At 38.5% G+C, this 72,089-nt stretch overlaps 2 protein-coding genes across 2 annotated transcripts; one reads left to right on the top strand and one right to left on the bottom strand.

Annotated features, from left to right (window-relative positions):
* The first annotated feature begins 35,524 nt into the window (after positions 1–35,524).
* On the top strand, positions 35,525–36,459 carry LOC103968921 (calmodulin-binding protein 25-like). Its single transcript, XM_009382283.3, has one exon. The coding sequence runs from the start codon at positions 35,631–35,633 to the stop codon at positions 36,261–36,263; it is 633 nt and encodes a 210-aa protein (XP_009380558.2). The 5' UTR covers positions 35,525–35,630; the 3' UTR covers positions 36,264–36,459.
* Positions 36,460–42,110: 5,651 nt separating this feature from the next.
* Positions 42,111–49,178, bottom strand: LOC135631922 (calmodulin-1-like). The gene is made up of 2 exons (XM_065140046.1): positions 48,979–49,178; positions 42,111–42,620 (listed from the first exon to the last, which is right to left on the bottom strand). Exons 1-2 carry the CDS (start codon positions 49,052–49,054, stop codon positions 42,247–42,249), a joined length of 450 nt encoding a protein of 149 aa, XP_064996118.1. The 5' UTR covers positions 49,055–49,178; the 3' UTR covers positions 42,111–42,246.
* Positions 49,179–72,089: the final 22,911 nt, after the last annotated feature.

The following is a 72,089-nucleotide window of genomic DNA, read 5'->3' as shown; positions in this document are numbered from 1 at the left end:
GTTGAAATTAGGCCAACTTAATTAGGGACCAATTTAGCCTATGTTGGAGGTATTTTGGGCTAAGAGAAAGGCCTATTTAGTGATCCAAATGTTGGGTTAGGCAATGGCACTACCAGAGGCTCAATCTCCAAGACATAATCTCTAAGACTATGTCAAACGGTAGGTACTGCAAGTCTAGGTGATGGTATCACCCAAAAGAGTCTCCTAGACCATGTCAAGCAGTGGTACCACCAGACTGAGCGATGGTACTACCTAATGTCAGTGCTGTAAGCGGTAGTACCACCCAACATAAGCGGTGGTACTTCTAGGACCTGAGAAACCTAGGATGAGATCTTTTTTTGCTCTAATTTTGAAGCCATTTAGGGTCTATAAATATCACAGCTATTCTTGAATGAAGATGAAAGAATTGAGCAGAAAAGGAAAAGAATTCTAAGTTAAAAAGTGTTGTAATCTCTCTAAGTTTAGTGAGTCTCTTCTTCCGAGAGTTGGAAGGTTTCTAAGGGAGGAGTGAGGTCTAGAAAAAATAGAGGTGTAAAAGTTCTCTCCTGAGCTTATCAAAAGAAGGAAGAGTTGTAAGGGTAGTTGATCTTCGCCCATTGAATGAAGATTGGTAGTGGAAGCTGGTGGTCTCGAGTGAAGAGGAATTGAGAGTGGATGTAGATCATGATAATCGAGCTACTATAAATTGGTGTGTTTTCTTTCTTCTCTGCCATATACTTACTTTGCAATTGATTTACTTCTTCATTACTTTAGTTACACACTCTTATAAATATTTTTAAAGTTAAACACTTTTTGATATGATATTATCGTTCGAAGTTTTCTAACTCGACGTAATTTTACGTACACACTAATTCACCCTTAGTGCCGACTTAATCCTAACAGTTGGTATCAGAGCCATGTTTTTCTCATTTAGTTTAACACCTAAGAGAAATGACTCTTTTTTATCTTCAAGAGGGTCTTTCTATCACTCATCCTCCTATGTTTAATGGGACGGGCTACACTTATTAGAAAACTCGGATGAGCATTTTCTTGCTTTATTTGAACTTTGATTTATGGAATATCGTTGAACTTGATTTTCAAACCCCTGCTAAACCTATAAATGAATGGAATGACTTTGAGGAAAAGTCGTTTTCTTTAAATGTGAAAGCTATGAATGTTTTGTTATATGCTCTAGATAAAAATGAATTTAATCGGATTTTTATTTATGAAACTGTGCATGATAGTTAGCACACTTTTAAAATTACACATGAAGACACTAATAGAATTAAAGATTCAAAAATTAATCTTTTGATGCATAGTTTTGAATTGTTTTGAATTAAACCAAGTGAAATATTGGAGACATGTATATTCGTTTTACGGATGTCGTCAATAGTTTAAAAGCACTTAGTAAAGCTTTTTCTAATTTTGAAATTATTAATAAAATATTAAGATCCCTTACAAAAAGTTAGGATCCGAAAGTGATAACAATACAAGAAACAAATGAGTTGAATAATTTCTTTCTTTAAGAACTTATCGGGTCTTTAATTACTTATGAAATGACATACAAGACACTTGATGAACATAAGAACAACTTTCCAAATAACATGAAGAATTTAACATTTAGAACAAAAGAAGACCACTCGAGTGAAAGCTCAAGTGATGATGACTTTGAACTCCTCACAAGAAATTTTAAAAAGTTCATAAAACAAGAATAAAAAAAAAATGAACTTAAAAAGAAGAAGCTACCAAAGAAGAAGAAAGCACTTAAAGGCTACTTAGGACAATTCAAGTGCATCCAAAGATGAAGAGCAAATCGATGAAGATGAAGTGGTAAAATTCGCTTTGATGGCTCTTGACAATGAGGTTGTTGAATCTCAAATTTTGATGATGAAACCAATTGATAAGTATTTATGATTTGATATATGTTTTGAGTGATGCAGGAAGCTTCAATCAAGGAGAGATAATTGAAGTAGGAAGAATCCATTAGTCCTAGTGGTGTATATGATCCTTAGATTTGAGACACCAAGGATGTCCTGTATGAGTGTTCCACTCTTTGATACCGGACTTATACGTTTGGATGTCCCAGATCTAGCACAACTGGTCATCGGGAGTGGTAGTCAATCTTACGAGAGCTATTGAGTGTCGATAGAGGATCATTCACTCTCGGTGTCATGAAAGGAATGTCCCATTTGTTCTTGCTCAGATAAATCCCTGGCTAGGGTCATTTGGATTGAGAGAGAAAGAGTTCTCCGAGAGAATCCGATTAGAGCAAGACTCGAGTAAAAACAATATGGGTCTGACAACACCATGCCCGGTATACGGTCTCTAGGATATTAGATGGATGAGGGACTATAGGTACATAATAATTGAGGATAGACAAGTCCAATGGATTGTATTCCCCTGCATCATTTGGGGACTACGGTGTAGTGGCCTAGTACGTTCGCAATCGATAAGTCGAGTGAATTATTATGGAGATAATAATTCACTGAACTATAAGGAGTTCTGACAGGTATGACTCATGGCCAGCTCGATATTGGGCCTAGAGGGTCATACACATATGGTAGGTATTGCGAAGAGTAGAGGTTCGGATATGAGATATCTATCGGAGCCCCTATCTTATTGGATATCCAATAAGCCCCTAAATTATTAGATCCTATGGATGAGATCCGATAAGAGCCCATGAGAGATTATTGGATAGAAACCCACTAATTTAAGAGGTTTTGATAGTTGGATGGAAATCCAATACCCAATAGGGGAGGATCCATTAGGGTTAATTTGATAGGGGACCTCTATAAATAGGAGAGAACTAGTTGTTCATAGGCTAGAGCCTTTTGGTTGCCTCTCATATTCTCTTCCCCCTCTCTACCTCAGAGTAGGCATGGAGTTTTGAGGAGCGTCATCGCAGCCCTACTAGGTGGATCACCGCTAGAGAGGAGAGCGCATGACCTCCTTCACCCTTTCCTAGAGATCTGTAGGGATTCAAGGATATTCGATCTCTCTAGGTAATACAATCTATCTCACAAGTGGTTTTTTGTTTCGTAGATTTTTATATACCAATCTTCGTACGACGACAAATATATCTTTGGGAATTGGAGATTTTGTTTTATGTTCTCCCACTGGATATGTTATGTTGCCCCCAAGATTTCCCAACAGTGGTATCAAAGCCAGGTTGTTCGTGCAACAGATTGGTTTTGAACTACTTGTGTTGTGTTTTGGAGAAGCTTTTGACGTCAAAATCATTGACGCAAAAGCAAGAAAGGGCGGCAACTGTTGTTGCCCTTGCTACCATCTTCTTGCAGATAGGTCGCCTATGTGAAGCAGCTATTGCTACGCGGAATTGTAGTCATAGGCGGCAGCACCTATGGGCGCCGCATGAGGGCACAGCGCCCGCGGAGGCCATAGCCTACGGGCACAACGCCCGCAAGAGGGGGCCTCGGCCCTTCCTCGGCTTTGCCGAGGAAGGCTACAGGCATAGCAGCCTGCAAGGGTAGCACCACCCGCAAGGGTGCCCACCTGCAGGGGCGACGCCGCCCACGTGCGAGCTGCCCGCAGGCAGCGGCAGCGCCCCCACCCCCTGCCGCACAGGCTGCCACCGATAGGGTGGTAGCGACGACATAAGCAGGGGAGGGTGAGAAAGAGGGTTAGGGTTTTTGGGCAAAAGATAATTTTGCCCTTGTGAATTTATGAAAATTTTATTCTATCCTTTTATCCAAATTATAAAAAAACCCTCAGAATTTAGAAAATTTCATGTATGTCTCTGAACTCAAAAAATATTAATTAATTAAAAAGTTTAATTGATTATTATTTTATTATTATCTAGTAGTCCTACATGATGATGATTTATACATATGATGTATGATGTGTGGATGGTGTTAGGATCAAGAGCACTAAGAAGGGGGGGTGAATTAGTGCAGCGGAAAACTTTCGACGATTTAAAATGACGTTCGTACGATAAAAATGATTTTTATAAGAAAGCCGATTCGGAAATCACTTTTAACTTGTGATCAAGCGAGATGCAGTTAAAGTAAAGATATAGAGGCAGTTTACAATTAAGATAGAGAACAGAATGTAATTGCAAACTGAAATACGATGTTCGTACGATAAAATGATTTCGGTATGAACGCCGATTCAGAAATTGCTTTAACTTAGATTAGGTGAAGTGCAGTTAAAGTAAAGCTATGGAGGTAGTTTGCAGTTAAGATAGAAAACAGAAAGTAAATGCAAACCGAGATTTAGAGTGGTTCGGTCAATCTTGACCTGCATCCGCTTTTGGTTCCTTCTCCGATGAGGTCACCGACGTCCACTAGAGGCCTTCCTTCAATAGGCGAAGGCCAACCACCCTTTTACAATTTCACTCCTTTTGACGGACTTAGGAGACAACCTTTACAGAATATTCTCTCCTCTCTTGAAAGATCAAAACTTAGAAGAAAAGAGGGGGGAGAACTTCTAGCCTTTACAACACTTTTGAGCTCTAAAAATCATAGAGTAAGATTGGATTTTCAGTGCCCTTTCATGCAGGAAAGGGTGGGGTATATATAGGCCCCAAATTGATTTGAATTTGAAGCTCAAAAATATCATCTCCCGGATTTCCGAGGTCCTGGTGGTATTACCGCCAGACTAGGCGGTACGACCGCTTGACAGAGCTCAAAGACCGAGCTCTGGCGGTGCCATCGCCTGACTGGGGTGGTTCCACTGCCCAGTCTTGCTCGGAGACTGAGCCCAAGCGGTGCCACTGCCTGACTGGGGCTATTCCACCGCCCAGTTTTCCTCGGAGACTAAGCTCCTGGGTGGTGCCACCGCCGGCCAGGAAATCTGGGTCCGAATGGGCTGATCCATTCGGCCCAATTTGGGTCTGTCAAGGGCCCAATTGCCCCTAGATTAAGTTAATGGGATCACCTCCCATTCCTAGCTTAATCTACATGCTAACTACGATATTTCTTAAGACATTTACTGCAACATGCTCCGATGCATCAATCGCTTCTTCCGGCGAGCTTCTGGCGAACTTCCGGTGAACATCCGACGAACCCTTGGCGATGCTCCGGCAGACTTCCGGCAAATCTCCTGGACTTGCGACGATCCACTTGGCGAGTTCCGACGAGCTTCTTTGGCAAACTCATGGACCTCTCAGATTTGTTCCCGCAGAACCTCCGACGACCGTCCGGACTTCCGTTGAACTCTCGAACCCCCAACGTGATCATGGTCTTGACTTCGGGGTGACTCCTGCTGCATGTCTTACTGCCATTGTAGTTAATTCTGTATACTTATCTCAACATATGGATTAGATAACAAATGACAATTGACTTCATCATCAAAATCCGAGATTCAACAATCTCCCCCTTTTTGATGATAATCAATTGATAACGGAGTTAACCTTCACTCCCCCTATCTATATACCATACTTGAGATAAGTTATTCTTGAATTCAAAGCCTTTAAATTCAAGAGATATATTGATAAGTTAAGATCATTTATCCTTATCAATACTCCCATCATGATTCCTATCATGATGTATTTATCTGAAAATGATGTCAAGGCTTGACATCCATTTTCAGGTTTTACATTTCAAATGTTAAAGATAGCAATTGTAGCAATTCATCATATTGCTATTCAAGGCTTAACATCCATTTTCAGGTTTTACATTTCAAATGTGAAAGATAGCAATTGTAGCAATTCATCATATGGCAAGATATCAACATGTAAAATTGTGATGTAAGTTCTTGATATCTTAACAAAATACAAATATTTCAAGTGTTTAGCAATCATAGCATTTCATCACTTGACAAGATATCAATTTGTAGAATTGCGATGTAAGCTCTAGATATCATAACATAGTACAAATATGGCAATAATATAGTGCAAATATGGCAATCATAGCAATTCTATTACCAATTTATCATATATTTTGATGCAAGCTTTTGATATCTCAACATAATTCAAATTTAAGTATGGCACTCATAGCATCAATTCATATATTTCTCATTCAAATATGGCACTCATAGTATCAATTCATATATTTCTCCCCCTTTGTCATCAACAAAAACGAGAACTATATAGGCAAATTTTAACTAGGTTTATGTCATTTTTCAACAATGAGTGATAGGATACCAATTATACAAACATCTCAAGGAAAACATGACATGGAGGTAACTTTCATTACTTCTTCCTCTTTATTTGTTATTATCTTTTTGCATGAAGGAGGAAAGCCATTTGTGAGCTTACTCGAATGAAGTTAAAATTGATAAGATATTAAAGCACGCTTCATTTTTACAAGGATCAAGATATGTGTGTGAATCAAATCCTTGTACGTAAAACTCTTTCTCAAAAGATATAAAACTATTTCTCAAAAGATATAAGAAGGAATCATCAAATCCATTTCTCGAAAGATATTTTTCACATGATAAGTCTATGAGAGATGCATTTACTAGTTGATTCCATATGTCAAAAATCAATAATGTGAATCAAACTCGATATGAAATATGTTTATTAAGTCCGGAAGAGAATAATGTATCGAGAAAATCCGATTGTTATGATCAAGAAGGTCCGAAAAGGAAATTTAACACTTTCATGCATTTGGATAAGGTTTTGCTATAGATTTTCGAATTCAATCATGAAGATAAAACATGTTTATTATCATGAAAATTTTTGTATCCAAAACACATAATTTCCAACATATAATTAAGACATGTAATTGTGTAAAATCATTATGGCAATTAAGTGATTTGATCATTAAATAAAAAAAGTTCGAAAAATAATCTTAACAAGTTCATGCATTCGGACATATTAACATTCCTAATTCTCTTCTATTGAAATCAAATTGTTCTTCACTTAGAGGTTTTGTAAAAAAATCAGCTAGTTGATACTTATTATCAATAAACTCTATGATTACATCATGATTAGTGACATGATCTCGTATAAAGTGATATCTAATATCAATATGTTTTGTTCTTGAGTGTTGAATGAGATTCTTTGTTAAACATATTACAATTGTATTATCACATTTAATGGGAATGTTTTTAAGATGGACTTTATAATCTTCTAAGGTATTTTTCATCCATACAACTTGTGCACAGCATGCACTAACTACAATATACTCAGTTTCGGTTGTTGATAGTGCAACCAAGTTTTGTTTCTTAGATGACCAAAGAAACAAGGGAATGTCCCAAAAATTGACATGTTCCTGATGTGTTTTTTCTATCTAGTCTATACCTAGCAAAATCCGCATCAGCATAAGCAATTAACTCAAAATTCTCAGTTTTTGGATACCATAACCCTAGATTTGTGGTACCTTTAAGATATCTAAGTATTCTTTTAATGGCTTTAAGATGAGATATTTTAGGGTTCGATTGAAACCTAGCACAGAGTCCTACACTGAATATGATATCTGGTCTAGTTGCAGTGAGGTAAAGTAAACTTCCTATCATACCCCTATAAGTTTTTTGATCGAAGCTTTCTCCACTTTTATCAACTTCTAACTTAGTGGAGGTGCTCATAGGAGTGTTAATAGCTTTTGAGCTATCTATATTAAATTTTTTCAGTAGATCTAAAGCATATTTAGTTTGACTAATAAATATGCCATTGCTTAGTTGCTTAATTTGTAAGCCTAAGAAAAAGGTTAATTCTCCCATTAAACTCATTTCAAATTAGAGACTCATGGTTTTAGCAAAAGATTCACAAAGAGATTCATTCGTAGAACTGAAAATAATATCATCAACATAAATCTGAATAATGAGAAAATTATTTTCAAAATTCTTGATAAACAATGTAGTATCGACCTTGTCTTTTGTGAAATTATTTTCAATAAAAAAAGTACTAAGTCTCTCATACCAAGCCCTTGGGGCTTGTTTTAAACCATAGAGAGCTTTAGTTAATTTAAATACATGATCAGGGAGGCTATTATTTTCAAATCCGGGAGGTTGTTCAACTTAAACTTCTTCATAATTAAAACCATTCAGAAAAGAGCTTTTAACATCCATTTAAAATAACTTAAAATTATTATTACTAGCATAGGCAAGGAGCATCCTTATGGCTTCTAATCTAGCCATAGGAGCGAAGGTTTCTTTGTAATCGATACCTTTTTCTTGGTTGAAACCTTTGGCTACTAATCTAGCCTTGTTTCTAACCACGATACCATATTCATCTTGCTTGTTTCTAAAGATCCATTTAGTACCAATAACTAAATGGTCATTTGGCCTAGGAACAAGCTTCCACACCTCATTTCTCTCAAATTAATTTAACTCATCTTGCATTGCGATAATCCATGAATCATCTTTCATGGCTTCGTCAATACATTTAGGTTCAATTTGGGAGAGAAAAGCGGCGTTGGCACAAATATTTTTAAGAGAAGAACATATTTGAACATCCTTGGGTAAGGATGGGCTCCTTAAGATGAGCATCTACATACTTCCAATCCTTGGGTAAGGATGTTTCGGAAGTGGATGCATCCAAGTTGCTAGTTGGAGAAGGGGTTTCATTTAAATTCAAAGAATCGAAATTAACATCCTTATCAAAATCATTTTTCTTGATTTCAAAAATCTCATTAAAAACAACATGAATGGATTCTTCTATAATTAAAGTTCTTTTATTGAAGATACGAAAGGCTTTAGAAACCGAAGAATAACCAAGAAAAATTCCTTCATCGGATTTAGCATCAAATTTTCCTAAGGCATATTTTTCATTCAAGATAAAACACTTAGACCCAAAAACTTTAAAATATGAAACATTGGGTTTTTTATTGTTCCACAACTCATAGAGAGTTTTGGTGAGTAAGGGTCTTACTAGAACTCTATTCAATATATAGCATGCAGTGTTTATGGCTTTGGCCCAAAAATATTTGGGTAGGCTATGTTCATTCAACATGGTTCTTGTCATTTCTTGTAAATTTCTATTCTTTCTTTCTACTACTCCATTTTGTTGAGGATTTCTTGGAGTAGAGAAGTTGTGGTTGTATCCATTAGATTCATAAAATTCTTGGAAATCATGGTTTTGAAATTCACCACCGTGATCACTTCGAATTGATGAAATCATAAAACTCTTTTCATTTTGAACAAGTTTACAAAACTTGGTGACATATCTAAAGCATTCATTTTTGTGTTTTAAGAAATAAGTCCATGTGTATCTATTATAGTCATCTACAATGACGAAGGCGTATTTGCTACCTCCTAGGCTTGATTTAGAGATTGATCCGAACAAGTCCATATGGATCAATTGTAAGGGCCTAGAGGTGCTTATTTGATTCTTAGATTTGAAACTATCCTTAATTTATTTTCCTAATTGACAAGCATCACACACATTATCTTTAATGAACTTGATATGAGGAATTCCTCGTACAAGTTCTTTGGATGATATTTAAGTGATTAGTTTCATGCCAGCATGACCTAATCTCCTATGACAAAGCCAAGCATCCTCATTCAAAACCGAGAAACACATTTCATTGCAAAGATCATTGATGTCAATGGTGTATACGTTATTATATTTTAATGCAATCATATATGTGTTTTTATGTGGTTTTCCAATGATGCAAGCATTAGATTCGAATTTGACGATATATCCTTTATCACATAATTGACTAATGCTCAAGAGGTTATGTTTTAAACCATCAACTAACAAAACATCTTCAATAAAGAAGTTAGATTTGTTACATATGGTTCCTTTGCCAATGATTTTACCCTTGTTGTTATCTCCGAAGGTGACATAGCCTTCGTCTATGCTAGTGAGGTTAGAGAATTGAGATGGATCTCCGGTCATATGCCTTGAGCATCCACTATCAAGGTACCATCTCTTGCTCCTAGCTTGAGATGGTGTATGTCTCTACAAGAAAGGATAATTTTTAGGTACACATTTAATTTTGGGTGCCTTAAAAACTGATCTACATTATTTATTATGTTGCATAGAGTTTATCATGGTTCCTTTAGGAACCCAAATCAGTTTGTTCGAGCTAATTTTCTTGAATGGACAATGATATGTTTTATGTCCATGTTTGCAACAAAAGTTGCATTTACTTTGGTGCCGAATATGTAAGATAGGGTCTTTTATGAAGGTGGTTAGATTTTGGTGAGAACTTCTCACAAATTCGATTCCACTTCTTTTGGGAATGTGACTCTTATTTGTAAGAATCATGTTCAAAGACTTACTACCAATCTCGAATTTCTTTAAGGCGTCCTTAAGTAGCAAATTCTCTTTTGAAGAGTTTCTAAATCATGACATTTTTCACATTGAGCTAAATTATCATGATATTCAGTTTTTAATTTATCAAAATTACTAACAAGACTATCATGCTTATTTTTTAGTAATTTATAATTTCTAATGATTATTTTATATTCATCAAATAAGTCATGGAAGGCATTTAATAATTCATCAAATGATAAATCTGCATCAATTAAATTTGTTACCTCCTCTCCGATGGCCATTAGGGCATAATGAGCAACTTTCTCATTGTTGGACTCCTCTTCTTCGGACGCACTTGAGTCATCCCATGTTGCTTTGAGCGCCTTCTTCCTTGATGTTCTCTTCTTGGCTTAGGGACAATCACTTTTGTAGTGTCCCGGCTTTTGCACTCGTAGCAAATGACTTGGTCCTTTTTGGGTTCAAATTTATTTTTTGTGTTATTTTTAAACTTGTTTCTCTTAATGAATTTTTTGAATTTCCTTGTTAGAAGTGCCAAGTCATCGTCACAGCCCTCATCACTTGAGTTTTCTCTCAAGTGGTCATCTAAAGTTCTAAGTGTCATATCCTTCCTATTCTTTGGAAGGATATCTTCTTGTTCTTTATGAGCCTTGCAAGTCATTTCATAGGTCATTAATGACCCAATTAGTTCTTCAAGAGGGAAGTTATTTAAATCTTTAGCCTATTGAATAGTAGTGACTTTAGGGTCCCAACTCTTAGGAAGGGATCTTAAAATCTTATTTACGAGCTCAAAATTCAAAAAACTTTTGCCGAGTCCTTTTAGACCATTGACGACATTTGTGAAACAGGTGTACATGTCGCCAATAGTCTCGCTCTGTTTCATTCGAAAAAGTTCAAAAGAATGTATCAAAAGATTGATTTTTGACTCTTTCACTCTACTTATGTCTTCGTGAGTCACTTCGAGTATATGCCAAATATTAAACGTAGTTTCACAAATCGAAAAACGATTGAACTCATTTTTATCAAGCGCACAAAATAAGGCATTCATAGCCTTTGCATTAAGAGCGAAAGTCTTCTTTTCCAACTCATTTCAATCGATCATTAGAAGAGAAGACTTCGAAAATCCATTTTCGACAAGATTCCAAAGTTCAAAATCCATTAAAATAAGGAAGATCCTCATTCGGGTCTTCCAATAGGTGTAGTCCATCCCATTGAACATGGGGAGACATGTAAGAGTGCCCCTCTTGGATTCCAGCGTATGTCATCTCTATTGGGTTTTCATCCATTTGAGAGTTAACCCCGCTCTAATACCAATTGTTAGAATCAAGAGCACTAAGAGAGGGGGGGGGGGGTGAATTAGTGCAGCGGAAAACATTTGACGATTTAAAATGATATTCATACAATAAAAATGATTTCACTAAGAAAGCCGATTCGAGGCAGTTTGCAGTTAAGATAGAGAACAAAATGTAATTGCAAACCGAAATACAACATTCGTACGATAAAAGTGATTTCGGTATGAACGCCGATTCAGAAATTGCTTTAACTTAGATTAGGCGAAGTGCAGTTAAAGTAAAGCTATGGAGGCAGTTTGCAGTTAAGATAGAAAACAGAAAGTAAATGCAAACTGAGATTTAGAGTGGTTCGGTCAATCTTGACTTACATCCACTTTTGGCTTCCTCCTCCGATGAGGTCACCGACGTCCACTAGAGGCCTTCCTGTTAGGATCAAGAGCACTAAGAGGGGAGGGGTGAATTAGTGTAGCAGAAAACTTTCGACGTTTAAAACTGCATTCGTACGATGAAATTGTTTCCGACGTAAAACCATTTTCAGAAACTTAACTTGAAAGCGAGTTCGTAAATGAGTGCAACAAAAGTAATGAGGAAGTAAAGCACATATGGAGGTTTGCAGTAAGGTAAGCTGCAAGAATAAATGCAAACCAGAGAAGACGAGAGTTTATAGTAGTTCGGTCAATCGTGACCTACATCCACTATTCCGATTCCTCTTTCGTCGAGGCCACCGGCATCCACTGACGATCTTCCTTTACTAGGCGAAGATCAACCTCCTTCTTACACCCCTCTTCTCCTTTTATCGGGTTTAGGAGACAACCCTTACAAGTACTCACTCTCTCTCTTAAACAGAATTCTAACACTTAAGCTAGAGGAGGGAAATTCTAGAGATTGCAGTAGCATTTTCTCTCTTTTAATCTCTCTGTGCTTGTATATTTTACCCTGGGATGGGAGGGGCATTTATAGGCTCCAAACTGGTTTGAATTTGGAGCTCAAAAATGTCATCTCCTAGATTTCCGGGGTCCTAGCGGTACCACCTCCTGACTGGGGCGGTACAACCGCCTAGCAGCTCGGAGACTGAGCCTCTAGGTGGTGCCACCACCTGACAGAGGCGGTTGCACCGCCCAATCTCGCTCGGAGACTGAGCCCTGGTGGTGCCACCGCCTGACTAGGGCGGTTGCATAGCCTGGCAGAGCTCGGAGACCGAGCTCAGGCGGTTCCACCGCTTGTCAGGGGTAGTTGCCCCGCCCAGCGTAGCTCAGAGACTGAGCCCTGGGCGGTGCCACCGCCGACCTAGGCGGTGCCACCGCTGGCCAAGAAATATGGGTCCGAATGGGCTGATCCATTCCGCCCAATTTGGGTCTATCAAGGGCCCAATTGCCCCAAGATTAAGTTAATGGGATCACCTCCCATTTCTAACTTAATCATTGTGCTAACTATAATTTTTCTTAATACATTTACTGCAACTTTCTCCGGTGCATCAATCGCTTCTTCCGGCGAGCTTCCGGCGAACTTTCGTCGATCGTCCGATGAACCCTCGGTGATGCTCCTGTGAACTTCTGGCAAACTCCTGGACTTGCGACGATCCGCTTGGCGAGTTCCGACGAGCTTCTTTTGGCAAGCTCTTGGACTTCTTGGATTTGTTCCCGTAGAACCTCCGACGACCGTTCGGACTTCCGTCGAACTCGTACGATGAAATTGTTTCCGACGTAAAACCATTTTCAGAAACTTAACTTGAAAGCGAGTTCGTAAATGAGTGCAACAAAAGTAATGAGGAAGTAAAGCACATATGGAGGTTTGCAGTAAGGTAAGCTGCAAGAATAAATGCAAACCAGAGAAGACGAGAGTTTATAGTAGTTCGGTCAATCGTGACCTACATCCACTATTCCGATTCCTCTTTCGTCGAGGCCACCGGCATCCACTGACGATCTTCCTTTACTAGGCGAAGATCAACCTCCTTCTTACACCCCTCTTCTCCTTTTATCGGGTTTAGGAGACAACCCTTACAAGTACTCACTCTCTCTCTTAAACAGAATTCTAACACTTAAGCTAGAGGAGGGAAATTCTAGAGATTGCAGTAGCGTTTTCTCTCTTTTAATCTCTCTGTGCTTGTATATTTTACCCTGGGATGGGAGGGGCATTTATAGGCTCCAAACTGGTTTGAATTTGGAGCTCAAAAATGTCATCTCCTAGATTTCCGGGGTCCTAGCGGTACCACCTCCTGACTGGGGCGGTACAACCGCCTAGCAGCTCGGAGACTGAGCCTCTAGGTGGTGCCACCACCTGACAGAGGCAGTTGCACCGCCCAATCTCGCTCGGAGACTGAGCCCTGGTGGTGCCACCGCCTGACTAGGGCGGTTGCATAGCCTGGCAGAGCTCGGAGACCGAGCTCAGGCGGTTCCACCGCTTGTCAGGGGTAGTTGCCCCGCCCAGCGTAGCTTAGAGACTGAGCCCTGGGCGGTGCCACCGCCGACCTAGGCGGTGCCACCGCTGGCCAAGAAATATGGGTCCGAATGGGCTGATCCATTCCGCCCAATTTGGGTCTATCAAGGGCCCAATTGCCCCAAGATTAAGTTAATGGGATCACCTCCCATTTCTAACTTAATCATTGTGCTAACTATAATTTTTCTTAATACATTTACTGTAACTTTCTCCGGTGCATCAATCGCTTCTTCCGGCGAGCTTCCGGCGAACTTTCGTCGATCGTCCGATGAACCCTCGGTGATGCTCCTGTGGACTTCTGGCAAACTCCTGGACTTGCGACGATCCGCTTAGCGAGTTCCGACGAGCTTCTTTTGGCAAGCTCTTGGACTTCTTGGATTTGTTCCCGTAGAACCTCCGACGACCGTTCGGACTTCCGTCGAACTCCCAACGTGATCATAGTCTTGACTCCGGCGCAACTCCTACTGCATGTCTTACTTCCATCGTAGTTAATCCTGCACATGTAAAACAAAACTTTGATCGAGACAAATAATCCTAAGTAATTAACCAAGTTGTCTGGCATGTCATTGGTCCCTCGACGCTTCATCTGATTATTCGGCGCATCATCCTCTCCTGTGGCCTATTGCCCAATCGGCCAGTTGACTCCGCAACTCTGATATCCTTAGCACAATACCCACTCTTCTTGGCCCGATGCCCGAGTCCATGGCCCAAAGCCTTCTGTCGATACGTCGACCGATCCACCGCCCCGACGTCCAATCTTCTGATATGTTCCTATAGCACAACATGATTTTCCTGCTTTAATTGTCTCATCCTGATCGAAGCATCCTGTGTCACTCAAAACGCAGATTAAATCATAAACATATATCAAGTGGTTTCATCATCAAAATACGAGATTCAACAATCTCCCCCTTTTTGATGATGACAACCACTTGATGACGGAGTTAACCTTAACTCCCGGAGTTTAAATAAACTCCCCCTATCAATATGCCATATTGATGGAACTTTGAATTCAAATTGAATTCAAGTCATTGCAATATTCATCATGAATACTTGCAACACGTCATCATGAACTTATGCATAACATCATACTTCTCCCCCTTTGTCATCAACAAAAAGGAGAAGTCCAACTATTCTTGTGTTTGTAGTATTAATTCAACTTATTGCATGAAAAAAACATAATATCAAGTTTTATCATCATGTAGTTTTGAAGCTAGAAAATTTAGCAAGTGTTACATCATGCTTAGAACATTTAAGCTATCAAGTTTTAGATATGCAAGTTTTACAACATACAAGATAGCATTTTTGGTAATGTTCAAGATAGCAAGTTCTACATCATACAAGCTAGCAATGTTACAACATTTTAGAATATGCAAGCTAGCAATTTAGAGATGTTCAAGAAAGCAACTCTTGCTTCTTGAAATATGCAAGTTTTACAATATACAAGCTAGCAAATTCAAGGATATGCAAGTTGGCATATTTGCTTTTCTTTGCGATAGGTAAGATAGCACTTTTGCTTCTAGAAATATGTAAGTTTTACTAAATACAAGCTAGCAAAGATTTCAAAAGCTAATGCAAGATAGCTTTCTTGTGTAAGCTCATGATTCTTGCTTCCTTTGCAATGTCTGAGCTCGCAAATTTTGCTTTCGTTGCTAAGTGCAAGTTTAGCATGTTTAGCATCTTGAGATAGGTAAGATAGAACATTTTTGTATTTTCTTGAGATTTCAAGATAGCAAGCTCTACATCTTGCAAGCTAGAAATGTTACAACATTTTAGAACATGCAAGCTAGCAATTTAGAGTTGTTCAAGAAAGCAATTTCTTCTCTTTTGAGAAGTGCAATTTTAGCTTTCGTTTTGAATTGTGCAAGCTAACTAATTTGCCTCTTTTCATGATATCCATGCTAGAAATTTTTGCTCCCCCTTTGTCATTGTCAAAAAGAAGGGAAGACCCTTATATCAATTTTCAGATTATGACAAAGGTAAGTATCAATCTTATTTGTGCATCATTATATGTTCAAATTAAAACATACATAATTTCAAAAACCTTATTTTTCATGCATGATACCGAAAAATAAATCAATCATCATTAATGGGCATATCATACATGATACTCAAACATTAAATTTTTTAAGCATTTATCAACATGTTGATCATGATACCAAACATTCATCATTTAAAGCATTCATGATACACATCATATGCAATAGATCATGTACATCATTTCAAATTCATGAATATTTCATCATTGCATGCATCATACCAAAATATAAAATCATCATTAATGCATGATTCCAAATCATCATTTATTTTACATCATGATGGTACCAAATTTATCAAATTACATCCTATCATGCATGATCGAAACTTCTTATTTGTATATATCAAAACAAATTAATGAATATTTCATGTATTCAAATCATCACATAAAGAATATCAAGAAGAATTATTAGGTGATGAGATGTATTTCATACATTCAAAGAATTTCACATAACAAAATTCAAGTCATAAGCCTTAAAAGATATCATGAGAGAACATATAAACAATCTTGATTTATAAAATGAATACTCAAGTTATAATTTTGAAAAAATCAAGAGAAACTGTGATTCATTTTTAACAAATCTCCTCTTAAATAAATAACATAAAGAGTTCTTAGGAGATCATGAAAAAGATAGAATTCATTCAATCTTGTAAAAGAATAAGATATTAATTTATGCATATAAAATCTTGATTTAAGCATAAGAAATCTCAATTTACAAATTTTGAAAAATCAAGATAAAGCTTATTTAAATCATCAAATCAAGATCATTTTCAAGAGATTCACAAAAGTAATATAGATAATTCATTAATTTCCCTTTTTGAAAAATCAATAAAGTCTAAAAAATAAATTTTTCAAGAAGAAACCTTTCCACTTTTTAGTTGTTTTAATTCAAGTGATTTATTTCATACAAGCATGTTCTTTTCTTTTATGCCAAATAAAAATATGCATCAACGTTTAGGATCAAAAAATGAATTTTATCATAAAACCATCAAGATCAATAGATTCTCAAAAATGAATTGTTAGGATCAAGAAAATCCAAAAATAAAATTTAACACTTTCATGCATTCGTTTTGTCATATGTTTTTCAAATACACTCATGAAAATAACACATGCTTATCATCATGTATAACTTAAAGTCTCATGCATAAAATAATCAATCATGGTATCAAAATATTTAATATTACATCATTATGCATTTCTTCAAGCATGATTTTATTTAATCAAAATCGAGAAATAACAATGGAAATCAACGTGATACACATTATTACTTCTTAACCACATATAGTATGATATTAAACTTCTTAATATTTTCATTAAGACATTAAGCATGGTTTTAATTAAAATTGGAAATAATCAAAATACACATTTTTTTCTTCTTAAGAAAAACATATATATGATCATTAGATTTAAATCTAACATTTTATTCCATTAACATAAAACATGTAATTTTTATTATTATTTTCAAAATTATGAGCATGATCATATTCTTGCATTTTTATTTTTTTTTTAACATGCAACTTTCAAGAAAAATAATTATTCTAAAAAAGAAAACGCATCATGGAAAACATCAAATAATTTCAAAATAAATTAAGGGGGTTTCGATTACCTTATCGTTGAATGCCGTTAGGCGTAGTTTGCCACCTCGCTTTTCTTGATTTTCTCCTCGTCTTCGGAGGAGCTCGATTCATCCCACTTTGTGTTCTTCTTGCATTCAAAGCAAGTAGTTCCGTTCTTTTTGTTCTTCAATTCTTGTTTCATTAATTTTTTAAATTTCTTAGTGAGTAGTTCTTGTTCACCATCAATTGAGCTTATGCTCGAGTGGTCTTCAAATGTTCTATGTCCCAAATCCTTCCTATTCTTTGGAAGGTGATTTTGTTCATTATGTTCATCATATGCATTGTGCACCATTTCATATGTCATCAACGAACCAATTAGTTCTTCAAGTGGAAAAATATTTAAATCTTTTGTTTCTTGTATTGTGGTTACTTTAGGATCCCACCTTTTTGGAAGGGATCTTAAGATCTTGCTTACGAGATCAAAATTCAAAAAAGATTTACCAAGAACTCTTAGATTATTGACGACATCCGTGAAACGAGTGTACATGTCACCTATAGTCTCGCTTGGTTGCATTCAAAAAAGCTCAAAATAATGCAATAAAATGTTAACTTTTGAATCTTTGACTCTACTAGTTCCCTCGTGCATGATTTCAAGTGTTTGCCAAATATCAAAAGCTGTTTCACACGTAGAAATCCGATTGAACTCATTTTTGTCCAAAGCGCAAAATAAGACATTCATAGCCTTTGCGTTTAAAGAAAAATACTTCTTCTCCAAATCCGACCATTCGTTCATCAGTTTAGAGGAAAGTTGAAAACCGTTTTCAATAATATTTAATAAATCCAAATTCATAGAAATCAAGAAAACTTTCATTCGAGTTTTCCAATAAGTGTAGTCCAATCCGTTAAACAACGGTGGACGAACAACCGATAAACCCTCTTGAAAGCCATGAAGAGCCATTTCTCCAGGGTGTAAATCCGAAATGAGAAAAACTGAGCTCTGATACCAATTGTTAGGATCAAGAGCACTAAGAGGGGGAGGGTGAATTAGTGCAGCGAAAAACTTTCGACGTTTAAACCTGCGTTCGTACGATAAAATCATTTCTGACGTAAAACCGTTTTTGGAAATTTAACTTGAAAGCGAGTTCGTAAATAAGTGCAGCAAAAGTAATGAGGAAGTAAAGCACATATGGAGGTTTGCAGTAAGGTAAGCAGCAAGAATAAATGCAAACCAGAGAAGATGAGAGTTTATAGTGGTTCGGTCAATTGTGACCTACATCCACTCCTCTGATTCCTCTTCAGTCGAGGCTACCGGCATCCACTAACAATCTTCCTTTACTAGGCGAAGATCAACCTCCTTCTTACACCCCTCTTCTCCTTTTATCGGGTTTAGGAGACAACCCTTACAAGCACTCACTCTCTCTCTTAAACAGAATTCTAACACTTAAGCTAGAGGAGGGAAATTCTAGAGATTGCAGTAGCGTTTTCTCTATTTTAATCTCTCTGTGCTTGTATATTTTACCCTGGGATGGGAGGGGCATTTATAGGCTCCAAACTGGTTTGAATTTGGAGCTCAAAAATGTCATCTCCTAGATTTCCGGGGTCCTAGCGGTACCACCTCCTGACTGGGGCGGTACAACCGCCTAGCAGCTCGGAGACTGAGCCTCTAGGTGGTGCCACCACTTGACAGGGGCGGTTGCACCGCCCAATCTCGCTCGGAGACTGAGCCCTGGCGGTGCCACCGCATGACTAGGGCGGTTGCATAGCCTGACAGAGCTCGGAGACCGAGCTCAGGCGGTTCCACCGCCTGTCAAGGGCAGTTGCCCCTCCCAGCGTAGCTCAGAGACTGAGCCCTGGGCGGTGCCACCGCCAACCTAGGCGGTGCCACCGCTGGCCAAGAAATATGGGTCCGAATGGGCTGATCCATTCGGCCCAATTTGGGTCTATCAAGGGCCCAATTGCCCCAAGATTAAGTTAATGGGATCACCTCCCATTTCTAACTTAATCATTGTGCTAACTATAATTTTTCTTAATATATTTACTGCAACTTTCTCCGGTGCGTCAATCGCTTCTTCCGGCGAGCTTCCGGCGAACTTTCGTCGATCGTCCGATGAACCCTCGGTGATGCTCCTGTGGACTTCTGGCAAACTCCTGGACTTACGACGATCCACTTGGCGAGTTCCGACGAGCTTCTTTTGGCAAGCTCTTGGACTTCTTGGATTTGTTCCCGTAGAACCTTCGACGACCGTTCGGACTTCCGTCGAACTCTCGAACTCCCAACGTGATCATAGTCTTGACTCCGGCGCAACTCCTACTGCATGTCTTACTTCCATCGTAGTTAATCCTGTACATGTAAAACAAAACTTTGATCGAGATAATTAATCCTAAGTAATTAACCAAGTTGTCTGGCATGTCATTGGTCCCTCGACGCTTCATCCGATTATTCGACGCATCGTCCTCTCCTGTGGCCTATTGCCCAATCGGCCAGTTGACTCCGCAACTCTGATATCCTTAGCACAATACCCACTCTTCTTAGCCTGATGCCCGAGTCCACGGCCCGAAGCCTTCTGTCGATACGTCGACCGATCCACCGCCCCGACGTCCAATCTTCTGATATGTTCCTCTAGCACAACATGATTTTCCTGCTTTAATTGTCTCATCCTGATCGAAGCATCCTATGTCACTCAAAACGCAGATTAAATCATAAACATATATCAAGTGGTTTCATCATCAAAATACGAGATTCAACACTTCCTTCAATAGGCAAAGGCCAACCACCCTTTTAAAATATCACTCCTTTTGACGAGCTTAGGAGACAACCCTTATAGAATTTTCTCTCCTCTCTTGAAAGATCATAACTTGGAAGAAAAGAGGGAGGAGAACTTTTAGCCTTTACAACACTTTTGAGCTCTAAAAATCACGGAGTAAGATTGGATTTTCGGTGCCCTTTCATGCAGGAAAGGGTGGGGTATATATAAGCCCCAAACTGGTTTGAATTTGGAGCTCAAAAATGTCATCTCTTGGATTTTCGGGGTCCTAGCGGTACTACCGCTAGACTGGGTGGTACAACCGCCTAACAGAGCTCGGAGACCGAGCTCTGGAGGTGCCACCGCCTGACTGGGACAGTTCCACCGCCCAGTCTTGCTCGGATACTGAGCCCAGGCGGTGCCACCGCCTGACTGGGGCAGTTCCACCACCCAGTTTTCCTGGGAGACTGAGCTCCTGGGTGGTGCCATCGCCGACCCAAGCGGTGCCACCGCCGGCTAGGAAATCTAGGTCCGAATAGGCTGATCCATTCAGTCCAATTTGGGTCTATCAAGGGCCCAATTGCCCCCAGATTAAGTTAATGGGATCACCTCCCATTCATAACTTAATCTACATGCTAACTACGATATTTCTTAAGACATTTACTGCAACTTGCTTCGATGCGTCAATCGCTTCTTTCGGCAAGCTTCCGGCAAACTTCCGGTGAACATCCGATGAACCCTTGGCGATGCTCCGGTGGACTTCTAGCAAATCTCCTGGACTTCTCGGATTTGTTCCTATAAAACCTCCGATGACCATCTGGACTTCCATCGAACTCTCGAACCCCCAACGTGATCATGGTCTTGACTCTGGTGTGACTCCTACTGCATGTCTTACTACCATCGTAGTTAATCCTGTACACTTATCTCAACATATGGATTAGATAACAAATGACAATTGACTTCATCATCAAAATCCGAGATTCAACAGATGGATGATCATGGACCGTGTGATGTGTGTACTTGTGATTATTATTATTGGGGTATACGATCCTCCATTATATTTCTCATTTATTATCGGGCCTACGTGCCTATGATTAAGTAATAATCACACGAGAAGGCATAGCCGGAGCGTGGATGCGATAGCGAGACCCATGAGATGGATGATTACGATGCATGGAGATGCGTTGAGATACCGATGGAACCGACGAGGATAAGATGGATGATCACAGGGCATGGAGATGCACCGCTGCACACATAGATTTTGATGTGAGTGATTAGACCCACTGGCTCAGGCCTGATCACATTAGGCTATCGTCCATGATCATCTAGTGTGATTGCTCATGTGATGTGTGATTACTTATGCACATACTAGATATGTATATATATTTTCATGCGATGTAAATATATATTAAATATGTATGTGTGTGACATATCATATTAGGAGACCAAATCAAAGAAACCCCTCTCTCGACAATATTAAGTCAGTAAACGTGAGGCAATTATATTGACCTACGTGGACTTCTATCGTTATAGGTAGGGACCAATTTCCGGTGTATGTTAAGTTAGTCGAGTCCCTCGAGGCTCACTTATATCGTCATTCGCTAACTTGCCTACGAAATAGAGATGTCACCGGTGACCTAAGGACATGGTATGTATGCTTGGTCGAGTCCCTCAAGGGTATATCATCGAATCAAACTAATCTTATAATGATGGTGTTAACTTAACTAAACATTATAGTTGGTCGAGTCCCTAAAGACCATGGTGATTCGGAGTCCGAATAGGAAGAGAATCATAAGGAGTTGTGATCGACAAGAGTTGCCTACCTTTCGGGCTTAGTGTGATTGGTCGAGTCACTCGAGGTACATTAAGACATTGATTGGATCTTGATCCCTACTAGAAGTTTGTCGGAGACTTCCGTTTCATGTGCTAAGGGTATTGTGTGACTCGCTAGTAAAATAGTGGGAGATATTAAGATAGAAGTGCATATCTTGATTGTTTATTTTTGTAAAATCTGCATGTTATTTATTTCTACTACATCTTTATTTTCATAAAATGTTACTTTCAAATCCCTTACATGGCATACTTGATGTCAACCGCCTCACTAGTCTAAATTATACGGATTAGCTCTGCAACATGAGAATTGTTCTCACGACGGAGAAAATCGTGTACGTCCTTGATATAGTGATGTCTACGCCCGAGGAAGGGGCAAGCGAGGATGAGATGCCTATGTCCTTGATACAGTGGACCCATGTCAACTCATGCCATTGGTGATTACTCTTACTTCATTACCTTTACTAATGATTTCTCAAGATATGGACATGTGTACTTAATGAAGTGGAGAACCAGACTGGAAAGAATATTAACTCTTCGATCAGATCGAGGAGGTGAATACTTAAGTACAGAGTTTACCAGTTTATCAAGGACTATGGGATTCTATCCCAATGGATACCTCCTTATACATCTCAGCTCAATGGTGTATCTAAAAGGAGGAATCATACGCTGTTAGACATGGTACGGTCCATGATAAGTTTTGCTGACCCACCCATCTCATTTTGGGGATATGCCATAGAGACCGTAGCTTACCTTCTGAATAGAGTTCCAATTAAGTCAATAGTGTCTACACCATATGAGATATGAAAAGGGAAGAAGCTCGATCTTAAGGTTGTTAAGATTTGGGGCTACCTTGCCTACGTTAAAAGATATAACCCCGATAAGTTGGAATCAAGAACAGAGCGGTGCAAGTTCGTGGGATACCCCAAGGAAAATTGTGGATATTATTTATATCATCTCGAGGACCAAAAGGTCTTTGTAGCCAATAGAGCGGTGTTCCTTGAGAAGGAACACATTCTTGGCGGAGACAATGGGAGCATGATAGAGTTGAGCGAGGTTGGAGAACCTAGCTCAAGCACCACTCTATAGCCTGAGTCTGTTCAGATATCTAACACACAAGTTCCTACTTTACGTAGGTCCGAAAAAGTATCTCATCCTCCTGAGAGATATGTGGGACATATTGGAGGAAAGGATGTTGAGGATATTGATCCTTAAACCTATAAGGAGGCTATTATGAGTATAGATTCTGAGAAGTGGTAAGAAATCATGAATTCTAAGATGGATTTCATGTACTCCAACAAGGTTTGAAACCTAGTTGATGCGCCTGAGGGTATTGTACACATCGGTTGCAAGTGGATCTTTAAGAAAAAGATCGAACTAGATGGAAAGGTAGAGACCTATAAAGCAAGGCTGGTGGCTAAGGGGTATTGTAAAAAAAAGGTGTTGACTATGACGAAACATTCTCACCCGTAGCCATGCTAAAATCCATCAGAATTCTATTGGATATTATAACACACTATAATTATGAGATCTGGCAAATAGATGTGAAAACTATATTCCTCAATGGTAACCTCAATGAGGAGGTATATGTGATACAACTCGAGAGATTTGTGTCCAAGGATTACCCAAATAAGGTGTGCAGGTTGCTTAGATCCATTTATGGACTAAAGAAAGCTTCCCAAAGTTGGAACATAAGATTTGATGAGGCAATCAAATCATATGACTTCGTTAAGAATGAAGATGAGTCTTATGTGTACAGGAAGGTAAGTGGGAGCGCTATCACCTTCTTGGTGTTATATGTGTTATAAGTGGGAGAACTATCACTTTATATTACTTGTTGCATATATACATATATATATTGTGATATCCTTGGATCTGTGCAATGGGAATCGGATATTGATGAGATCACGATAATGATGTTGATTCGCCTTTAAACATAGATCCTAAATAATCACAATCATAGGTTACTTGAGAGGAATATCGAGACAACCGGATAGACTATTGTATTGTATACCCATTCATATAATAGATGCAGTTGGTCTCATAGCTGCTCGTGTGGGAGCACTAGGGATATAATACAAGTGCTCATTAGGGAATGAGTTCATTGATTGATCCGCTTACGAAATGTTAAATGGTTGATGATGCCTTTTTGTTATACAATGATTTCGTAGTCCTAGGATAGACAGGTCCAATGGATTGAATTCCTTTGTATCGTCTAGAGACTACGGCGTAGTGGCCTAGTACGTCCGTAGTCGATGATTCGAGTGAATTATTATGGAGATAATAACTCACTGAGCCAGAATGAGTTCTGACATATATGACTCATGGCTAGCTTGATATTGAGCCTAGAGGGTCACACACATATGGTAGGTGTTGCGATGAGTAGATGTTCGGATATGAGATATCTGTCGGAGCCTCTATCTTATTGGATATCTAATAAGCCCTTGAATTATTGGATCCTACAAATGAGATTCGATAAGAGCCCATAAGAGATTATTTGATAGAGATCCACTAATCTAAGAGGCTTAAATAGTTGGATGGAGATCCAAAACCCAATAGAGGATGATCTATTATGGTTAAGTTGACACGAGACCTCTATAAATAGGAGAGAACTAGTGGTTCATAGGCTAGAACCTTTTCATTGCCCTTTCTATTCTCCTCCCCCTCTCCACTTCAGAGTAGGCCTGGAGTTTTGAGAAACATTATCGTAGCCCTATTGTGTGGATTACCACTAGAGACGATGGTGCTTTACCTCCTTCACCCTCTCCTAGAGATATGCAGGGATTCAAGGATATACGATCTCCCTAGGTAACAAAATCTATCTCACATGTGGTTTTCTGTTTTGTGGATTTTTGCGTACCAATCTTCGCATGATGAGAACATATCTTTGGGAATTGAGGATTTTGTTTTCTGTTCTTCCGCTGCGTATATGATGTCACCCTCAAGATTTCCCAACAGAAATTACTTGAGTCATTTGATGATTTTAAATTAGTTAGTAAGAAATATATAAAAAAAACTTGAGTATGCTTATATTAAATCAATCGCATGAATTGAAATAACTAAAAAGAGGAAAGTATTTTTTTTTTCTTGAAAAGTTCTCTATCTTTAAAGCTTTGGCAATTTTTCAATAAGAGATTGATGAATCTAGTTATGTCATCTAGAATCTCCTGAAAGTGATTTTGATTATTTGATGAAATAATGATGAATATTTTGAAAATAAATGTTTGTATCATGCTCGATGGTTTCATATTTTAAAATTATGCATAATGAGTTGAAGTAATGATTGTTTAAAAAAAGATATTTCTTATGCATGAACCAAGTTCTCCTTTCTTCTTGTCGTTTACTAAAGAAGAGAATTTTTCAAATAAATCATGATTTTCATAATTATAACTTAAATTTTATTATAATTCATAATGAATTGAGATATATTATATATGAATCGAGATCCTTTATGTGTTCACTCTTTTTGCAATAGGAAAGTCTTTATCTAAATTATGATCTTGAATTCTCGATATTTAATACTTGAGATTTTTTTTATAATTCAAGATCTTTGATCTCCTAAAGTTTCTTTTTGTTATTTACTAAAAGGGATATTTGTCAAAATAAATCATGTCTTTTGGTATTCATGACTTAATCATTTATGATCTTTGATATTATGTCTTTCATGACATGATTCATTTGTATTTATGGCTTATATGCCTCATGTAATGATTGAAATATTTTGCACCATTGTATCCTTCGCTTTCTTTTGACAATTACAAAGGGGGAGAGAAAATTATTATCTTACATATTTCAAAAAAAGAAAATTGCTAGCTTGCAAAGAAAGGTAAAACTTACAAGCTACACATCTCAAAGTAGAAAGTCTTGCTAGCTTGCGCATCACAAAAATTAGCAAAAAAGGTGCTAACTTGCCATTATAAAAAGAACCAAAAAGTTGCTATATTAAGAGAAGCAAAAATTGCTAGCTCTAATATCGCAAAGGAAGGAACAAATTGCTGGCTTGCACTTCTCAAAAGAGAAGAAAGAACTCACTAGCTTCCACATTCTAAAGTGATGAAAAATTTGCTAAATTACTAAGCTTATATATCTCTAAAACTAGATAGTTACACTTCTCCTTTCTGTTGATGACAAAGGGGGAGAAATTATGATGATCATGCATGGAATAATGTATTAAAAATTTGATTATGAATGATTTTATGATGACATATTACTTGGATTCATAATTTATATCTCAATTTATGTTTCTATCAATATGACATATTGATAGGGAGAGTTTAGTTTAAACTCCGTCATCAATTGGTTATCATCATAAAAAAGGGGGAGATTGTTGAATCTTACATTTTGATGATGAAATCAATTGATGAGTTTATAATCTAATCTGCATTTTGAAAGACACATGACTAACTTCGATTAGAAAAGGTAAATTGATTAAAAAATGAGGAATCAGACGTTAGGTTGGAGTAAAACATGTCAGAAGATTGGACATCGAGTCGGAGGATCGGTCGACATACCGGCAGAAGGACTTCATGCCATGAGCTCAAGCATCGGGCCGTAGGATCAGACATTATTCTAAGGATATTGAAAGTTGTAGGAGTCAACATGTAGATTGGGTAATACGTTGAAGGAGAGGACGATACGTCGAAGGATCGGACAAAGTGTTGGATAAACCAATGATATGCCGGACAACATATGATTCATGCTTGTAATCATGTGTATAGATCAAGTTAGTTTAGGACTAATTGAGTTAGTTTTGAGATTAAATAATATCAACTCAATTAAAGGCCAATTAAGCTTAAATCAAGGCTAAATTAGGCCTATTGTTTGGCCCATTCAATGACCTATAGTAGGGTCTGGTGGTAGTACCATCCAAACATAATCTCCCAGACTATATTAAGTAGTGGTACCGCTAGACTAGGTGATAGTACCATCCATTACCACTAGACTGGGCAATGGTACCACCTAGTGTTAGTGTGTCAAGAGGTGGTATCGCCAAGTTGGCTAGTGGTACCATCCAATGTCAGATTGACATGCGATGGTACCGCCAGTACCTTGAAAACTCAGAGAATTGAATTTGAGCTTCAATTTTTTAAGTCATTTGGGGTCCATAAGTACCTCACAAATTTCTACTTGATAAACACATGAAAGTAGAACAAAAACTCTATGATTCCAAGATTGTAATATCTTAAAGTGTAAAGTCCATCGTTCTAAAGTTTTGTGATAGTTCTAAGGGAGATGTATGAGAGCACACTTATAAAAGAGGGGTATAAATGTTCTCTCCTGAGCTTGTGAAAAGGAGAAAGAGTTGTAAGGGTAGTTGATCTTCGCTCATTAGAAAGAAGATCAGTAGTGGAAGCTGGTGGCCTCGAGTGAAGAGGAATCGAGAGTGGATGTAGGTCACGATAATCGAACCACTATAAATCTGGTGTGTTCTTTTCCTTAGCTACTTACTTTTATTTCTTACTTAGCTACTCGCTTTACTTTATATTTACTCTAAGTCAAGGTTAAATACTTTCCTATACGGGCTTTATCGGAATGATTTTTCTACATTGAATGAGTTTTCAAATCGATATAATTTTTATGTAAGCAATAATTCATACACCCTCCCCCCCCCCCCCCCCCCCAAAATGCCGATTTCGATCCTAACAGAGACATGTTAGCATCATATGATAACACTTGGTCATTAGGCCGACCACAAATGGTGTACAAATGACAAATGGGCCGAGTGGCATGTCATTAGTACATTGGAAACATATGCCCAACACGCTAACTTCCCGACCCTATAGTAGACACATATGATCAAGTGACTGGTCTCCAACCTAGGTTGAACTAGTCAAGGTGCCCGATAGGGTCAACAAACATTGCACCATTACCTAGATTCAGCTCGAGAACATCGCATGTTCCACCACAACTATAGATGATCTTGGATATAATGGTTTTCTAGATCACTTACAAAACGAACCATAGGTGCGTACTTGAAAGAAGAATGACACTCCTCATTAGTACTATCCGACTAGTCTGAATAGCCTAAACCCATAACTAACTTGATCGTGGGAGGGACATTTGTTAGGAATACCCCTAACTTAGTTTTATAGGTTCAATACTTCACAAACGGTAACCCAGATTAAGATCAACTTTGAAAAGATTTTAATTGGATCTAAAATTATCTTTATTAGTCCTGTTCAATGAGTACGAATAGCGTAAACCTAAAACTAACTTGACTGTCGAAGGGATATTTGTTGGGAACGCTCCTAACTTAGTTTTATAGGTTTAATACTTCACAAATATTAACTCGAACTTGTTGAATCTCGGATTTTGATAATAAAACCAATGGATAAGTGTTTATGTTTTAATCTGTGTTTTGAGTGACGTAGGATGCTTCGATCAGGATGAGATAATTAAAGCAGGAAGAATCATGTTGTGCTGGGAGAAAACATGTCAGAAGATTGGATGTCGGGCTGGTGGATCAATCGATGTATCGACAGAAGGCTTCGGGCCATGGATTCGGGCATCGGGCCAAGAAAAGCGGATATTACGCCAAGAATATTGGAGTTGCGGAGTCAACTGGCCGATTGGGCAATAGGCCGCAAGAGAGGACAAGGCACCGAAGAATCGAACGAAGCGTCGAGGGAGCAATAACATGCTAGACAACATGATTAATGCTTAGTATTAATTGTCTAGATCGAAGTATATTTTTACATGTGCAGGATTAACTACAATAGCAAGGCATGAAGCAAAATGAAGTCCCGGAGTCAAGGACACGATTTCGTTTGGATTTCGAGAGTTCATTAGAAGTCTGGACGTTCGTCGGAAGTTCTATCAGAACCAGCCGAGAAGTCTTGGAGCTTGTCAGAGAAGCTCATCGGAACTCACTAAGAAGATCATCGTGTAGTCCAGGAGCTTGCCGGGAGTCCGCCGGAACATTGTCGAGAGTTCGTCGGAAGTTCACCAGAAGATCGCCGGAAGCTCATTGGAAGAAACCAAGACATAGGGACTTATTTAGCTTAGCAAATGTCCTAGGAATCATAGTTAGCACGTAATTGGGTTTGGATTTGGGCCAACTCAATTAGGGGCCAGCTAGGCCCATGTAAGGACTATGTTGGACCTAATAAGAGGCCCAACCGATACCCCAAGAAGTCTCATCGTCATGGCACAGTCTTCAAGACTGTGTCAAGCGGTGGTACTGCCAATCTGGGTGGTTGTACCGCCCCTAGCAGGGTGCCAGACGGTGGTACCACTAGCCTGGGCGGTGAAACCGCCCAACACAGCCCCCTAAGCGGTGGTACCGCCCGTGCTCGGAAAACCCAGGATGAGAAGTTTTTAGGCTCCAAGTTTAAATCAACTTGAAGCATATAAATACCCCTCTTATCCCTGGTTAAAAGAGACAAGCACAAAGTATTCAAAAGTGGGAAAACGCTTCTGCAATCTCTTTAGAAATTTCCTCTTGTACTCTAAGTTTAGAATTATGTAAGAGGAGTGTGAGTGCTTGTAAGGGTTGTCTCCTAAACTCGTGAAAAGGAGAAGAGGGGTGTAAAAGGTGGTTGGTCTTCGCCTATCGAAGGAAGACCGATAGTGGATGCTGGTGGCCTCAACGGAAGAGGAATCAGCAAAGTAGATGTAGGTCACGACGACCGAACCACTATAAATTGGCGTGTTCTCTGGTTTGCATTTATGTTTAGTAATTTACCTTACTGCAAACCTCTTTAATTGCTTACTACCTTCAATTCATTTACGAACGTATTTCAAGTTAAGTTTCCGAAGAATCAGTTTTCAATGTACGAAGGTTTTTTAAGACGTGATTTTACTGCTACACTAATTCACCCCCCCCCTCTTAGTGCCGACCTCTTGATCCTGACAATTGGTATCAAAGCCTCGTTATTTCTTATTTAGTTTAACATCTAAGAGAAATGACTCTTTTCGATTTTCAAGAGGGTCACTCTCTCATTCGTCCCCCCTTTTTCATTGGGACGGACTACACTTACTAGAAAACTCGAATGAGAGTTTTCTTGCTTTCGTTGGATTTAAATTTATGGAATATTATTGAAAATAGTTTTTGAATGTCTTCTCTTCCAATGAACCATTGGAATGATTTGGAGAAGAAGATGTTTTCTTTAAATGCTAGAGCTATGAATACTCTATTTTGTGCTTTAGATAAAACTAAGTTTAATTGAATTTCTATGTGCGAAACGGCTTTTGACATATGGCGCACTCTCGAAATCACACATGAAAATACTAGCAAAGTTAAGGATTCTAAAGTTAATTTTTTAATGCATGATTTTGAACTTTTTCATATGAAACCAAGTGAAATCATTTTGTACACCCGTTTTACGGATATCATCAATAGTTTAAAAGCACTTGATAGAAGTTTTTCGGATTTTGAACTTGTAAATAAAATTTTATGTTCTCTTAATAAGAGTTGGGATCCATAAGTAATCGCAATATAAGAGACAAAAAACCTAAACAACCTACCACTTGAAGAATTAATTGGGTCTTTAATGACCTATGAAATAACGTGCAATGCACGTAAAGAACTTAAGAACCACCTTCCAAAGAATAAGAAGGATTTCGAACTTAGAACATTTGAAGACCACTCGAGCATAAGCTCAAGTGATGGTGAACATGAACAACTCACTAAGAAATTTAAAAAGTTAATGAAATAAAAATTAAAGAATAAAAAGGATGCAACTACTTGCTTTGAACACAAGAAGAAGAACATAAATTAGGATGAATCGAGCTCCTCCGAAGACAAGAAAAAAATCAACAAAGGCGAGGTGACAAACTACGCCTTAATGGCTTTCGACGATGAGGTAATCGAAACCCCCTTAATTTATTTCAAAATTACATGATGCTTTTCATGATGCATTTATTTTTTTGTTTAGAATAATTATTTTTTTGAAAATTGTATGTTTAAAAATAAAAATGTAAAAATTATGATCATGCTAGTAATTTTGAAAATGATAATGAAAATTACATGTTTTATAATGGAATAGAATGTTAGATTTAAATCTAATAATGATCATATATATGTTTTTTTCAAGAATAAATAATGTATATCTTGATGATTTCCGAATTTAAGTGAAACCATGCTTGATGTCTTAATGAAAATATTAAGAAGTTTGATATCATGCTTAATGAAGATGCATGGCTTTTGTATGAAAAACTAAGTATGAAAAGTTGATTCACCTAAAAAGAAAAATGCTTTGTGAAATCTATTTCGATGATGCATAATGATGTTATTATGTAATGAAAATATTAAATATTTTGAAACCATGTTTTGATGTCATGCATAATGATCATGCTTAATAAATTTCGAAATTATGCATGATGATTTTCAAGTAATTTATGGTTTATTGATCTTGATGGTTTTTATGACAAAATTTATTTTTTGATCCTAAATGATTGATGATATATATTTTTTCTGGCATAAAAAGGACAAAGGCATGCTTGTATGAAACAAACTAAAAAGAGAAAAGCTTTCTCTTAGAAAAATTTCTTTATTTTATCGATTTTTCCAAAAAGGAGATTAATGAATCCATTTATATCACTTTTGTGAATCTCTTGAAAATAATTTTGATTTGATGATTTGAATTTGAATGAGTTTTATTCAAATTATAATCTTGAATTCTTCAAAATACTTGAGATTTTTTTCTTAATCAAGATCTCTTCTTTTTACCCTTACAATTTTTCTTGGTATTTTATTTAAGAGGAGATCTACTATATAAATCATGTCTTTTGATATTTACATGATCTGATCTCTCATGATATGATTTATTTTTGTATAACCCCTTGTATTAATCACCCAATTAATTCTTCTTGATGAGATGAAATGAATGTGATGAAATGAAATTATGCATGAAATACTCATGATATTGTTTTGATGCTCTAAAATGATATAAAATTTGCTAGCTTATGAGTATCATGTATGATATGATCATAATGATGATTGATTTATTTTTTTTTTAATATCATGTATGAAAAATGAAATATAAGGTTTTGAAATTGTGCTTGTTTTAATTTGAAACTATTATGATGCACAAATATATTGAAAAAAAAGATTGATACTTCAACTTTGTCATGATTTAAAAATTGATGCAAAGGAAAAAGAATCACAACATTGTATTCTTCCTTTCTATTTGATAATGATATATGGGGAGCAAATTTTGCTAGCTTGCTAGCTTGCATCTTTTAAGAAGAAGCAAAATGCTTGCTCATCTAAAAAAGATGCAAAAATCTTGCCAACTTTCATGTGTAAAATTTGCTAGCTAACAAATTACAAGGGGAAAATTTTTCTAGGAAGCAAAGTCACTAGCTTATTTAAAAATGATGCATGCAACACTTATGATTTTATTATGATAATGTATTTAATGTATTGTATATCATGTATGAGAATCATGATTAAAATTTCATTGACTTGAATTAAATTTAAATTCAAGGTTTATCTCAATTATGACATATTGAAATAAGAATGACACTTTATTTTTGTCATAATTTAAAAATTGATGAATTGCACTATTATTTTTGTTATTCCCCTCTTTTTGCCAATGACAAAGGGGGAGAAAGAAATTCTAGCGTGCACATCACGAAAAGAAGCAAACTTGCTAGCTTGCTAATCTCAAAAGAGAAGCAAGAAGTATCATCTTGCAAATATCAATAGAAGCAATATTTGCTAAGTTACACATTTCAAGAGGAAGCAAAATAGTCTATCTTGCACATCTCAAAAGATGTAAAATTTGGCTAACTTTTATATGTGTAAAATTTGATAGCTTGCATAATGATAAAATTAGAAATTATGTTTATTATGCAATGATCTAAATTTGAATATCACAAACACATGAATAGTTAGAACTTCTCATTTTTGTTGTTGACAAAGGGGGAGAAGTGTGTTGATGTCATGTATGATTTGATCATGATATGTTGCTTAGATTTTTGAATCCAAGAGATTCTATCAATATGACATATTGATAGGGCATTTGTTTAAACTCCAGGAGTTAAGGTTAACTCCGTCGTCGATTGGTTGTCCTCATAAAAAAGGGGGAGATTGTTGAATCTCATATTTTGATGATGAAACCAATTGATAAGTGTTTATGTTTTAATCTCCATTTTGAGTGACATAAGATGCTTTGATTAGGATGAGACAATTAAAGCAGGAAAAATCATGTTGTGCCGGGGGAAAACATGTCAGAAGATTGGATGTCGAACTGGTGGATCATTCGACGTATCGACAGAAGGCTTCGGGCCATGGATTCAGGCATCAGGCCAAGAAAAGCAGATATTGTGCTAAGAATATCAGAGTTACGGAGTCAACTGGCCAATTGGGCAATAGGCCGTAAGAGAGAACGATGCGCTGAAGAATCGGACGAAGCATCGAGGGACCAATGACATGCTGGACCAATGACAACATGATTAATGCTTAGTATTAATTGTCTAGATCGAAGTATGTTTTTACATGTGCAGGATTAACTACAATAGCAAGGCACGAAGCAAAATGAAGTCCCGGAGTCATGGATGCGATTTTGTTAGGATTTCGAGAGTTCGTCGAAAGTCCGGACGTTCGTCGGAAGTTCTATCGGAACCAACCGAGAAGTCTTGAAGCTTGCCAAAGAAGCTCGTTGGAACTCACCAAGAAGATCGTCATGTAGTCCAAGAGCTTGCTAGGAGTCCGCCGGAACATTGCCGAGAGTTCGTCAGAAGTTCGCCGGAAGATCGCCGGAAGCTCGCCAGAAAAAACCAAGACATAGAGACTTATTTAGCTTAGCAAATGTCTTAGGAATCACAGTTAGCACGTAATTGGGTTTGGATTTGGGCCAACCCAATTAGGGGCCAGTTAGGCCCATGTAAGGACTGTGTTGGGCCTAATGAGAGGCCCAAACAATGCCCTAAGAAGTCTCACCGTCGTGGCACAGTCTTCGAGATTATGTCAGGCGGTTGTACCGCCCCTAGCACAGCCCCCCAGGCGATGGTACCGACAGACTGGATGGTGGTACCGCCCAGTGCAATGATAGTGTCAGACTGATACTAGCGGTGGTACCGCCCAACGCAGGCGGTGGTACCACCCAACGCAGGCGGTGGTACTGCCCAGCACAGGTGGTACCCACCGTCCAGTGTAATGTTAGTGTGAGACTGACACCAACGATGGTACCGCCTAGCGCAGGCGGTGGTACCCCCAACACAGGCGGTGGTACCGCCCTTGCCCGGGAAACCCGGGATGAGAAGTTTTTAGGCTCCAAGTTTGAATCAACTTGAAGCCTATAAATACCCCTCTCATCCCTGGTTAAAAGAGACAAGCACAAAGTATTCAAAAGTGAGAAAACGCTGCTACTATATCTTTAGAAATTCCCTCCTCCACTCTAAGTTTAGAATTCTGTAAGAGGAGTGTGAGTGCTTATAAGGGTTGTCTCCTAAACCCGTGAAATGGAGAAGAGGGGTGTAAAAGGTGGTTGGTCTTCGCCTATTGAAGGAAGATCGATAGTGAATGCCGGTGGCCTCGACGGAAGAGGAATCGGCGAAGTGGATGTAGGTCACAACGACCGAACCACTATAAATTAGCGTATTCTCTGGTTTGCATTTCTGTTTAGTAATTTACCTTACTGCAAACCTCTTTAATTGCTTACTGCCATGTTTCAAGTTAAGTTTCCGAAGAATCGGTTTTCAATTGACGAAGGTTTTTGAAGACGTGATTTTGTCACTGTACACTATACTAATTCACCCCCCCCCCCCCCCCCTCTTAGTGCCGACCTCTTGAACCGGAAAGGTTCTTGATTGAATCTGAATCCCTACTCCTGTATTTTTTTTTGGTCCTTAGAACATTATAAGTTCATATTAAAGAATTAGATTAAATCAATTCATCGAATAAAATTGCATAATTATTATTTAAGAGATAGCGTCCCCTATAGTTATTTTCACCTAAAATATTTATTTATAAAGATCAATTTTATCTTCATAAAATTTTTTGAACTTATGCGATCAATGAATCAGTTCAGATAAAATCCTTGTACCATCTCCCACATGCCTCCCCCTCCACTGAGTCTGCAAGGAGGTTTAGGAAGAAGAAAGCCAAGTCAGGTATCGATCTCATGAGCCGTGCCCGTTCCTGCAACTGTGATCGGTAATCACCCCTGGTACGAGGCATTTTCTTTTGTCATCGGGCATGTTTCCACTTCAGGCTTCCGTTTCCGGAATCTGTGAAGCAGCGGACGACGGTTGCCGTTGACTACAAATCGGACGGCTTCAAATCGTTCCTAATCATGGTGATGGGCCGCCCATGCAAAAGCACAACAAAACTTGGACGGCGTCCTCCCTTGACACGTCGCACGTGTCTCGATCCGAACGAAGTCTACGTGGCTGCTGTTTACGCGGATAGTCACGCAAGCCCAATGACATCGTGGGAGATGCCGCCGCGGGTTGACGGTCAACGACCTGTTCTCCCCCCGCGCCCTCTCCGACCAGACCGCGGTTAATCGGAATCGAATGTGTGACGTGGCACGAGGAACGCGGTTTCTCTCGCCACCGCCTCTTTAAGAAGCTTCGACGACTTCCCCCCGTTGCTCGCGTCCTCCGTGCCTCTCACCATTCGCCTTCACTCCCTTCTGAGCTCCAATCCCAATCGATCGCCCTTCTCGATCCTCGAATCCGCTGAGGGATATGGCGGACAACTGCTCGGTGCTCGATCCGTGGGTGTACAACTCGGAATCGGCGTGGATCAGCGAGGTCTCTGCCCGCGAGAACGCGGCCGTCGCCATGGCCCTCCAGATCTCCCTCTCCGACACCACCACCTCATCCTCCTCCTCCTCCGCCGCCTCCGCCGACACCCTTTCCTCCCCTCTCCTCCTCCTCCAGCACCAATTCACTCCCCCCTCTTGCTCCTCTGCGTCCGGAGACGCCACCCTTCGCCGGCGGAATGCCCTCGGCCCGGCCCTGCAGGGGCGGGTCTCGAAGAGGAAGTCGCACGCGTCGAAGCGGTCGGCCACCACCTACATCTCCGCCGACCCGATCGACTTCCAGGAGGTGGTGCAGCGGGCGACGGGGTTCCGTCTCGCGGGGGAGCCACTGGTGAAGCCCGAGCCGGTACGGTCCGCGGCGGGCGACCGGGCGGCCCTGCAACAGATCCGCCTGCCCACGCTCGACACCTCGGTGTCTTTTCTGGATACGGGCGCGGTCGGGATCCCGAGCGGGGGCTTCTCGTCCGGTTCACCACCACCTGCCTACGCGCCGGACTTCGACTTCGATCCACTACTCCCGGCCTTCCCTACGCTGGATTCGTGGGGTGTCATGTAGAGGAGATAGCTTCTTTAGACGTCTGACGCTATTCGGACGTTGCTGATCACGCTAACAAGCCTTGCAGTTCCTACTATTTGTTTCTCCCTTTTATAGTACTGTTGGTAAGTTCCTTTTTGTCGTTCCGACAACATAAATGTGATGAGTTAACGTGAGAAATATGATCAGTTAAGTGTTCTACCTGTGTTTGTAGAAATATGAGTCTTCAAATCATGTTATTTATTGACATATTTATGGAACAACCATTGGCTACCTCATCAAAGTGGATCTCTCCCTCAATGAAACGATTCACAGCTTGATGGAAAAGATTCTCAATTTGCAAAGAAACAGCCCCAAAATTGTCAATGTTAATAATATCAGTTATTGATCTTCAACTCAAGATGAGAGAGTTAAGTTCCGTTTAGAGTCGAAACACCGATTTTTATCATAAAGTATTTTTGGAGGATGTTCGATACTTAAATTGATAGATTAAAATTTACACATACCCTATGTATGACTAAAGTAAGCGATGAAAATAATAGAAGATATAGAAGATAAGAATAATTATTGAAGAAACTTTATTGGAGAAGTGAAAAAGTTTAAATACATTAACATGTCCTCTCCTATTTATAATTTTCCTCAACATAATAGAAAGATTTCCTCGTATAGTTGGAAAAATCTTATCTTCTATCAATAAGATATTATTTTTTTATTTTTGATACTATTATTGAAAAGAGTATCATGAAAAAGTAGGTAATCATGGATTTAAAGTAAGCTAATTTACTAAATAAAATGATAAAGTTTTCCTTGTACATAGTGTTTTTGACATCTATACATAACTATAATTTCTAACCAAAAGAAAAACACACATACAAATAATATATTTAAAAATTATATATAAAAAATACCCATACATAGTATATTCATGGATTTCTATATTCTATATCAGAAAATATATGTGCACTCCCACACTATAAGTTATCGTCATATATACATGTATCCCTACACCGTATGTCATAATATATACGTACACTCCCACACTACATATCATAATAAATACGTGCACTTCTACATCATACATCATAATACATGTGTGTACTCTTACACTGCACATAATAATATATACGTGTATTCTCATATTGTACGTCATAATATATATATGCACTCCTACACTATACGTCACAGCGTATACATGCATCGTACATTTGAACATATTTGTATACTCTCACACCATATGTTAGAAAATATGTGTACTTTCATACCGTAAGTCATCATATATATGCATACAAGATATTTTTATCATAATTCTTTTGTATCATCTAGGGATTGCAACATAGTGGCCTAGTATGTTCATAGTTGATGAGTCAAGTGAATTATTATCTTATTATGGAGATAATAATTTACTGAGCTAAAATGAGTTCTGATATGTATGACTCATGACCAGCTCGATATTGAGCCTAAAGAGTCACACACATATGGTAGGTGTTACGATGAGTAGAGGTTTGAATATGAGATATCCGTTGAAACCCCTATCTTATTGGATATCCACTAAGCCCCTAAATTATTGGATCTTGTGGATAAGATCCAATAAGAGCCAATAAAAGATTATTGGGTAGATATCTACTAATCTAAGAGGCTTGGGTAGTTAGATGGAGATCCAATACCCAATAGGGCATGATCCATTAGGGTTAAGTTCATAAGATGTCTCTATAAATAGGAGGGAACCAAAGGACCATAAGTAAGATCATTTTTAGTTGCCACCTCTGATTCTCCTTCCCCCTCTCCTCCTTAGCCAATAACACATATTTGGGGCATATGAACAATAAGAAGGGTCGGAACCTTCTTGATTACATACAGTACACAACGAGAAGATTTGAGCAACGATTTAAGGAGCATCTTCACAGCTCCTACCATATGGATCACTACTAGAGAGGAGGACAATTGACCTTCTTCATCCTTTCTCATATATCTATAGATTTTTAGAATATATGATCTCCCTTTGTAATATACATCCCTTAACACGCGTGGTATTTTTGGTTTTGCAGGTTTTTGCGTACCAATCTTCGCATAACGATAAAATCTTCTTTTCTGCATAAAATTCTAGGTTTTTTATTTTCAATTCTTCCATTGTGCATGTAAGGTCATCTCATATTTTCTAACATGAACAATATAGGATTTATTATTGTAATCGTTTGTGTATAAAGTTTCCTAAGTAGTTTAAAGTTTAATTGAATTAGTTTTGCATATAACCATATCAACTTAATTAAGGACCCATTAGACCTAAATTAAGATTGAATTAGACCTATTGGAAGGTCAATTCAGTAACTTAAAGTTGAGTTAGGCGGTGGCACCACCAGGCCAAGCAGTGAAACCACTTATGAGTTGGAAAGTATGGAGTGCATGTTTCTAATAAACCTGACGATAGTACCGCTAGTGTCAGGCAGTAATGCCACCCAGACTAGCAGTGGTACCACCTAAACTAGTGGTAGCACCTTTAGAACATAGTCTTCTAGGCTGTGTTAGATAGTGGTACTGCCCAAGCAAGCGGTGGTACTGCTAGAGCCCGATCTCCCAAGCTATATCAAGCAGTAGTACTTTTAGTACCCCGAAAATCTATGGATGAGATTTTTTAGCTCTATTTTTGAAGTCATTTGGGGCCTATAAATACCCTACTCATTATTGCTTGATATACCAAGAAAAGAGTATGAAAAACTTATGATCGAAGTATGTAAACTTTGTTAAAAGTATTGAGTTCCTTCCTCCTTAAGCTTATAAGTCATTCTAAGGGAGGTGTGAGGATTACTTATAAAAAAGAGTTGTAAATATTCTTTTCTAAGCTCAAATAGAACTTATTATATTTAGAATTCTAACAAGCTCAAATAGAACTTATTATCGTAAATAAGATATTACAATAATAACTCTATACACTAATCTTAGGCTAAAGTTATACTAGAGGCCTTAGAATCATAAGAGATTCATACAAAATATAAACGAAAAAAAAAAAAATTGAAGTCTATGTTACTCAAAAGTAGTTGAAAATATTAGTCTATAATTTATAAAACTAAAATATAGGTATAACAAGAGAAGAATTAGGGTTTTCTTACCTGAATGATCCTTAGAATTGGGGTTTGTTGAAAAAAAAAAAAAATTATCATGAATTATTAGATTGATAAAGAGGATGAGGCCAAAAGAAGATAGAGATGCTTAAAATATTACCTTGAGGCCTTGGGTTTAATCCCACTAGGTTTTATTTTAAATTTTTTATTAATATAATTTTAATATTATAGTAACTTCAATTAAGTTTAATTTGGTTTGATCAATCTTACTTATATATCTTAATATTTAATATAAAACTCCTCTTTGATTTGTTTATCTATTTAATTTTTTATTATTTCATCCATGCTTGAGTAGCTTATGATTCGCCATCTACATAATATTAAGACTTAAGCTTTCTTATGTTAATAATGGTCAAATTCATTCAAACCTTGAGATTCATTTAAGGTTGACTAAGATTTAATTGTAACTTCTAATCACTATATGTATGCTTATTATCATTACTTAACATCATATTCAAGTCCACTAGATTTATTGTACTATGCTTAAAGTACTGTTTATATATACATCAATATTTCATAGAATATTAAAAATAAGATATTTAAAAAATACTTTAGAAGTAAAAAATACAAACATAAAATAATATTTATGAAACATAGATATCATAATTAATATCACTAAGTAACAATAATATATATTATTTATATTCTATTGGCATATTAATTATGCTTGAGATTCAAACACTATGATTGATATTAAATTTAACCTTCGGTATAAATTATACTATCTGGTTGACCATCAAGCTAAGAGTTGTGACCATCAAACTAGCAGCCACATCTACTAATTAATAGTTGTTGACTTGACCCAACACCCCGACGCGGATCTTTTCAGTGGCTGACGTGAGGGATGATGTAAATATTTGATGTTTCGTATGAATAGGCAGAGAGAGAGAGAGAGAGAGAGAGAGAGAGAGAGGGGTGGGGAGATCTGCTGTGATTTGGCGTCAATACAATAATGGTGATATAGCGATGGCTCAAGTCCGAGAGACTTGGGCTAATTGGTGGGTCGGATTAGATTCTAATGAAGATTTCTGTCTTACCCAAATTGAGATTTGGTGGCCATACAAGATCAAACAATTTTAAGTCTACGAATTATAGATGGCGTCTCATTAAAAGACCTATGTTATTAGATTAAATGAAATATAAATATTTTTAAGGTAGATTTTGATTGTGGAAGCCTTCGTTACAAGATATTGTTGAGTGATGATGACTTTTTATAATTATTTTCAGAATAGAAGTAAGTGGCTGTTTAGTTGGTACAATAATTATAAGGGATTATTGGATTTACTTGAATATGAAGAGTCAATCAAATTATTAGGCATTACATTTAGTATAATCACATGTCGTATCAATCAAATTATTAAGTTGACAAGGCATCCGAAGCGATATAATACTACTAAGTAGATCTGCAATATATATATATATATATATATATATATATATATATATATATATATATATATATATATATATATATTTTAATGTTCTCCATAGTTATATAAAAATATATAACAAAAAGTTCTTTTTGTTTTACTCAAAACTCATAATAAATTTGTTTGAAATTGATTTCTATTTTTAATTCTTCATTATACTTTTGTGATATACCCAAATTGTTATATCACTATCATTGTTCAATTTAGATTCGATTTTATTTTTTTTACATTTTTCCTTTTTATATGAATATAAATTCTTAAAGATTCTTTCTTTCTTTCTTTGTAAAAAGGTTATTAATATAACAGAGACTTGAACGGATTTGACTCGTTGGTTAAATGGTTTGAAGGAGTCTAAAGTGATATGAAAGATGTATAAAGAGAAGACATCCATCCGCATGACTCTACAAACCCCTGATACGATGGGTAATAAAATGAAAGGTGGGGATTGTTCTTACTAAAATTTCTCTGGACATAGTGACTACATTTATGTTCTCATGAGCTGTCCCCTGCTAGCATTTAGGTTATGATAAACCCTAGCTTGTATTATCTTATATCGATTATAGTAAATTCATTACATATACTTTCAATAGGTTGGTTTTTATATCCGAGCTCTTCGTGTTATAATAGTTTTTCTATACTGAAATTTGACGAGGTTGGTGCTGAAATTATTTATCTTGAAATGGTATCTTATTTTTATCTTCACTCACTTTCCTACAACCACTATTTCCATTCAGATTGTATCAATAATTGGCTCAGGATCAGTGTTTTTGTTGGACAAAGTTTACCAGCTCGGTGATCTACTGAATGATGTTTAAATGGTAATTCTGAAAGGGTGGAATTCTAATGAGAATCTTTGCAAGGTATGAGCTCTTATTCTGCAATACTCTTATTTAGTTCCACATCAGCAGAAACCGGGGATACTCTTATTTAGTTTTAGAGAGACTCTTATTTAGTTCCCTATTGGAAGTGGTTGATGATCACAGGAGTAAATAGGACTTTCTGATCTACCAAGCTAATAGATCAATTCACAAGGTATTGTGCAGATCACAACTCCAAGATGTTGATCCTTGTCGGTAGTGATCAACTTAACTTGATATCTTGTCAGGAATCAATTTTTTCAATAATTTTTTACAATATATAGACACAGAATAAATATTGTCAATTATAATTTAATCCCCGGAGAGGACAATAGGATGAAACAACTTTAACATACTAATGAGTAATGAATACCTGCTTTAGAATAAGCAACATATACGTAATCTCCATTGCTCCAATCTTACAACTGGCTGGAACAAAGGCTGCAAAAAAGGAAAGAGTGCATGTAGTTCCAACCAAATACCAAACACAAATAGAAAACTAGTGGGCGGTTTACACAACTGATAGAGCGCAACCACAACTACAACTCTTCAGATAACTAACTACTAGGTGAGGAATTAGAATGGCATTTTACAACCTCATTCACTTGGCCATCATGATTTTAACGAATTCCTCATAGTTGATCTGGCCGTCGCCATCGACATCTGCTTCACGAATCATTTCATCAACTTCCTCATCAGTAAGCTTCTCTCCAAGGTTGGTCATGACATGGCGGAGTTCTGCAGCTGAGATGAAACCGTTCTGGTCCTTGTCAAACACTCGGAACGCTTCCTTTAGTTCCTCCTCTGAATCAGTATCCTTCATCTTGCGAGCCATCAGATTAAGAAACTCTGGAAAGTCGATTGTTCCATTGCCATCAGCGTCAACCTCATTTATCATGTCTTGCAGCTCTGCTTCTGTAGGATTCTGACCCAAAGAACGCATCACCGTTCCAAGCTCCTTTGTTGTGATACAACCTGTTGGAATTACAAACAAAAATTGCACTTAAAAAATTCTACTCAGGTATGCCATTGAGTTCCGTCCAAAATAACCTTTCTTTTCCCATTACAGGATTTTATATAATACTTAAACATGAAGCAAACAATCCTATAGATGAAAGCCAATGCCATCTCTGTCTAGAATTGAAATTATTGCAATTAAACCAAAAATTGAAGTGCACCACAAATAATCAATTAAATAAATAGTTCACTATGGGCATTATTGTAGTGCACATCAGAAAGAGTACCCACCATTGCCAAGTATCCAAGTACCACTACAATAGCAAACAGCTTTTGTTTGAGGCATCGTTCACAGAAACATTAATGTTCCAGTTCTCTCCCTGGTGACTAAAAGAGATCAAAGGCACACAGGAAAATCCCCAACAGAGGATGGTTGCCATCACTCAGCATAATTTATAAAAACTGTTTTAATAACAGTGCTATTATACAGATTTTGCAACATTATTCAATATTCTTAACACTATAATGTTTCCTGTTTACTCTTTTTAACAGTGTTTTCTTATCTGTAATGTCCATTGCGGCAGTCTTCTGTTGCTTTACTAAGAAAAGGTTAATTCGCTTCTAACAAATTAACATTTGAGCTAAGAACCTACAATGGTTTTAATTTAATACATTAATTTCTAATAGTAGTGCTGAAGTTTGTAATTACAATTTTTTATACACTTTTGCAAATTAATACAGATTGCTTTCAAAATAGCAATTTTCTATACTATATTTTTTATTTTAATGTCCCTAAACTTCATGTATCCTTGATTTATTTTTAACAAATATCAAAATTTTGAATTCTATCTTATTTAAGAAGACATTATAAATAATAATTCATTGTGACATCTGATTGCCTTGAAAAAACACCATAATAAATCTTTAAAGGGTGATGATAGTTCTTTGGTTACTCCTGATGGCAAGAAGAACTAGAAGTCTAGCTGATTACTCTAGGCTTAATCTCAGCTATGGGAAAGTTTCCCCTTTCTTAAATTCTTCCTCTAAATCAAATTTTGCTGATCCTGCAAAAGCCTCAGATTCTCTGACATGTCTCCCAGAGAAGTTGAAAAACTTTGTAGGTTTTGATGATCTTTATGGAATATATGGAAATATAAGACTGTTAGGAACATTCACAAAGCCCAAGAAGATGGTTATCATAAAATTTCTAAGGTGTTAATATAACAGTGTAGCTGATGGAAAGACAAAAACCCTCTTAGATTTGATTAATGCCGTTTATTACAGGAATACAACAGAACTTGTGGTATATGGTTAACCAGATACTTCCACTGTACAAAGAACTCCTTGTGAGAAGGAACACAAACCAATGTTTGATTACTTCCCAATCTGGGGTGTTTAGCAAAAGTTGGTTTCCAGGAGATAATCCTAAAAATGTAAACATTGTCTTTGTAGGATATTTCCTAAATAATGACAATTCCTTGTTGTAAACTTGGATCTGAAAATGCATCTTTCCATTCAGATCAATAATTCTTACAAATGATTGAAGCCACATTTTTCCTACTACTAATCGTCTAAATCCCTTTGGTAATACCAAGTTCATTTATAAAAAGCTGTATAAACTCTAAATCCTTCATTTTGGAAGGAACTTGTTTATACTTGCTAGTAAAACAAAATTTAAATATCTTTCCATTCAAATTTAGAATTCCTACAAATGATTTCAGCGACAACTTCTTCTACTCTTATAAATCCTTTATTATCAACAGTCATACTAGCATTCTCACCAATTTGTCTCTTGAAAACAACCCACTACGTTGCAGCTGGATCTGAAAAAAGATCAAGATTAATGGTTCTGTAAAAAATAGAAGCCTTGTAGCACAAAATTTTGGACAGAGAAATAGCTATTTATTTCGATACTAAGACTGAAGTATAATTATCACCATCTAAGCCTGTTTTGGTTTTGCTTTCATACACAAGTTTTTTATTAAATTGATGTGAATATTGTTTTCCTCCATGGCGATTGAGAAGAATATACCTACAGGATCAACTAAAAAAGCTTCTTCATGCTTCGAAAAGAAGGAAAAGTGTGTGGGCTAATTTCACTCTAATATGGACTAAAGCAAATAATCCAAACAATGACATTAAAAAATTTGACCATGTGATCCTCTCTTTTGAATGATACAGTGAATCTAATCATTATCTTTGTTGTTAAAAAAATAAAGAATATAAGGATAATATTCTCTCTTTGCTTTCAATTGATCTAATCATTGAAATCAAATCCTTTTTATCCACTATTTTGCATGAAGAAATTTTAGTGTTATTATAGGAATAAAGATCCCAAAATCTTTTTAATTCTACATCGTCATCTCATTATAATTGTGTATTTTCCATCTGTGTCTATTCCTTATGATCTAAGAACAAAAGCAACCCTGTAGAACATGAGAAATACTTTATAATCATAGGATCTTTTATTATATTTAAAATAGTGAAGCAAGAGAAATACTCAATAATCATATGATCTCATCTTTATTTTTGACATAGGACTAGACCAAAAATCTCTTGAGATATTTTAATATTTTAGTAAATATACTAGTAATCATAGTATGACACACTGCAATGCCCTATAATGAATCTTAAAATTAGGTACCATTGAGTAATAAATGGATAAACCTTGAGTAATAAATGTTAGAATGATGTTAACTGGATCTCTAATTCATTGAAAATTATATCAAATTTTTGCTGTGTATCATCATTAACGATAATATTATCATGTCAATCTTCTAAACAAACTAGGAGTACTATGAAAGCTGAAATCATAACACCATCCATTTTGAATTTGGTTTGTATGCTTCCATTGCTCTCATCTCCTATTATTCCTATCCATGTTTGTTGTGATTGTCAAGGTATGACAGATATAAAAACTTATAGACACTAAGATTGAGTGGCCATCTAAAAATCAATTAGATAGTTGGATTCTTATTCAAATATTTTTCTATCTTATGTTAGAACCAAGGTTCACCGTACCGTACCGTACCGACGTTTCGACCCGGGCTCGGTACGGTATGGTACCAATATACCGGGCGGTACATCAGGGAGTACCGAGCGGTACACCCTAGTGTACCAAACAATTTTATACCTTTTTATACTGTAGCAGTGTTACAGTATAGTACTGTAGTACTGTAGCAGTGTTACAGTATAATACTGTAGTACTATAGCGGTGCTACAGTATAGTACTGTAGTACTGTAGCGGTACCGGGCGGTCCGCGTACCGGTAACCTGTCGGACCGGTATGTACTGCCTAGTACGAGCGGTACGCTTCGATATGACAGACCTTGGTTAGAACTTATTTAGGATTCTCCAGTATGAGCGAGTTTATAGATGATCACTACTGAAAATGTGGCATTTGGTAATGTACACAGGATTTACCATTGGTTGTCACATCTTCAAAACCAATACTAGAGTTTATGGGCATGACATACACCATCAAGAGCTCATGGTTGTTTCACGACTTCTCCATATAGCGAGTGCATGATATACACCATCAGTTTTGAGCTCTCCATATGCACCATGAAGAACTCAAAATTGATTTTTTTCCCTTTATCTTCTTTATACTTTTTATTTCATGTTCATGTTCATAAACTAAGCTTTCAGCAATGTGGTTATGTATACAGGATTTACCATTGGTTGTCATGGTGTCAAAACAGACACTGGGCATTTACAAACATAATATACAGTTATACACCATGAAGAAGTCACGGTTGTTTCACTACTTTCCCATATAGAGAGATAAAAATAAATTACTTTCTTTGGATCCACTTCACTTCTTTCAATCCACCTCACCTCTCTACTCCATTGCCTTCATTAATCATTGTTTTCTACTTTTCTATTGTACTAGTACTGGTCGAATACTCAACTTCCTATATGATCATGTTCATAACAACCTCAATTGGATCTTAGGGCGATTTTCAACAAAAGCCTTCAGAAAAGGTCAGAAATATGTCTAGCATACACACCCCTCCCTTCTAAACTTCCTAATTTAATTTCTCACATTAGTTACTTATTAGATGTTTTCATTGAAGTTGAGAAAAATTATTTTTGATAACATACATTTTAAGGTCGCATTCTCGGCCTTTCATATAGCCTTTCATCAAGAAATCACCCTAACATACAACTAGGGTTGTCCTCGTATGATCATGATCAAGAAGGATATTGATAATGCCATCCAACGCCAGCAAAATAAAAAGTAGGATGGATCAAATAATGAAGACAGCATAGAATAAAGAGGCAAATTGGATCTAAAGAAATAAAATGTATTGAAAAAGATTAGTATAACTTATTTTAGTTCTATGCATACATCTCCCTCTATTAACACTAGGATGGATAGAGTCTTGTTATGTACCAAGATTTCAATGGAGAAGCCATGAAGCAGTTAGGATCTTTCATGATCTGCATCATGCATGTACGCCTATGGAATTGATTCTGGGGATGTCACAACCAAAGAGGAACCCCCATACACATTGCCACATTGCCAAGGACTTAGTTGAGAAAATGTGAACATGGAAAAGAATATAAAAGAGAATAAAACAAAATATAAAATCAATTTTGAATCCCGCTGTTATTTTTCCAACAATCCTATTGGATATAGCTAATACTACACCTAGAAGTGCAATTAAATAGAGAAAAGAAAATACATACACATGTAATCAACGTAATTGATAGTTTAACTACATGCCATATCATAGCACACATCAAAAAGAGTACCCATTGTTTAAAGAGAATTTGTGAAGTGTCCAAATATCAATAGATACTATTTAGGGAGCAATGTTAATAGAGACAATTGTTGCACTATAAGCAAACAACTTTAGTTTGAGCCTGTGAACACTAATGCTCCAATTCTATCCCTAATGACTAAATGAGATCAAAGGAAGGTTGTTCCTGCTAATAACCCTACACTAAAAAATAAGGTAAAATAATTAATTCCTTAAAATCATTAAAATTATGCTCTACAATATATGCCAACACGCATAAGGAAACCTTGACACAACAGGAAGGTTGTTCATTTGCAATTTGACTGACCAAGACTATTATCATTGAAAGAACCTCTCTAGTTGTAATGGTGAGGCACAAACAAGAGCCTCATGCAGTAAACCACCTTGAGAATATGCCAAATGGCAAAATTGTTGCTGTAGCAAGATCTCTGGGCACCTAAAATGTTGCTTTTGATAAAACTGAAACTAAAAGCATCAAATGATCTATATCTATTATGTATTTGAAGATGTACATGATCATATCTTATTCTACTCTAATACTATGCTTTTTATTTACAACAATAAATAGCTCAATCAAGTAATTTAACATGTGCATCAAATGGGCTGAAATACCTTGTTTTTCGCCACATCATGGTGATTCATCCACTAAATCCACTCATTAAAGTTTAGAGAGTGCCTAAATAATATTTTCGAGAAAAGTCCAAAATGGTTAATGCAGCAATCTATCAGTAACTCATCATTCGCAACTGAATTCTTGAATGATCCATTCATTAAAGACTATGAGACACTAACAGGTTTTGCATGATCATTTTTTGTTGATATGGTTGAAGTTGCTCGGTAGCCATACTTTCACTTTAAATTGTCTGATATGCTAATACCACACACTGGTTTATTAAATATATAATCTCTTCCATTAGCAACCCAGTTTCTGTGGAAGAAAAATGACCAGCCTGTTCACACCACAAAAATCCCAATATATGTATTCATCATCACAAATTGGGGGTACAATGACCAAGTCTATAAACAAAGTTCATTAAAATACGATCTAATCAAATCCTAGCGCCCTTTCCATCATATGCCTCTTCAACTTAAAAAATATGATCGACACCAAGATATCTCAGTCCAAGACTTATAAAGCTAATAAAAGGTCTTAAATAGAAGTATCGATTAGTAATACAGAAGTGACAATGGAATCATGATGTTAACTAATAATACATACTCATTAGTAATATCGGATAGGAGAGAGACAAAATTGCTTTGATCAATTATCTGCAATTCTTAATGCAAGTATTTGACGAAAAAATCCAGACTTATGTAGATCTCAAGTGATACAGCCGTACTTAAATCTCAAGTGAAATACACTCTTCCGTAGAAGAAGATCAAACAACACTCTTCGAAGACTTAAAGTCGTATGAAAAAACCAGATGGCATGCTTTCGAATCCAAGTGTGCAGAATAGAAACAGATTAAGTCCTTCACCATCAAATTAAATATCAGATCCGATGCCAAATAGCTCAAAGGGGGCAAGAGACGATCAGCGGGGCATAAGATGTGGAACATGTATAGGAAATAAAAGGACAAAGGAACAAAACGGCATCGAGTGGATCTAACCATCGCCGTCCTTGTCGAACAAGCTGAAGGCCTCCTTGAACTCGGCAATCTGGTCGTCGGTAAGCTGCTCCGCCATGCCTCCTCCGTGACCGATCTCACAATAGCAGAAAAAATAAAGATCTGTAAGCAACAACGGAGAAAATGGCGAGAGGAGGAGAGAGAACGCAGGTGTTATGTGCCCTCGGCTTCGCGACCATCGATTCCACCACATAAAACGTCGTTATAACCCGACGTTATCTCTTCCTCCTCCAACAACACCCCTGTACATCTATAAAATTACGTACTTGCCGCCCGAGCACGCCCGGAATGACGCTTTTGGCCTCCTCACATGCGGGACACGCTACGTTAAAGTGCGTAAGAGATTCTACAGTGCAGCGGGCCCCGGGTATGATTCCAATAGTCACGTCAGTATCAATGCGCGTGAAACATGCAAGGGTCAGAAAAAGTAGTGCTTGTTTGAGGGCCCGTCCCGCCATGGTCGCCGAGTACGCGTCATGCTTTCCCCACGTTTCAGGAAACCTGACGTCGGACTCGGCCGTCAGATTTTGATCGGTCAGCTGCAATTGCTCCATCTCTTGGGTCCAACGGTCTAAAAAAATTTAAGGGGCAATAGGCCATTTAACATGCAAGCGCTTCCGTCGTCCGCGGCGGGCCCTGCGCAAGTCTCCAGTATGCACGTGGGTAGACATCGGTGTGACGTGCTAACGGGTGACAGAAGGTATTAGTCAATTGGAGTCGGCATCTTGTTGTGGTCCGCCGCATACGCGTCACGCGTCGTCTGGTTCCACGAACTTAACGATGATCCGTACCGTTTGATTTTGATCGAACGACTGAAGTTGCTCCCTCCGTAGCTTCGGGGGTTTTTCGTAATTTGAGATCACGGTGGAAATATCTTTCTCATTTTTTTCTACCGTAATTATCGCAGCCATTTCTGGGGAATCTTTTCTTCGTTTTGGCATCGACAAGGAAATCTCCGTTTCACCCTCGACGCCGGTTGAACGCGGATCTGGTCAATAACCAGTCGTTGACGTCCGATTAGCGTCCACGTCATCTTCTGCTTCCGTTCGCGTTGCGAGTGACCGTCTTAGATCGGCTCGGTATCGAGGCCATCCTGGACCGTCGATTACGAGAGGAAGGTGACATCAGGGCCGTTGAAAGGACCGGATTAAATAAGACCATACCTAAAAGTATTTACATAATGCTTTTTGAGTGAATCTTGGTGGTTATAGTGTTTTTAAATAGGGTTATAGGAGCTCAGTTATAATGTTCTGTAATAAGGTTAACAATGACCAATTACATTAACTATAATGAAAGAAACTAAAGAAGGAAATGAAATCAAAATTACCTAAAAAAATTTATTCCTTTTGGGAAAAATCTCTATAATATGATTTGACGTCTAATCAGGCAACATATCCTTGCATTTTATATGAACCACACTTAATAATCTAACTGACATGGGATATAAAGAGAAATAATTTTTTTTATATAAATAAATACTAATATATCATAACATGTGGTGAAATTAAATGGAATTATAATCAAATCGAACATCAAAATATATGAAAAATCCCTGCAATGTGAAGGTAAAAATCATGGGACAAACTAGAGATAATCCACTATAAAAATAATGAATATACAAATCTTAATCTCCTGCCCAAAACCTTAGCAACAATCACAAGAGAATAACTGGGATACAATGATCACATCACTATGCACAAAATTCTAAAGCCTCCCTAATTCTCCCCAAGTAATTACAGTAAGAATCTACTATAGAATTGATCTAACTTGAGATGAGAAAACTGCTGGATGATTGAGAACATTCTCTTTGCATTATCCTTGTTTTCTTCTCTTTCTTTCTCTTTGGATTTCTATCTTTTTCTCCTCCTTTTTACTACTACAAAGATCTCCTCTACTGCCCTCGTTGTTGTCCTATTTATGCACTAAAAAATGTAGCCCTTGCACCCCTTTAACTTTGATTTAAGGTTAAGCCAAAAGGATGGGCTGTGGGCTGATAAAGCCCACCTTGGGCTAAACAAATGGGGTGTTAGGCCAACAACCTCCCCCTTCAACCCACAAGGGAGGTTGTCCCAAAACTCCTCAATGTGAAGTCATGCCGACTAGCTGTCGGCATATCTCCTATTTTTCTTTTAGTAAGATCTTTGTCAACATGTCTGCTTCATTATCATTTGTGTGAATTTTCTGAAGTTGCAACTGCTTTTCTTCAAATACATTTCGAATCCAGTGGTATCTAACATTTATATGCTTTAACTTGGAATGAAGCATTTGGTTATTACACAAATGAATGGTACTCTCACTATCATAATGCACCACATAATTTTTCTATTTCAGCTCAAATTCTTGTAAGAATTTTTTTATTCATAACATTTCTTTGCAAACCTATGTAGTAACAATATATTCTGCCTTTATAGTGGAGAGAGCAATACACCTTTGCAATCTGGATTGTCATGACACAGCTCCCCCTACAAAAGTAAGTACATAACCTGATGTGGACTTCCTCGTATCTATATCTCTTGCCATATTTGCATTTGTGTAACCTGTCAACATAGGTGGTCCACTTCCAAAGCTTAAACAAACCTTAGAGCTCCCCTTGAGATATCTAAAAATTCACTTCACTACTGCCCATTGCTCTTGCCTGGATATACAAGAAATCAGCTAGTAACACTAACTGCATATACGATGTCCGACCTCATACATACCATTACATACATTAAACTTCCGACTACTAAAGCATAAGGAACCTTTTGTATTTTCTCCTTCTCATCACTTGACGGACTCTATTTTGAGCATAACTTGAAGTGACCTGCAAGTGGAGAACCAACTGGTTTTGCATTGCTCATACTGAATCTTTCTAATACCTTCTCGATGTATTTCTCCTGTGACAACCAAATCTTCTTAATTTTCTTGTCACGGGAAATCTACATACCTAGTATTTGCATTGCTAACCCCATATCCTTCATTGCAAAAGACTCACTCACTTCATTATTAAACCTATCAATTGTAGACATATCTTTTCCAAAAATAAGCATGTCATCAACATAAAGTAAGAGAATAATAAAATTCTCACCAAACCATTTGATGTACACACAATGATCTGAAGCCGTTCTTTTGTATCCATTTTCTGTTATAAATGAATCAAACTTTCTGTACCACTGTCTTGGAGCTTGCTTAGCCCATACAAACTCTTCTTCAACTTGCAGATAAAGTTCCCTTTACCTTTGACTTTGAAGTTTTATGGTTACTCCATATAAATTTTCTCCTCTAAATCACCATGAAGGAAAGCTGTCTTCATATCTAACTGCTCAACCTCCAAGTCTTGGCTAGCAGCAATATCAAGAGCAACACGAATAAAAGATATTTTAATAATAAGAGAAAAAATCTCTTCAAAATCAATACCTTTTTTTTCACCAAAGTCTTTCACAACCAATCTAGTTTTGTACTTTAGTTGAGAACAATATTATTGAGTCTTCAACCTAAAAACCCACTTTTTCTTCAAGGCCTTCATTATATTTGGTAGTAGTAACAAATCATAAGTGTGGTTCTTTTGAAGAGTATTCATCTCTTCTTGCATAGCAACTAACCATTTCTTTTTTTGCTTACTTTCAACTGCTTCCTGGTAACTCTCTGGTTCACCTGCATTAGTAAGTATCACATACTCATCTGTAGAGTATCTTCTGGAAGGTTGACGTTATCTAGAAGATCTTCTCAACTGAGATTCTATGGGAAGTTGCTCTCCAACTTCTTCTTGCTCAACATGTCCTATAGGTAAATTAACATTAGGCTCTACACCATCTTCATGCATATCTCCACCATCACCATGATATACTAGAATAGTAACTAGGTCACAATCTGCTAATCCTTCTACAGAAGTCTTGGCTGGTGTCTTCTTCTTCAAATTCTCAAAGGTTTGATCCTCAAAGAAGACCACATCTTTACTTTTAAACATCTTCTACTTTTCTGGATCCCAAAGCCTGTAACCAAACTAATTATGTGAGCAAATTCTCAAAGGTTTGATCCTCAAAGAAGACCACATCTCTACTTTTAAACATCTTCTGCTTTTCTGGATCCCAAAGCCTGTAACCAAACTGATTATGTGAGTAGCCAAGAAAAATACATTTTTTAATTTTACCATCCAGCTTGGACCTCTCTTTATTTGGAACATATGCAAATGCATGACAACCAAACACTCTTAAATGCTTGTAGGAAACATCTTTCCCTGACCATACATATTCTGTAACATCACCATCTAGGGCTGTACATGGTGACAAGTTAATCACATTAACTATAGTCCTCAAAACCTCATCCCAAAACTTTTTGGGTAGCTTGGCCTGTGAAAGCATACATCTGATCTTTTCCATAATGGTGTGGTTCATCCTCTTTGCAATAGCATTATACTGAGGTGTACCGGGAACTGTCATCTCATGTTGGATGTCATGTGATTTGCAATAATCATTAAATAATTCTATGTACTCACCATCATTATCTGATCTTATGCATTTCAATTATCTTTCTGTCTTTCTTTCAACTTTAGCATGAAACTCTTTGAAAACATTAATAACCTGATCTTTAGTCTTTAAAGCATAGACCCAAACTTTCTTGAAAAAATCATCTATAAAAGTGACAAAATAAAGTGCACCACTGATATCAGGAACATTAACAAATCCACTAGGAGTTTTTGTCCTCAAAGGACCATATACATCTGTATAAACACAGTCTAAGGCATACATTTTTCTAGATAAAACAGGACTAGCAAATAAAACTTTGTGTTGTTTACCAACTAAACAATCAATACAATAGTTCAGATGTATACCTTTGAGGTCTGGCAATACTTCTCTCTTGGAAAGAGTTTGCAGCCCCTTCTTGCTCATGTGTCCCGGTTGCCTATGCCATAACTCCATGCTAAAGTCTTTCTTTGTAGCATTTTATTGCTTATCATAAGCTTTGGCCTGTAACCTGTACAAATTATGATATTTTTTCCACTAGCCACAATAAGAGAACCCTTATCGAGTTTCCATTACCCTCTGTGAAATTTGCTATCATAGTCTTCATCATCTAGCCTTTCAACTGAAATTAAATTCGACCTCAAGTCAACCACATGTCTCATATCCTTAAGCACTAACTTGCAGCCAAAGTTGGTCTTTAAATGGATATCACCCATGCCAATGATATCTGTCGTGCCATAGTTGCCCATCTTGACAACACCAAAATTTCCAAAGCTATATGTAGCAAAAAACTCTATCCGTGGTGTAGCATAATAAGAAGCACATGTATCAATCACCCACCCAAGATCCTGACACACACAAGAAAAAATATCATCAAAATGAGACAAAATCAAATAATCACCACCCTGCATTGTAGTTGTGATACTATCTTTTGACTCTGTAGACTTCACTTCTTTTCCCTTTTTTTGATCTTCTTTAGTTGCTTACATTGATTCTTGTAATATCTTTTCTCACCATAATTATAGCAAACAATATATTTTCTTGATCTTAACTTGCTTCTACCCATGCATGAACTGCTTCTAGACTTTAACCTTCCTCTATTCTCTAAGATAAGTGACTGTGAATCATTCTGAGATGTTGCTGAATTCTTTCTTCTCAACTTCTCATTCAACAAACTACTTGTTACTTGACTCATAGTGACAACATCATTTGGCGTAGAATTACTCAAGGAAACCACTAGTGTCTCCCAACTTTTTAGTAATGAACTGAGAAGTAACAATGCTTGCAACTTATCATTAAGAGACATTTTCATAGAGGATAACTAGTTAGTAATACTCTGCATTTCATTCAAATGCTCAGCACCCTCTCTATATTTTATGTTCATAAGTTTTCTGATAAAAAACTTTGTTGCCGGCTGTTTTTTTTTCATAGAGACTTTCCAACTTTTTCCAAAGAGAATATACATAAATTTCAGCAGAAATATGGTGAAAGACACTATCATCAAGTCATTGTCGAATAAACCTCTTCCACTCATCATCTGTCTTAGTTGTGGGTTTTGCATTATCCCCCTACAAAGGTTCATACAAATCTTTACAATACAAGATATCTTCCATTCTTGGTTTTCATATCATACAATTGTTTCCATTCAAACTAATCATGCAAGAAACACTACTGGCCTCCATGTTTAAATATAAAAATTAAATCACCACAACCCTGCTCTGATACCAGTTGATAGGATATAAAGAGAAATAAATTTTTGTATATGAACAAGTACTGGTAGGTCATAACACGTAGCAGAATTAAATGAAATCATAATAAAATAGAACACCAAGATATATGTGAAAAACCCCTCCAATATAAAAGGTAAAAACCACGAGGCAAACTATAGATAATTCACTATAAGAATAATGAATATATAAATCTCAATCTGTTGCCCAAAACCCTAACAACAATCACAAGAGAATAACTGGGATATAAGGATCACATCACTATGCACAAAATTTTAAAGCCTCCATAATTCTCCCCAAGTAATCACAGTAAGAATCTACTATATATTTGATCTAACGTGAGATGAGAATACTGTTGGATGATTGAGAACAATCTCTTTGTTATTCTTATTTTCTTCCTTTTCTTTCTCCTTACATTTTTATCTTTTTCTCCTCCTTTTTACTACTGTAAAGATCTCCTCTGCTATCCTCATTGCTATCCTATTTATACACTAAAAAATATAACCCTTACACTTTTTTAACTTTGATCTAAAATTAAATCAAATAGATAAACTGATAAAGTCCTGGATTGAACAAATGGACTGTCAGCCCAGCATCAGCATCATGGTGATAAAGATTGTTGCTGGCATTTACCCTACAGAGGAACAGAAAAAGTCCCACTACATGCCAGAACAAGTGGTACAGAATTGTGAAATTAAGGAATTGGTACGGTGCAATCTCCTTACTCCAAATGTGCATTAACCTATGAGAGCATCAACAAACTACCTTTTGAACTATGATAAAAGTAAAAAGAAAATAAAAAGATTGTATCATGCATCTATTACAACAGAATACACAATCCATACTTTAACCGAAACCACAACGGCACGATCTATAAAAAAAAAAGAGAGAGAGAGAGATAGTTCGTGTTAGCGTAATACAATATTATTATTAAGTGAAAAAGCTTTAATATCAAATATTTAAAATTAAATAATAATATATCTAAATATTATGATACTGATAGGAAGCAAACATAGAATCATCAACTCTCCCATGATGCCACATCATGAGCATGTCTTAATCTACCTTGCATTAATAGCTAACAACATGACGGTAATCTTTCCTACCACTCTAAGGACGAAAAGATCATTTCCTACCTATACGAAAGGAGAAAAGGAGTATGGTCATAGGGCAATAGCGGATAAAAGGATAGAGAAAGATTTTCACTATCATGATCAATCAATTAATGTTGATCTTATCTTTGATCAACTAGTATGAAGGTCAGTCGACCTAGCCAAGAGCCCAGGTATAAAAGTCATCCATGAGGGGGGGGGGGGGGGGGGGGGGGAGGAGGGGCTCTCTCTTTCTCCCTTTGTCTTTTGTTAACTTAAGCATCAGAGGGGTTGAGCCAGAAAGCTCCCGATGCCAACCTGTCATGTAGGACCGTTGGCTCCCAAAAGATGATCCCGCCACCATAAGGCAACTTCATGACCAAGAAAGGACCATGTAGCCAAGAAGACATCGATCCCTCTACCTGATCTCTCCACTCCCAAGCTAGAGCATCCCCAGTAGACAGCCTCCCACACGGACCTCTTATGTCAGTTCACCATTTCAATAGTCCCATGTCAACATGGAGGAGATGCGAGGATGGACCAACACATTCAGTAGTGAACTAATCGGGCCAACTCACCAATCAACAGTATTCATAACATCATCATTCTGGCACTAGAAAGAGGACCAAACGTCGCAGGTGTTAGGACCGTTTCGACACTAAGGGGGGGGCTTTCAATAAAAATTATGATGATTCGAAAACTTCATTCGATAAAGCCCATATCGGAAAGTGTTTAAGCTTAGAGAGCAAGTGAGAGTAGTAGACAATTGAATCAATAAATAATGATAATGAAAAGCAGGTAGAAAGTGTAAACCGATTTTATAATGGTTCGGTCGTTGCAACCTATGTCCACTCCTAATTCCTCTTCCATCGAGGCCACCAGCGTTCACTAACAGTCTTCTTTCAATGAGTAAAGACCAACTACCCTTTTACAACTCTTTCTCCTTTTTATAAGTTTAGGAGTTAATCTTTATGTCTCACACCTCTCTTAGAATGATTATAAAACTTAAGGGGGAGGAGGACACTTGATACTTTTTCACAACTTTTCAACTCAGAATCATAGTCCCTTTCTACTCTATTTCTTGCTTCCTCAAGCAGAAAAGAGTGGGTTATTTATATATTCCAAATGACTTTAAAAATAGAGTAAAAACAGGTCTCATCCTAGGTTTCTCGGGTCCTAGCAGTATCACCGCCATTATTGGGTGGTACCATCACTTGCTAGACTGACAACTAGTGGTACCACCGCCCAATCTAGGTGGTACCACCGCTTGACACCAATAGTTCCACCACTTGGGTTTCCCAGAGACGTACACTATCTCACAAGTGGTTCCACCGCCTGACCTAGCAGTACCATCGCTTGGGCCAACTTTATAACAATAAATTAGGCTTTCAATAGGCCTAATTTAACCCTGATTTAGGCTCAACTAGCCCTTAATCAAGTTGGCATAGTTACACCTAAAACTAACTCAATTGAGACCTAACTTGCTTCGATCAAGACAATACCGATTACAAACATGAATCTTATGTTGTCCGACATGTTATTGGTTCATCCGGTGCTTCGTCCAATCCTTTGACACATCATCCTCTCCTTCAGCATATTGCCCAATTGGCATATTGACCTTATACAATATCTGATCTCCTTCGCGTAATGTCCAATCCTTTGGCCCGATGCTTGAACTCATGGAACGAAATCCTTCTGGGATGTCGACGAGTCCTACGGCCCAACATCCAACCTTCAGATATAATCCACTTTGGCCCAATGTTTGATTTTTCTTGCTTCGATCGATTTGTCTTTCTATGATCGAAGTTAGTCGTACGTTACTCAAACACTGATTAGATCATAACTTTATCAATTAATTTCATCATCGAAATCCAAGATTCAATAATCTCTACTTTTTTTATTATTATAACCAATTGGTGACGGAGTTTAAGTTAAACTCCCCCTATCTATTGCTAGTTATAAGTGCCCTACAAGCCAATCACGTGAGTGATGACACGTGTGACATCACAAGCACTCTTTTTGCTTATTATATTATTTGAGGTTTTGTTACTTTAAATTGCTTATTACATGATTATATATTGTGATTCTGATTTGTGCAATAGGAATCGGATCGTGATGAGTGTTGAATCTCGTATTTTGATGATGAAACCACTTGATATGTGTTTATAATTTAAACTGTATTTTGAGTGATGCAGGTCTACTCGATCAGGATTAGACAATTAACGCAGGAGGAATTGACGTTGCGTCGGAGGAGATCACGTCAGGATATTGGACGGCAGAAGGCTTCGGACGTCGGGCATCGGGCCAAGGAGAGCGGAATTGCGCCAAGGATATCGAGGTTGCGGAGGTCAACCGCCGATTGGGCAACAAGCCGCAAGAGAGGACGATGCGCTGAAGAATCGGACGAAGCACCAACCAATGACGTGCCGAGCAACGGAATGTCGATTCGCGTTGTAATAATTGTCTAGATCGTGTTGGGAAATCATGGGGGCGACATCACATGCGCAGCGGAAGAACAAGAAAACAAAAATCCCCGATTCCCAAAAAGATGTTCGTCGTCGTGCGAAGATTGGTGCGCAAAAAATCCGCAAAACATAAAACTGCGTATAGAGATTGTGTTACCTAGGGAGATCGTATATCCCTGTTTCCTTGCAGATCCTTAGGAGAGGGTGAAGGAGGTCAAGCGTCCTCCTCTCTAGCGGTGATCCACACAGCAGGGTTGCGACGACGCTCCTCAAAACTCCAGGCCTACTCTGAGGTGGAGAGGGAGAGGAGAATAGGAAAGGCAAGCAAAGACTCTAGCCTATGAGGCTGTGAATCCCTCCTATTTATAGAGATCCCATGTCAAACCCTAATGGGTCCTTCCCTAGTGGGTATTGGATTTGCATCCAATAAGACAAGGGCTCCGTCGGATATCTCATATCCGAACCTCTACTCATCGCAATGCCTACCATATGTGTGTGACCCTCTAGGCCCAATATCGAGCTGGCCGTGAGTCATACCTGTCAGAACTCCTTCTAACTCAGTGAATTATTATCTCTGTAATAATTCACTCGACTCATCGACTACGGACGTACTAGGCCACTACGCCGTAGTCCCCAGACGATACAGGGGAATCCAATCCATTGGACCTATCTGTCCTCAGTTACCATGTACCTATAGTCCCTCATCCATCTAATATTCCAGAGACCGTATATCGAGCATGGTGTTGTCAGACCCATACGGTTTCTACTCGAGTCTCGCTCTAATCGGATTCTCCCGGAGAACTCTTTCTCTCTCAACCCGAATGACCCTGGCCAGGGATTTGTCTGAGCAAGATCACATGGGATATTCCTCTCATGACGTCGAGAGTGGATGATCCTCTATCGACACTCAATAGCCCTCGTAAGGTCGACTACCACTCCCAATGACCAGTTGTACTAGATCTGGGACAGTCAAACCTATAAGTCTGGTATCAAAGAGTGGAGCACTCATACAGGACATCCTTGGTGTCTCAAGTCTAAGGACCAGATACACCACTAGGACTACGGAATCGCTGTCTGACAATAAGGCATCATCAACCATCCAACATTCCGTAAGCGGATCAATTAGTGAACTCATTCTCCAATGAGCACCTGTACTATATCCCTAGTGTCCCTACACGAGCAGCTATGAGACCAGCTGCATCCATCATATGGACGGGTATACAGCACACCAGTCTATCCGGTTATCACGATGTCCCTCTCGAGTAACCTATGACCGGGATTATTTAGGATATGTGTTTAAAGGTGAATCGATCTCATTATCGTGATCTCATCACGATCCGATTCCTATTGCATAAATCCAAGGACATCACAATATATATATGCATTTATGCAATAGTTATAAAGTGATATACGCCAAAATATAATAAGCAAAAAGATTCTGTATCAAGTCACACGTGCCATCACTCACGTGATTGGCTTGCTGGGCACCTATGACTAGCAATCTCCCACTTGACCTAAAGCCAATCACCTATGTGTCTGATCCCCATCAGACTCCTGTGACACTCAAGGACAATCTGAGACAACGGTTTTGTCAGTGGATCTGCAATGTTATCTTCGGATGGAACTCTTTCCACTGCTACATCTCCTCGGGTTACGATCTCTCTGATAAGTTGGAACCTCCTCAGAACACTTCTGATGAGACTTGGGTTCCCTTATTTGAGTAATCACCCCATAGTTATCGCAATATAAGGAAGTCGACTTGTCGCTATCTGTATCGACTCCCAAATCTGTGATGAACTTCTTCACCCAGACTCCCTCCTTTGCTGCATCTGATGCAGCAATGTACTCCGCCTCTGTTGTCGAGTCAGCAGTGGTATCTTGCTTGGAACTCTTCCAGCACACTGCTCCTCCATTCAAGGTGTATACATACCCTGAATTCGACTTACTATCATCGACATCAGACTGAAAACTTGAGTCAGTGTAGCCTTCAACCTTAAGGCTATTACCTCCATATACTAGTAAAAGATCCTTAGTCCTTCTCAAGTACTTAAGGATACACTTTACTGCTTTCCAGTGCTCCAAACCTGGATCCGCCTGATACCTGCTCGTGACACTCAGAGCATGCGCTATATCAGGCCTAGTACATAGCATGGCATACATGATATACCCTATTGCTGAGGCATAAGGTATCATATTCATGTTTGCCCTTTCTTCTGGAGTTTTTCATGTCAAACCTTTTGACAATGGTTTCTATGTACCTGGACTGGGACAAGCCAAGCATCCTCTTGGATCTATCTCTATAGATTCTAATCCCCAAGATATAGGATGCTTCCCCTAAGTCCTTAATGGAGAAGTGTCTAGATAACCAAGTCTTTACAGTGGATAGCATTCCTACGTCATTCCCAATGATGAGGATGTCATCCACATATAACACCAAAAAGGTGATAGCGCTCCCACTTACCTTCCTGTACACACAAGGCTCATCTTCGTTCTTAACGAAGTCATAAGATCTAATTGACTCATCAAATCTTATGTTCCAACTTCGGGAAGCTTGCTTTAGTCCATAAATGGATTTAAGCAACCTACACACCATATCTGGGCAGTTCTTGGACACGAATCCCTCAGGTTGCATCATATGCACCTCCTCCTCGAGGTTCCCATTGAGGAATGCGGTTTTCGCATCCATCTGCCAGATCTCATAATCATAGTGTGCTACAATAGCCAATAGAATTCTGATGGATTTTAGCATTGCTACGGGTGAGAAAGTTTCGTCGTAGTCAACACCTTGCCTTTAACGATACCCCTTAGCCACTAGCCTTGCTTTATAGGTCTCTACCTTTCCATCTACTCCGATCTTTTTCTTAAAGATCCACTTGCAACCGATGGGTACAATACCTTCGGGCGCATCAACTAGGTTCCAACCTTATTGGAGTATATAGAATCCATCTCAGAATTCATGGCTTCTTGCCACTTCCCGGAGTCTATACTCATAATAGCCTCCTCGTAGGTCTGAGGATCAATATCCTCTACATCCTCTGCTCTAATATGTCCCACATATCTCTCAGGAGGATGGGATACTCTATCAGACCCGCGTAAAGTTGAAACTTGTGTATTAGGTACCTGAACAGACTCGGGCTGTAGAGTGGTGCTTGAGCTTGGTTCTCTAACTTCGCTCAACTCTATCATTCTCCCACTGTCTCCGCCAAGAATGTGTTCCTTCTCAAGGAACACTGCTCTCTTAGCTACAAAGACCTTTTTGTCCTCGGGATGATAGAAGTAATACCCACAAGTTTCCTTGGGGTACCCCACAAATATGCATCGCTCTGTCCTTGATTCTAACTTATCGGGGTTGTGTCTTTTAACGTGGGCTGGGCAGCCCCAAATCTTAACAACCTTAAGATCAGGCTTCTTCCCTTTCCATATCTCATATGGTGTAGATACTACCGACTTAGTTGGAACTCTGTTCAGAAGGTAAGCTGCGGTTTCTAGGGCATATCCCCAGAATAAGATGGGTAGGTCAGCGAAACTCATCATGGACCGTACCATATCTAATAATGTACGATTTCTCCTTTCAGAGACACCATTGAGCTGAGGTGTATAAGGAGGTGTCCATTGGGATAATATCCCATGGTCCTTGAGGAACTGAGTAAACTCTGTACTTAAGTATTCACCTCCTCGATCTGATCGAAGAGTTTTGATACTCTTTCCAATCTGGTTCTCCACCTCATTCTTATACTCTCTGAATTTCTCAAAAGCCTCGGACTTGTACTTCATTAAGTACACATATCCATACCTTGAGAAATCATCAGTAAATGTAATGAAGTAGGAGCAACCTCCAATGGCATGAGTTGACATGGGTCCACATACATCACTATGTATGAGTTCCAACAACTCATTGGCTCTCTCTCCAGTTCTACTAAATGGAGATTTGGTCAATTTTCCACGAATGCAAGGCTCACAAGTTGTATATGACACATAGTCGAATGGATCTAGATATCCATCATTTAGCAACTTTTGAATCCTTCTTTCATGGATGTGACCTAGCCTACAATGCCACAGGTATGCACTGTTCAACTCATCTCGTTTCCTTTTGGACACATTTACATTCATGATATGTGGAGTGGTGTCTAACATAAATAAACCATTATGCAATGTTCCTTTCGTGATGATCTTATCATCTAATAATATCGAACAACCATTGTTCTCAAAAACAAATTTATATCCACTAACTGTTAAACATGAAATGGAGATAATGTTTTTGATAATAGAAGGAACAAAATAACATGCATCTAATGCAATAAAAGCTCCACTAGGCAGATGTAGGACGACCTCGCCAACAGCTAATACAGTAACTTTTGCTCCATTACCCATCTTGAGGTCCATCTCGCCTCTCTCTAGTCTCCTAGGCCTTGCCAGAACCTACAACGAATTGTATATATGATAAGCACTACCGGTATCCAATACCCATGTGTTATCATAAGAGTCTGACAAATGGAGACTGATCATGAATGTACTTGAAGCTTCATCAAGCTTTTGTTTCGCCCTTTCTGCAAGATACTCTTTGCAGTTCCTCTTCCAGTGCCCATCTTTACCACAGTGGAGGCATTGGCCTTTGTCCTTTATTAGGTCTTTCTTAGCAACTTTTGCTTTACCTGGTCTGCCCTTGCCCTTTCCCTTCTTAAGGGACCTTTCTGCTTTCCTTTTCTTTCTGGTCTCACCAGTATAGAGAACTTGCTTCTCTTTCTTAATAGTACTCTCTACCTCCCTCAACATATTGAGGAGCTCTGGGAGAGTCACCTCAAGCTTGTTCATATTAAAATTCATTATGAACTGTGAAAAGGAATCTAGTAGGGACTGAAGCACAATGTCCACACACAAGTTATCCTTTAGGACCATTCCTAGACCTGTGAGTTTCTCTATCCACTCAATCATCTTTAGGACATGGTTCTGAACCGGTGTCCCCTCAGTCATCCTAGCGCGGAAAAGGCTCTTGGATATCTCATATCGTTGAGTCCTTCCCTGTTCCTCAAACAATTTACGGACATGTAGGAGAATGGATCTGGCATCCATCTTTTCATGTTGTCTCTATAACTCTGGAGTCATAGAGCCCAACATATAGCACTGAGCAAGAGTGGAGTCATCAATGTACTTCACGTAGCGAGCGATCTCATCCTCGCTTGCCCCTTCTTCGGGCGTAGGCATCACTGTATCAAGGACGTACACGATTTTCTCCGTTGTGAGAATAATTCTCAAGTTACGGAGCCAATCCGTATAATTTAGACCAGTGAGGCGGTTGACATCAAGTATGCCACGTAAGGGATTTGAAAGCGACATTTTCTAAAAATAAAGATATAGCAGAAATGAATAACATGCAGATTTTGCAAGAAATAAACTATCAAGATATGGACTTCTATCTTAATATGCTCCCACTATTTTACTAACGAGTCACGCGACACCCTCAGCACGTGAAACGGAAGTCTCCGGCAGACTTCTAGTGGGGATCAGGATCCAATCAACATCTTAGTGTAACCTCGAGGGACTCGACCAATCACACTAAGCCTAAAAGTTAGGCAACTCTTGCCGATCACAACTCCTTGTGATTCCCATCCTGTTCGACCTCCGAATCACCATGGCCTCGAGGGACTCGACCAACCATGATGCTCGGTTAAGTCAACACCTTCGTTACAAGATGAGTCTGATTTGATGATATACCCTCGAGGGACTCGACCAAGCATACCATGCCCTCAGGTCACCAGTGACATCTCTATGTCGTAAGCAAGATAGCGAATCGTGATATAGGTGAGTCTCGAGGGACTCGACCAACTCAACCTACACCGGGAATCGGTTCCTACTCATAACGATGGAAGGCCACGTGGGTCAATCTAATTGCCTCACGTTTACCGACTTAATATTATCGAGAGATGTTTCTATAATTTGGTCTCCTAATATGACATGTCACACATATACATATTTAATATATATCTACATCGCATGCAAATATATATACATATCTAGTATGTGTATAAGCAATCACATCAGATGATCATGGACCACAACCTAATATGATTAGGCCCGAGCCAGTAGGCCTAATCACTCACATCAAGATCTATGTGTGCAACAGTGCATCTCCATGCCCTGTGATCATCCATCTCGTCCTCGTCGGTTACGTCGACATCTTGATGCATCTCCATGCATCACGATCGTCCGTCTCGTGGGTCCCGCTATCGCATCCACGCTCCCGCTGCGCCTCCTCATGTGATTACAACTTAATCATAGGCACGCAGGCCCGACAATAAACGAGAAATATAATGGAGGCTCGCAGACCTCAATAATAATAATCACAAGTACACATATAACACGGTCCATGATCATCCGTCCACACATCATACATCACATGTATAATAATCATCATCATGTAGGACTACTAGATAATAAAAATAATAATAATCAACTAAACCTTTTAATTAATTAATATTTTCTGAAATCAGGGACATGTAGGGAATTTTGGAATTTATAGGGGTATTTTCGTAATTTGGACAAAAGACAGAAATTGAAATTTCATAAATTTCGAGGGGTAAAACTATCTTTTTCCCAGAAAACCCTAATGCCCTACTATCCTTTGTTGCTGCCGCCGCCGCCGCCACCCTGCTGGCGGCGGCCTGTGCGGCGGGGCGAGGGCACTGCCCTCGCCTGCAGGCGGCACGCCCGCTGGCGACGACGTCACTACGGGTGGGCGCCTCCTTCGGGCGTCGCTGCCTCCGCAGGCAGTGCTGTCCCGCCAGGCGGCCGCCCCTGTGGGGGGGGTTTCGCCTGCGGGAGCAGCGGCGGCAGGCGTCGCTGCCCTGCGGCGGCAAGCGCCGCTGCCCTGCTGCGCCTCTGCCCGGGGGCTGCCAGCCCCACCGGCAGCAAGGCTGCTGCAAGCAGGCCGCCGGCCGGCTACTGCAGACGCAGCCCCTATGCTGCCCGCCTTCGGCTACGCTTCACGCATGCAGATCGAGGGCAGCAACTGTTGCTGCCCTTTCTCGCTTTTGCGTCAACGATTTTGACGTCAAAATTCTTCCTAAACACAACACACGCAATTCAAAACCAATCATTCGCACGAACAACCTGGCTCTGATACCACTCTTGGGAAATCATGGGGGCGACATCACATGCGCAGCGGAAGAACAAGAAAACAAAAATCCCCGATTCCCAAAAAGATGTTCATCGTCGTGCGAAGATTGGTGCGCAAAAAATCCGCAAAACATAAAACTGCGTATAGAGATTGTGTTACCTAGGGAGATCGTATATCCCTGTTTCCTTGCAGATCCTTAGGAGAGGGTGAAGGAGGTCAAGTGTCCTCCTCTCTAGCGGTGATCCACACAGCAGGGTTGCGACGACGCTCCTCAAAACTCCAGGCCTACTCTGAGGTAGAGAGGGAGAGGAGAATAGGAAAGGCAAGCAAAGACTCTAGCCTATGAGGCTGTGAATCCCTCCTATTTATAGAGATCCCGTGTCAAACCCTAATGGGTCCTTCCCTAGTGGGTATTGGATCTGCATCCAATAAGACAAGGGCTCCGTCGGATATCTTATATCCGAACCTCTACTCATCGCAATGCCTACCATATGTGTGTGACCCTCTAGGCCCAATATCGAGCTGGCCGTGAGTCATACCTGTCAGAACTCCTTCTAACTCAGTGAATTATTATCTCTGTAATAATTCACTCGACTCATCAACTACGGACGTACTAGGCTACTACGCCGTAGTCCCCAGACGATACAGGGGAATCCAATCCATTGGACCTGTCTGTCCTCAGTTACCATGTACCTATAGTCCCTCATCCATCTAATATCCCAGAGACCGTATATCGAGCATGGTGTTGTCAGACCCATACGGTTTCTACTCGCGTCTCGCTCTAATCGGATTCTCCCGGAGAACTCTTTCTCTCTCAACCCGAATGACCCTGGCCAGGGATTTGTCTGAGCAAGAACACATGGGATATTCCTCTCATGACGCCGAGAGTGGATGATCCTCTATCGACACTCAATAGCCCTCGTAAGGTCGACTACCACTCCCAATGACCAGCTGTACTAGATCTGGGACAGCCAAACCTATAAGTCTGGTATTAAAGAGTGGAGCACTCATACAGGACATCCTTGGTGTCTCAAGTCTAAGGACCAGATACACCATTAGGACTACGGAATCACTGTCTGACAATAAGGCATCATCAACCATTCAGCATTCTGTAAGCGGATCAATCAGTGAACTCATTCTCCAATGAGCACCTGTACTGTATCCCTAGTGTCCCTACACGAGCAGCTATGAGACCAGCTGCATCCATCATATGGACGGGTATACAGCACACCAATCTATCCGGTTATCACGATGTCCCTCTCGAGTAACCTATGACCGGGATTATTTAGGATATGTGTTTAAAGGTGAATCGATCTCATTATCGTGATCTCATCACGATCCGATTCCCATTGCACAAATCCAAGGACATCACAATATATATATGCATTTATGCAATAGTTATAAAGTGATATACGCCAAAATATAATAAGCAAAAAGATTCTGTATCAAGTCACACGTGCCATCACTCACATGATTGGCTTGCTGGGCACCTATGACTAGCAGATCGGAGTAGAGTTTTAGTTTGTGTGTGCAAGAATAACTATGATAATGAGAAAGACATAAAGCGAAACAAAGTGCGGAGTCAAGCGCGAAGGATTCATTGGGAGTTCGAGAGTTCGACGGAAGTCCGAAGGTTCGTCGGGAATGCTGTCGGAACTAGCCGAGAATGAGTAGGGAGCTTGCCGAAGGGTTTTTTGGAAGCTCACCGAAAGGTTCGTGGGAAGTTCGCGGAGCTTGCCGAGAGAGATCGGAGCTTGCCGAAGAAGCTCGTTGGAACTCGCCAAGATCAAATCGTGAAGTTTAAGAGCTTGCCGGGAGTCCGCAGAATGGTTTCCAAGAGTTTATCGGAAGACCGCCGAAAGTTCGCCGGAAGCTCCCCGGAAGAAGTCTTGACTTATGGACTTTGTAATAGCTTATAAAATATCTTTAAATTCATAGTTAGTATGTTAATTAGGGTTAGGATTAGGTATTAATCCTATAACCCAAGTAGGGGCCAATTGGGCCCGAGTTTGGACTAGTTTGGGCCAAGATTGAAGCCCAACTAGTGGGCTGAAAACATTATAGGCGGTGGCACCGCCTGGGCTGGGCGGTGGCACCGCCCAGCACTGTCAGGGTCAGAAACTGACAGGCGGTGGCACCGCCACTGACAAGCGATGGCACCGCCAGCATCGGGAACTCCAAGAGAATTCAAATTTTGGAGCCCAAATTTGAATCCTCTTGAGGCCTATAAATACCCCTCATTTCTCAACAGAGAATACAACCTTTTGAGAAGCTAGAAGTTGAGAAAAGCTTTAGGAAAAGTCTTGTTTTCAATAGCTTGAGTGTTCACCTCCTTTCTTTTGATTGAAATCTTTGTAAAAGGGTGAACCACTTGTAAGAGGTTGTAAGAGGGGTGTAAGAAGGAGGTTGATCTTCGCCTAGTAAAGGAAGATCATTAGTGGATGCCGGTGGCCTCGACGGAAGAGGAATCGGAGGAGTGGATGTAGGTCACGATTGACCGAACCACTATAAACTACCGTCTTCTCTGGTTTGCATTTATCTTATTGTCATTTATATTACTGCAAACCATCTTCACTTTGATGCTCTACTTCTTTGTCTCCTTCTTACATATGCCTTCAAGTTAAAAACGCAATCGAAACGGTTTCAAACGAAACGTTGCTTTTATCGTACGAAGTTTCCTTAAGTGTTTAAATCGTCGAAAGTTTATCATACTTTACCGTTGCACTAATTCACCCCACCCCTCTTAGTGCCACTCCGGTCCTAACATGATGAGATCACGATAATGAGATTGATTCACCTTTAAACATAGACCCTAAATAATCCTGGTTATAGGTTACTCAAGAGAGACATTGAAATAACTGGATAGACTGGTATGCTGTATACCCATCCATATGATGGAGACAGTTGGTCTCATAACTACTCGTGTGGGGATACTAGGGATACAATTCAAGTGCTCATTATAGAATGAGTTTACTGATTGATTCGCTTACAAAATGCTAGATGGTTGCTGTTGACTTATTGTTAAATAGCAATTTTGTCATCTCAATAATGTATCTGGTCCTTAAACTTGAGATACCAAGGATATCCTATATGAGTATTCCACTCTTTGATACCATACTTATAGGCTTGGAAGTTCCAAATCTAGTACAATTGGTCATCGGGAGTGGCATAGTACGTCCATAGTCGATGAGTCAAGTGAATTATTATGAAGATAATAATTCATTAAGCCAAAAGGAGTTCTGACATGTATAACTCATGGTCAGCTCGATATTGGGCCTATTAGGTCATACATATATGATCGGCATTACAACAAGTAGAGATTTAAATATTAGATATCCGCTAGAGTTCATATCTTATTGGATATCCAATAAGCCCTTGAATTATTGTATCCTATGAATAAGATCCAATAAGAGCCAATGAGAGATTATTAAATAGAAATCCACTAATGTAAGAGGTTTGGGTAGTTGGATGAAGATCTAATACCTAATAGGATAGGATCCATCAATGTTAAGTAGACAGGGGACCTCTATAAATAGAAGGGAACCCAAAAACCCATAGGCAAGAGGCTTCTTAGTTCCCACCTCCTATTCTCCTCTCTCTTTCTCCTCAAATAGCAAGTGTGGAGTTTTATTGGAGGACCGTTGTCGCAGCCCTACTACGTGGATTGCCACTAGAGAGGAGGGTGTTTGACCTCCTTTATCCTCTCCTACAGATCTGTAGGGATTCAAGGATATACGATCTCCACAGGTAAAACACAACTATCTCACATGTGGATTTAAATTTCGTGGGTCTTCGTGCACCAATCTTCGCATAACGACCAACACCTTTTTGAAAAATTTAAGGTTTTTGTTTTCCATTCTTTCATTATGTATATGATGTCACCCCTAGATTTTCTCCCTATAATGGTATCAGAGCTAGGTTGTTCGTGCAAAATATTGGTTTTAAACTGCGTGTGTTATGTTTTAATATGAATTTTATCATCAAAATTATTGACTAAAAGGCGAGAAAATGCAACAACTATTAATGCCCTTGTTGCGCTTGTAGAAGGATGCTTGCAGCCTTAGCTATATACGGCAGCCAACGGCTTGGGGCCGACGACTTGTGGCTTGCGACTTGGGGCCGACGGCTTTCCCGTAGGCAGGCTGCCTGCACGCAACGATAACGTCCACAAGGGCGACACCTGTGAGCAACATAGTGCCCGCAAGAGGGGACGTCACTTGTGGGCAAGGGCGGGGCACCCCCCCTCCCCCTATGACAATCGTCGTCGTCGGTGGGGTAGCGACAGCCGCAACGCAGGAAAGGCAAGGAGGTGAACCAAGGTTTTTAGGCAAAAGACATTTTTTGCCTCTCGAAATTTAAGAAATTTTAGGTTGTGCCCTCTTATCTAAATTATCAAAATACCCCCTCATAATTCATAAAATTCCTTACATGTCCCTAATTTCAAAAAATATTAGTTAATTAAAAGGTTTAATTAATTATTATTATTATTTATCTAGTAGTCCTATATTATGATATTTACATGTAATGTATGATGTGGACAGATGATCATAAATCATGTGATGTGTGTGTACATATGATGTGATTATTATTATTATTGGGGCTTTCGAGCCTCCAATTTTATTCTCATTTATTGTTGAACATGTGTGCCTATGATTAAGTTATAATTATACGAGGAGACGTAGTAGGAGCGTGAAAGCGATAGTAGGACCCACGATGATGAGACGGACAATCATGACACATGAATATGCATTGAGATACTAATCGAACAGAAGAGGATGAGATGGATGATTATAGGGCACAAAGATGCATCGCTACACACATAATCTTGATGTGAGTGATTGGCCCACTGGCTCGGGCCTGATCATATTAGGTTGTGGTCCATAATTATTTGGTGTGATTGCTTATGTGATGTGTGATTGCTTGTATATATACTAGATATGTATATATATTTACATATGATGTAGATATATATTAAATATATATATGTGTGACATGTCATATCAAAAGACCAAATCAAAATATCATTTCTCGGTAATATTAAATCGGCAAACGTGAGGTAATTAGATTGACCCACATGGCCTTCTATCGTTATAGGTTAGGACCGATTCCCGATATAGGTTGAGTTGGTCGAGTCCCTTGAGGCTCACCTATATCGCGAGTCGCTATCTTACCTACGACATAGAGATGTCACCAGTAACCTGAGGACATGATATGTTTGGTCAAGTCCCTCGAGGGTATATCATCGAATCAGACTCATCTTATAATGATGGTATTGGCTTAACCGAACATCATGGTTAGTCAATATCCTCGATACCATAGTGGTTTGGAAGTCAAACACTACGAGAATCACAAGGAGTTACAATCGGCAAGAGTTGTCTATCTTTTGGGCTTTGTGTGATTAGTCAAGTCCCTCGATGTTACACTAAGACACTGATTGGATCTTGATCCCTACTAGTAGTCTACTAGAGACTTTCGTTTCACATACTGAGGGTATCGCATAACTCGCTAGAAAAATAGTAGGAGCATATTAAGATAAAATTTCATATCTTGATTATTTATTTTTCTATAAAATCTATATGTTATTTATTTCTCTGCATGTTTATTTTCAGAAAATATCACTTTCAAATCCCTTACATGACATACTTAATATCAACCGCCTCATTGGTCCGAATTATATGGATTGGCTCTGCAACTTGAGAATTGTTCTCACATCAGAGAAAATTACATATGTCCTTAATATAATGATGCCTACTCTTGAGGAAGAGGTAAGTGAGGATGAGATCGCTCACTATGTGAAGTACATATATGACTCCACTCTTGCTTAGTGTTGTTATATGTTGGGCTCCATGACTCTTGAGTTACAAAGACAACATGAAAAGATAGATGTTAAATCCATTCTAATATATGTCTGCAAACTATTTGAGGAATAGAGAAAGACTCAGCGTTATGAGATGTCCAAGAGCCTCTTCCACGCTAGGATGATTGAGTGGACATCGGTTCAGAACCATATTCTAAAGATGATTGAGTGGATAGAGAAACTCAAGTCTAGGAATGGTCCTAAAGGATAACCTATGTATAGATCTTACGCTTCAATCCCTACTATATTCCTTTTCACAATTCATAATAAATTTTAATATGAACAAGCTTAATGTGACTCTTCCTGAGCTTCTCAATATGTTGAGGGAGGCAGAGAGCACTCTCAAGAAAGAGAAGTTCGTTCTCTATACTAGTGAGACCAGAAAGAAAAGGAAGAT

Source organism: Musa acuminata, chromosome BXJ3-2 (genome assembly GCF_036884655.1).
Source record: "Musa acuminata AAA Group cultivar baxijiao chromosome BXJ3-2, Cavendish_Baxijiao_AAA, whole genome shotgun sequence".
In the NCBI taxonomy this organism is placed as follows: domain Eukaryota; kingdom Viridiplantae; phylum Streptophyta; class Magnoliopsida; order Zingiberales; family Musaceae; genus Musa; species Musa acuminata.
The sequence above is the reverse complement of the archived record's forward strand: the minus strand, read 5'-3'. Positions and strand labels throughout refer to the sequence as shown.

What these genes read in the sequence shown, in the direction of transcription:
- LOC103968921 (XM_009382283.3), top strand. Translation starts at nt 35,631, where the DNA reads ATGGCGGACAACTGCTCGGTGCTCGATCCGTGGGTGTACAACTCGGAA.
- LOC135631922 (XM_065140046.1), bottom strand. Translation starts at nt 49,054, where the DNA reads ATGGCGGAGCAGCTTACCGACGACCAGATTGCCGAGTTCAAGGAGGCC. An exon ending in GTTCGACAAGGACGGCGATG is followed by an intron (nt 42,621 to 48,978) that starts GTTAGATCCACT and finishes TAATTCCAACAG; the next exon opens with GTTGTATCACAACAAAGGAG.